At 43.8% G+C, this 72,089-nt stretch overlaps 1 protein-coding gene across 1 annotated transcript; it reads right to left on the bottom strand.

Moving 5' to 3' along the window:
* Positions 1-39,695: 39,695 nt before the first annotated feature.
* Positions 39,696-57,060, bottom strand: PRSS38 (serine protease 38; the record flags this gene model as incomplete). The annotated part of the gene is made up of 5 exons (XM_084885381.1): positions 39,696-40,214; positions 40,857-40,999; positions 55,446-55,717; positions 56,468-56,727; positions 56,929-57,060. The coding sequence occupies 5 exons, from the start codon at positions 57,058-57,060 to the stop codon at positions 39,960-39,962; spliced, it is 1,062 nt and encodes a 353-aa protein (XP_084741507.1). The 3' UTR covers positions 39,696-39,959.
* Positions 57,061-72,089: the final 15,029 nt, after the last annotated feature.

The raw sequence follows: 72,089 nt of genomic DNA, 5'->3' as shown, positions 1-72,089 counted from the left end.
GCTTCTAGGGAGGGGAGACCTGGTGGGGTTGCAGGAACCACCCAAGATCCCCTCCTCCCAGCACCGAGCCAATGTGGGGGATCCCTCTGGCCCTACGCATGTTACGTTGGTCACACCCTCCCCAGTCCCTTACTCCCCTCTTCCCCTCCCCAAGGGCTGTGTTGCTGGGTCAGTCTCTCCTGTTCTGGGAGGGAGAGATTGGCAGGGGGTGGCTGGGAGCTGACGCTGTAATTCCGCACAGAAACACCAGCTGCTTCTCAAAAGCTGCCTGAACCTATGTATGGATTTTCCCCGGCGCTGGCCAGGGCCAGGGAGATGGTGGAACAGGAGTGCAGACCCCACCTCTGTGGGAGCAACCGGCTGACTCGTAGCCCTCTGAGGTGGAGACGGAGGGAAAGGACATTTCGGTCTTCTCTGGGGTCTGTCCTGGCTCAGCCTCAAGGAGCCTGGGCCTGGGTCTGTGTGTCGTATGAAGCTGCATGAAAGTGGGGGTGTGGGGTGTGATCATCAGGGTCTGTGTCACCTGAGGTGCTGGGGGAGGGGCCTGGAAGGGTCTACCTCCCCATGACTCCAGTGGTGCCTGCCCACTAGGTCTCCCTTCTGCTGGGAGGGGGTGGGGGGGTGAGGGGGTGGCAGCCTGACTGGGATTGGGGCTGGGGGCTAGAGAGTGTTGGCTCACGGAAGCAGGGCCTTGGATCCCACCCACCTGGTCAGAGGTGGCCCGCCCCATCCCAGTCCTTGCCAGGGTCTCAGGGTCAGCGGTCAGGGAGACCTCGGGCTGTGGGTGAAGGGCCTGCCTGATCCCGGAGGTAGGCTGGGGTGCAGCACTTAACATGGTCTCTCTCTTGAAACAGCTCTGGGGCAGTCATCCACCCTGAACTGTCGGTGGGGGTCCAGGTCGCAGTGGATGGGTGAGGAGACCTTGCCGCCCTCTCTACCCATTTCCTCTGTGGGTGCTTTGCTCTGACCCCCCTGAAGGCCACAGCGCCTACTAAGTACTGACAGCATGCAGCAGTCTCTAGCAGTGCCGAGAGGAGGGAGAGTCCTAGTGGGAAGAGCCATGGTCGGGGGCTAAGCGGATGGCCTGGTTTGCAATCACACACCTGAAAATGGGGAGCAGACCCTTGCCTTGGGGCGTGCAGGTGCCCTTCCACAGACCCCCTGAAACTAGGGGTAACAGGACAGTGGCCCGAGCAGCACCACGCCAACCCCGGTTTGCAGAGAACAGAGGCCAAATTTAAATCTGCTTCTCCCTGAAGGATGGCTCCAGGCCTGCCCCATGCACTGACCCCATCCCCCAGGCGCAGGCGGAGCACTTGGGAGGGGAGGGACGGGGAGAGGGCCTTTCCCAGCAGAGGTGGGGCCTTCTGGGGAGGGAAAAGGAGGGGGTTTGGGCCCCCTCAATGCCCCAGGGTGATCAGAGCTGAGGCGGTGGCCACATCACCAGGGCTGGGCGTTGGGGTTAGTGAACCCACCGCCCAAATGCTCTGCCTGGTCCTGTACCCGGAGCCCTCCTCCCACTCCTCCCAGCTCCGCCCAGGCCAGGGACCCCAGCTGCAGTGCCCGACACACACCCACTCAGGAGCTGTGGGCCCTGCAGGGGATCTGAATGACATTTCTCTCAGGAAAGATTCTGTGAGGGGTCAGCCACAGTGGTTATCCCAGACAGGTAGCAGAACCAGGGACAGCCTGGTGCCTGGGGTGGCTGCCTGGTCTCTGTGACCCTCCTGGCACCTCACCATGAGGCCACACTCTGACCTGGAGGTTGGCCACATGGCTTCTCCCTGACCCAGGAGCAGCTCGCGGCGGCTGTCCTGGCTGAACCCCAAGCCTCTTGAAGGGACTCCCCAAGAGGGCTGTGCTGGGCCCATCTGTGCCCACACCTTGTTCACTGGGCAAAACAGCTTCCCCAGGGCCCAGCGAGGTCCTGCCTGGTGGGGGCTGAGCAGCAGGGCCTGACTGGCTACTGGCTCCGAGTGCCATTTGAGGACAGCGTGTTATAATACATCTCACAGGTGAGGAATAACCTTGGAGGTTACAAAAAGCTCACAAAAACCCCTCCTTACTCCCAGGCAGGGGTGCAGCTGGCTCAGCCCCCCATAAGATTCCCTTTCCTGACGGGGGGCGGGGCAGCATACGGGGCTCTGTCCTCCCTTAGGTGAGAGGCTGGCTGGTGTTGGTTGGGGGAGGAAGGTGCCTGACTTTTGGGACTTGGGGGCATGAGAGCTTCTTTCTGTTGAGCTGTGAGAACTCCTAGGGGCAGAAGTCTTGCTGACCCCCAGGCCCAACCTCACCCTGTGAGGTGCAGAGCCCAGGGGAGAGGAAAGGGGCCGGTGGCCGCCATGGCCCTCTCCCGCACCCAGGTGCTCTCCACACAATGACCGATGGAGGCTCAGAGGCTGAGTGGTCAGCCTGGGCCACAGTGGAGGGAGGGCAGACCCATCAGAGGATGGGTGTCCATGTGCCAGAAACATGGGCAGTGAGACTGACAGACAGGAGGAGCAACAGCAGAGGGAGGAGTGTGGTGGTCAGGCCCTAAAAACCAGAAACTCGGCCCAAGTGGCCTGCCTACTCCTCCCATGCCCACTGTTCGGCCCACATCCTCAGCCCGGCAGGCCCCTCGGGCCTCACCTTCCACCCACCACACAGTCTGTCCTCTGTGCTTCTGCCTGGAGCAGCCCAGTCCTGCTGAGCCCACTGCCCTTGCTGCCCAGTCTTTGTCTACTGACCAAGATCAAACCCAGGGAAGGGGATGCCCACAGAGGGCCCAGCTCCTGCTCAATGACCTCGCTGACCCCAAGGCTCTACAAGGTCTGAGGCCTCCGCCCCATGGAGGCTAGCAAGTCTGGGACGGGATGCAGGAGCCCGTGAAAGGGGCAGTGGCCTCCTTGGTGGAGCCCCCACCCAGCCCTGCAGAGGGACCTTCAACTGCATCCCAGGCTCCATCCCTGCAGCAGGAGGCCCGCTTGGGTCGTTGAAACTGAGGCACGATGTGTCCAGCTCCCCGGCGGCGGGGTCTGAAGCTGGGGGGACTGTGGGGGAGAAGCACTTGGGCCACGGTGGCGCTAGGACCCTCAGCTTTCTCACTAAAGCCCCATGAGGACACGCTTTATCTGGTCCTCTGGCGTGTCTAGCTTTGCTTTTTGAGGTTGGTGTACCCACGAGGACTCAAATCCTTGGTTCTGATGGACTCAAGGGAAAGGGTGAGCTGGCTTCATTATCAGGAGCCACAGAGGCCTGGAGAGACTGGGCCTCCACTTAGAGATCTGGGCTGGCCCCCCACCCATGCTGCCCAGCCCTGGACATGTCCCTGACCACTGAACTTCCCATCACTGGACCTGGGCAGCCTCTCCCTCTCCTGGCCCCCAAGACAGGACACTGGGGTAGGATCCAATCCTGCCATACTCTGTCCTCTGCCCCCTTCTGTATTCTGCCTCCTCTTCTCCCCTCCCCTCCCCTCCCCTCTCCTCCCCACTCCTCCCCAGGCCCCTCCCCTTCCCTCTCCTCTTTCCCCACATCCCAGAACCTCCAAGAACAGAGGGGTGGCCCACTTTCATCTCAGTCTCACGCTCCCTAGGATGGAAACAAATGAGGTTTAATGGTCCAGCCTGTGTGCCCCTGGGGACTCTTGGGTAATGACAGAAACTGCGTTAGGAGCACTGCCTTTTGAAAACGTTCTGGAAAGGGGTGTCTATGGCCGCATGACATTCCTCCTCTTGAAGAGCCTCTATTTCTCTCCATGCTGTGCTTGCCCAGCATCCCAGCGCTATGTCCCTGAGGGGCATCACCACTACCTACGTCACTCACTGCCCTCTCCTCTCGCCCTGGGCACCAGCCCCTGTCAGCTCACCAGCATCTGGTGGGCCAAGCGCTCCCTGCCCTGGGCCTGGCCCCGCCCCCGCCCCCTCAGGGTGATCCCTGCCCACCTGGCCCCGCCGAGGGAGAGCCCCGCTGCTCTGGCCCCTCAGACCCTTGGCAGACGCTCTAGAAGCAGCAGTGGGCGGCGTGAGCACCAGCCCTGGTGAGGATGGTGCTGCTGCAGGAGGCAGGTGTGGTGGCCGAGGCGCTGCAGACTGACCTGCTAGCACCACCCGCCGGGAGTTGCGTCCTGGCCCCTGTGACCTGGAGTCTGTGTGCACCCTGAGGAAGGGCCTTCAGCACGCCCGGCTCTCAGGGAGCTAGAGAGCTGGCTGTGCGCTCCTGGCCTGGCCCTCAGGGAGCTGGAGAGCTGGCTGTGCGCTCCTGGCCTGGCCCCCAGGGAGCTGGAAAGCTTGTGTGTGCTCCTGGTCTCACCGGGACAGGTGAGCTTGGCGAGCTGGTGGAGCCTCCAGCACTCACTCCTCCCCCATGTCCCCGCTGGCTCCTAGGCTGGGAGGTGGGTGGGAGCAGATGGACAGGCTATGGGGGCAGAGTCACGGGGCTCTCCTGCAGCCGCCGCCACTGGGCAGAAACCCCCATGGACTCACATTCAGGACCAGCAGCCTGGCCTGGCCTGGTCTAGTCACCACTTGGGTGGGTGTGAGGGGCTGCTGGGCCTGGGGCGGCACCAGCCCCACTCTGAGACCGCATCTCTGTGCTCGCCCAGCCGGCACCCCTCAAGCATGGCAGTACCCCCTCCTGGCACTCTTGGCGGAGCGCGTGGTTTTATGACTTAGGCGGGTCTGGGGCATTCTCCAGATTGGTTCCTAGGTGTGCATATTTTTGCATGGTTTTGTTGCTGTTGCAAAATGGTTTTTAAAGTGTTTTCTCATGGTTGCTGTATAAAATCCAAATCACTGTACGTTGATCTTAAATCCAGCCACCTTGCTAAAGTTCTTTAGAAACTCTCTTTCCAGATATGGGGATAAAATAATTATTGTGTGATATTAACTAATTGAATTGCTTTGCAGTCAGAGACCTTGGTGTCTATGGTACACGCTGATGGGAATGTGTGGGAAGTTTTTTTTATGGCTTAAGAGAGGGTCAGCTTTTGTGGAGACTGCAGGCAGCTGGCATGGTCGGATGGTCTGTGCCTGTGAGCGCGGGTGCGGCCTTCCTCCATCAGTGCTGGTCCCCTCCGCCTGCTGTGACACATTCAAGGCCATTATCCCAGTTCTATGGGCCAATATAGAAACAGTCTTTGCATTCCGTTATTTTAAGCGTGTTTTTGGAAAACATGTTTTCTGAAAACAGCGCAGAGCTGGGGAGGGAGTGAGGGTGGGAGGTGAGGGGGGTAACGGGGGGAGAGTGGCTTCTTTAAAAGCCCAAGCTGACAGTCGTAGGTGGCAGAGAAGCCCGTGTCTTTACTGTAATTACTGATCTATTTGGACTTATTTCTATCATTTTTATTTCTACTTTTGCCATTTTTTCTGTGTTGTTTTTTCTTCTTCTTTTCTTTCTTGCCTTGTTTTTTAAATGGAGATTTTGTTTGACTCATCTTTCCCTGCATTTCCTTTTCTCTCCATATGGGCTTGAAATTTATATGCACTGATTATTCTTTCATTGCTGCCCCTGAGAGGTTACTTGCCTATGTTGACAAAGACTTAAATTAATATTTGACCATTTCTGAGGCAATAAAAGGTCTTTAGAATGTTTTAGTTTTAATGGCCCCTTTCCAGCTTAACACTGCTGAGCGTTTCCCTTCGTCTTTAACCTCACACATTAGATGCTGTCTTTTCATTGTATGGATGTTTGTTTGGATTCATCCGTGTTAGGTGGCTGAAGGAGGAACGCACGTGGCCGGAATGGTGAGGGATTAGGAATTTATTGGATCGTCCGCACACCCAGTGAGGGGAGCCAGCGGGGTTAGAGGACTTTTGCTGGGCTTTCTGGGCAGAGAATTCTCTGTGTCCGGAGGGGAGAGATCATGGAACATGGTCTCAGCAAGTAAAGTGTGGTCTCGGCAAAAGGGAATGTCCATAGGAAATGGCCTGAAAAGCCAGTTCCTGGGGCAGGGAGGGTATCGATTCAATTGCTGGATCAAAGCTACCAATCCATAGTTGGTGTTTGTTTGTGCGTGATTCCTCCTCACACACTGCAGTCCTTCCAGGTAGGATTATTTCCTCATTGAAGCACATACTTGAGAGTTCCTTGAAAGCAGCAGGCCTTGGTGTTAAATTCCTAATCCTGGGGTGACATTTCTTTTCTCTCAACACTTTGTAGTGACTGTCCTAATGAATTGATGACCTGTTGCTGTGTAACAAATTATGTCCAAACTTAGTGGTTTAGCAGAGGTAACGTTCTATGGTTTTTGTGAACCAGAAATTGGGGGGCGGTTGGCTGGTCTGTTTTGCTTCACGATCTGTTGTGAGGGTGCAGCCCAATGCAGGCTGGGTTTGCAGGGTTCTTTCCATGAGGGTTTGCAAGCTTCTCTCCATGAGGACCTCACCACAGGCTTCCAGACTCTTTGCAATCAACAGACCCAGGTGGAAGCGCCAGTGCTGTCTCTGCTCTAGCCTGTCGTCACTACTTCCTCAGCATGCTTTGGTCACGCAGGGCGACTCTGTTTAGTGTAGGATGGGACAGCACACATCTCAGGAAGTGAGGGTCACTGGCGGCCATTGTGGAGGCTATACAGTCGCACCCATTGCTGTTGTTTAGAAGTCCACGTCTTTCTTTCAGAGCAGTGGTTCTCAACCTTTCTAATGCCACGGCCCTTTAATGCAGCTCCTCATGTGGTGGTGACCCCCCAACCATTATTTTCGTTGCTACTTCTTAACTGTAATTTTGCTACTGTTAATGAATCGTAATGTAAATATCTGTGTTTTTCAATGGAGCCCTGCTAGTGGTTCTCAACCTGTCGCAACCTACAGGTGGAGAACCGATGCTTGTAGAGTCTAAGACCATCGGAAAACACAGATATTTACATTATGATTCATTAACAGTAGCAAAATTACAGTTATGAAGAAGCAACAAAAATAATTTTATGGTTGGGGGTCACCACAACATGAGGAACTGTATTTGAGGGTCGCGGCCTTAGAAAGGTTGAGAACCACTGTTTTAGAGGCAATTTCTCCTCTCTCTCAGGATCTTACAAGGTCTTCTCTTTGCTGTTGCTATTCTTCAGTTTCACATAACATATCTAGGTGGAGGATATGTTATGCTTCCTCCATCTATAAATTTATATTTTTCATCAGTTCTAGAAAATTCCCTTAATATATAATTCTCTAAATGTATGTGGCCATTCCTAAATCCATTCTTACCATTTGCTTTTTAAGAGATTTCAAATAGACACAGATTAAGCCAAAACCAGTTTGGCTCAATGGATAGAACGTTGGCCTGCAGACTCAAGGGTCCTAAGTTCGATTCTGATCAAGGGCATGTAACCTGGTTGCGGGCACATCCCCAGTAGGGGGTGTGCAAGAGGCAGTTGATCGATGTTTCTAGCTCTCTATTCTTCTCTGTGAAAAATCAAATAGACACAGATTAGACCTTCTCGTATCCTCTCATGTCTCTCCATCTCTCTTTTATATTTTCTTTTTATTGATTTTTTTTACAGAGAGGAAGGGAGAGGGATAGAGAGTTAGAAACATTGACAAGAGAGAAACATCGATCAGCTGCCTCCTTCACACTCCTCACTGGGTATGTGCCTGTAATCAAGGTACATGCCCTTGACCAGAATCAAACCTGGGACCTTTGAGTCCACAGGCCAACACTCTATCCACTGAGCCAAACCGGTTAGGACATCTTTTATATTTTCCATCTTTGTATCTTCTCTGCTGCCTTCTGGATAAATCCACTGACCATGCCATCTGCTTCACTACTTCTCTCTTCAGCTATGTCTAGTTTACCACTTTTTTTTTAATTTCAGTGATATTTTATGCTTTTAGAAGTTACATTAAAAATTTGTTAATTCCTGAAGTTTGCTTTTTTTTTTTAAAGAATTAAAAAGTTTATTAGCCATACAAAAAAATTGATCCTTAAAATCAATTCTCATTAAGTTCCCTGTAAAACAGTAAGCTTACAGAAAATTTCTTTCTCATGTACAGAAAATCATTATGCTTTTGGTCCAAGATAAATCAATTTTTTTTTCTCCTTATTCAGATGACAGACAGATGGATATAGCCAAATCTATGAAGGACTGTACTTGCCCCAAATGTGCAACATAAATACAGAGGCGATGAACAGAAGTCTTATAACCAATACTGGAACAGGGCCAACTTTGAGGCCAGGCAAATCTCCTGTGTAGAATTGCCACGTCTCCCCACTGCCTACTGAGGTCGTGCGGCCTGCGTTCCTTGTTCCACAGCTGGCATTTTCCCTCTGCGGGACCCGCGCTATCTGCCACTGTTTTTCCGGGGGCGAGGGCGGGGGGGCGGTCCTGAGGAGCCCGCGTTGGTGCCACTGGGGTCGGGCCAGGCGTCTTGGAAACGGGAGAGGTGCCAGGGGACCGAGAGAGACAGCTAGAGGTTTGCTTTTATGTGCTATCTGTGTCATTGCAACCTTAATTTCTCACTTAACACATTTTATTGGGTCGGCAACTAAGTAATTGCGGATTTTTTAAAGAAAATCAAAGACAATTTTTTCATGGAACTAAATAACTTTATTCTGTAATGTATTGCCCATTTTGATCAATGACCTTTTGCCATCTTTCAGGCAGCATCATAATCCCACGTTCAAAAAACTTCTGGTTTTTATTAGCAAAAAACTGAATCAGGTACGATTTGACATCATCATCATTATTGAAATTTTTACCATTCAAGGAGTTTTGTAAAGATCGAAACAAAAAGTAATCAGATGGTGCAAGGTCAGGACTATATGGTGGATGTGGCAAAACATCCCAACCAAGCTCCATTAATTTTTGCCGAGTGACCAAAGATGTGTGTGGCCTTGCATTGTCATGATGGAATACAACACCTTTTCGATTTGTCAATTCGGGCCGCTTTTCTTCAACTGCATTGTTTAATTTCGTTAGTTGTTCAATGTAGACATCAGAATTGATCGTTCGGTTGGGTGGTAAGAGTTCAAAGTAGACAATTCCTTTGTAATCCCACCAAACTGATAACAAAACCTTCTTTTGATGAATATCAGCTTTTGATGTTGTTTGAGTTGGTTCACCTGGCCTGCTCCACGATCTTTTCCGCTTGATATTGTTGTAAACAACCCATTTTTCATCGCCAGTTATCAGTCGTTTTAAAAATGGATCATTTTCATTACGTTTCTTTAGCAAATCGCAGCTGCTAATGCGTTGCGTTAACTGTGATTCTTTAATTTCGTGAGGAACCCATGTATCGAGTTTTTGAACATAGCTAAGTTGTTTTAAGTGATTTTCAATGCATGTATGTGATACATGAAGCTTCTCTGCAATCTCACGTGTTGTACTGTGACAGTCCGAATTGATTATTGCTTTGATTAGGGCGTCATCAACTTCAACTGGACGACCAGAGCGTTTTTCATCTTTGAGTGAAAAATCACCAGAACGAAATTTGGCAAACCAATTTTGACACTGCCGTTCTTTTAAGGCTTCGTCACCATAAACAGCACATAACTTTTTATGAGCTTGCGATGCGTTTTCCCTTTGCGGAAATAAAAAAGCAAAATATGACGAAAATGTTCCTTTTGATTTTCCATTTTTCAACGAACGCCAAACAAAAACTACAAAACAGATCAAAAAACTTTTTTTACTGATTAACAGCTGAATAGCCAACTATCAAATAACAAAATGTGTTTTACATTTGTACTACGTCTGCAAACTAAAAATTCAACTGAAGCCATATATGTGTGAAACCCGCAATTACTTAGCTGCCGACCCAATATTTTGAAAAATAACATGTATCTACACAGAAAATTTAACAGAACAAGACTTTTAAGCTGAAAGAATCATAAAGGAAACACCAGCCTACCCGGATCAAGAAACAAAATGCATCCAGTACCCCAGAAGCATCCCTGTGCCCATCCTATAACTCCCTCTCTCCTCCTCTATAACTTCCTCCTGGTAACCACCGTCCTGACTTTATAATAACAGTTTCCTTGCTTTCCTTACACCTGCATTCCTAAATACCTGAGCCTAGTCTTGCCAGTTGTTTTCTGACCTGTATACAAATGGAACCACACAGAGTATATTCTGTTGTGTCCACCTTCTCTTGCTCAGCATTAGAGCTGTCAGATTCCTGCACATCACTGCCTATGGATGTAGTCTGTGTGTTTTCACTGCTGACAGTATTCCACTGCATAAATATGCCACTATTTTTAAAATATCTTCTTCTGTTGCTGGATTCTTTTTTCCTGTTTGAGACCATTGTGAATAATGAGGCTATGAAAAAAACTTCTTCATATTTCTGGTGCACATATGCATGTATTTCTTTTGGGTATAGCTGGGCAGCCTGGTAAAAATAATGAGTGGGCATTTGAACACAAGCTGGGTTTCTATAGTGGCTATTTCTGAGACCAGAGGGGTGGCTTCGGCAGACAGGAAGGCTGCATGCAACGGTGGCTACGCCAGCAGCCGGCACAGACAGCCTACTGATCACTTCCGTCCCCATAGCCTAGACCAGTGGTCGGCAAACTGCAGCTCGCGAGCCACATGCGGCTCTTTGGCCCCCTGAGTTTTTAGCAAAGACCAGCTTAGGAGTACCCTACTTAAGTTAATAACAATGTACCTACCTACATAGTTTAAGTTTAAAAATTTTGGCTCTCAAAAGAAATTTCAGTCGTTGTACTGTTGATATTTGGCTCTGTTGACTAATGAGTTTGCCGACCACTGGCCTAGACCATTCAACAACCTGTATGTCCTAAACCACACCCCAGCCTTTAATGGCCTATTAAAAAAGAAACCACCACACCACATTGCTGGGTTAAAGGATGGAAGCATATTCAATTTTAGGTAGATAATGATGAACCAATTCCAAATCAATGGAACCAATTTAAAAATTTCCCAGCAATGCATAAAATTTTTAGTTGTTCCACAAGGTCAACTTTGTGTGTGTGTGTGTGTGTGTGTTAAATTAGGTATTGAGGTGGGTATGTAGTTGTATCCCATTATAGTTTTAATTTCCATTTCTTTGATGAGTAATGATGTTGGTCACTTGAACGTTCTTTTATTAAATACCCATTCAAATCTCTTATCTATTTTTCTATTAGGTTGATTATGTCTTTCTTGATTTTTTTTTGAATTCTTTATAATTGTCACTTTTGTGAGTTACAAATATTTTCTTAAACGCTGTGGCTTTTCACTATCTTCTGATGAGTAGGAAATTTAAATTATAATCTCAAATCTCTTACATTTTCCCTCATGGCTAATGTGTTGTCTGTGTACATACACCCTTTGAGGAAATATGTGCCTACAACTAGGTTGTGAAGATACTTTACACTGACCAAGGGTTTCTTCTAGAAACTTTCACAGTTGGATCCAAGTGGACTTGGAACTGACAAGGTGGGAGGGAGGGGTTGACTTTCATTACATTTCCATATAGCTATTAAAAGTACCACTTTCTCCACCACCCCACAGAATTTTTTTTTTTTTTAATAACAGGTGTCCACATGGAGATGGTCTATTTCTCATCTCCCTGTGCCACCCCCTGACCTGTTTCTTTATACTACACCAACACCTCACTGTCTTTTTTTTTTTTTTTTTAATATATTTTATTGATTTTTTACAGAAAGGAAGGGAGAGAGATAGAGAGCCAGAAACGTCGATGAGAGAGAAACATCGACCAGCTGCCTCCTGCACATCCCCCACCGGGGATGTGCCCGCAACCAAGGCACATGCCCCTGACCGGAATCGAACCCGGGACCCCTCAGTCCGCAGACCGACGCTCCACCACTGAGCCAAACCGGTTTCGGCAACACCTCATTGTCTTAACGCTGCAGCTTGACTATCCTCCCACCACGCTCTGCCTCTAATGATCGTGTCCTGGCTATTTGTACCTTTGCACTTCTACATAAATTTTAGAGTCAGCTTGTCAATTTACACAACAGGATGGAATTTTTGTTGCAATAGCATTGACTTTATAGTCCAATTTGGGAAGAATTGACACCTTACAGGACTGGGTGTTCTGACTCATGGCCATGACATAGCTCTCTGTTTATTGACAGGTTCTTTCATTTCTCTCATTTCTCTCAATACTGTCTTTGTAGTGTTTTTGTTTGTTTGTTTGTTTGTTTTTGTAGAGACCTTGTACATGTTTAGCTAGGTTTACTCCTGGGTAGATAATAGTTTTTATTCTGCTGTAAATGGTGACCGGTCTTAGGTCGAGCTGACTAACATATTAAAGCAGGCTCGTGGAGGGCAGGGCCTCTTGAAGAAGTGCATGGAGCAGTGGCAGAGGAGGGAGCAGAGCCAGGATGTGGTCTGCACTGAAGCCGCAGGAAAACTCTTGCCAAAGAGCTGGTGGCTGACCATCCCATCAGTCCACTTGGCTGGAGTTTGCCCTCAAGGGGTGGTGCTAGCCTCCCAGGCCAGGAACTCCCACTTGGGCAAGGATAGCCCTCCAAGAAGGGACAGCTGTGAGCTGCTCCAGCCAACACTAACAGCAGCTGCCCTGTGGACACCTCTCCTGTAGAGGATCTGGGAGGAAACCACGCCCTTGCTTCTCTTGTTAATCCAGTCTATCTAGACAGCTTCACTGGGATTCTGCTGGTCACATTTCTGAGAAAAGGTTGAGGAGGACAGTTAGTGGGGAGAAACACGATCCGCTGTGGCAGTCGGTCCTGAACCCTGGTACTCGTCATGTCCCCCTGTCCCTCCATTCTACATTCATTCCACTTTTCTGGCCTTTCAGCTTGCCTAGGGTTGGGGTAACTCAGGTCCCCTTCCTTGAGGATTCTGAGACCCTTCTTAGGCCATGGTGACTGCACTTACCACTTATGGTTGAAACTAGGATGGGAAGTGAAGAGACACCCCCAGGGTTTGCCGTGTGTGGGACCACCCCTGCCTCCATTTTGTGGCCCCAGACCATAATCTTGTGGTGACCAAGGCCCACATGACCTGGCAGAAAGAGGGTCTGATCAGGGGATGGCAATCCCTGGGACTCTTACTGCATTCCCTGATGGAGGATTCTTCACTTTTGGAAACCAAGATCTCTGCACCCTATGGCGGTTATTGGTTAAAAAGCATGCCACATCCTGAGATGGCACCCTGTACTTGTAGGGTTTTACTTCCAAAATGGTACCTCAGTGTTATTTTCTAGAGGGCAACTGAGGGCAGCTTCTGAACTATGCAAGAGTTGGTGAGACCAGTGGTTCCAATGGTTATGCTGTAAAGGAAACCCTTTGATGAGGTTCTGTGGGACCCTGTGTAGGTAAATCAGACCTCAGTGAACTGAGACTCGGGTTGGCTAAACCACTGCAGACCGGAAAGTCAAGTCCATCCTTGGAAACAGACCACCCTGGTCAGAGGAAACCTTGTCCCATGCAGGCAATGGGGCCTCAAGTTGGTTGGTAGGTCTCTTCAGGAGGTTGCACTGTACAGGGTCTCAGCTGTGGTCTCTGGCTGGCAAGTGGGGCAGACAGCCAGATCAGCCTCGGTGAGAGGCAGAAATCCATTCTGGACAGCTGCACACCGGCTCCATGAGCTCTCTTCTTAGCACATGGTGGTTGCTGCCTCTTCTGCAGTGGATGTTCTAGGATGGTCTCAGCATGTGATGGAACCATCTCACACTTTGTACTCATTCCCATAAGTCCAGATCTTCCCCAGATCTCCTTCTCCCCACTCTTCCAGTTTCCCTCCTTTCAGGCCCCTAACCAACCAGCTAAGCCATCTGTTGTTTATCTTTAGCTATACTTTCCTCCGGTCCTTAATATCTTTAATTTGGCCCACAAGGTGGATGGCTAGGTGCTCCACACAGAGCCCTGCCCAAGGGGAGGTCCTCTGATGATTATTTTCAGGGCTTCCCCCTGGGTGCAGCTACAGTTCTCTTATGGAGCCAACCCATCTGTGAGCCAAGCTTTGACCTTTTCCCTCTGTCATCCAGATTTAGAGGCCCCCAGGAGGCCAGGGGGTGTGAGAAAATGCATCTGGACAACGGAAAGGGGTGGTATAGAGGAACACATTCATGTTGCTTACTTTCCCCTCTAAACCCGAGTGGACCCAATCCCAAGGAACCATGATGGTGGGCTGCAGGCCCAACTTCCCAGTATGCCTGGTGGGTAAGTTTGTCCTGGGCAGCTCTGGCCACATGGCCACTTGGATTCCATGGTTAGATGCTTGCTTTCTGCTCTAATATATTAGTTCCTTATTTTCTGCTAGCTTGAGTTTAGTTCACTCTTCTTTGTCTAGTTCCTTAGATACAAAGTTAGGTTATTGATTTGAATACTTCTTTCTTTATGTAGATGGTTATAGCTATATATGTGTTTTTATTATTCTTAAGATATTTTCTAATTTCCTTTATGATTTCATCTTCGGTCCATTGTTTAAAAATGTCTTAATTTCCACATATTTGTGAATCTTACAGTTTCCCTTCTGTTACTGGTTTCTAGTTTCATTTGATTATTGTTAAAGAAAATACATTTGTATGATTTCCATGTTTTTAAGCTTATTAAGACTTGTTTTGTGGCCTAATATGTGATATATTCTAGAGAATGTTCCATGTGCATTTGAGTAAAATGTGTATTCGGAATACACATTTTACTCAAATGTACATGGGTGGTGTCCTGTGTAAGTTTTTTTAGTTGATGTGGTGTCCTGTGTAACTTTTAGTTGTTGGTTGGTGTCCTGTGTAAGTTTTTTAGTTGATGTATAATGTTGTTCACATCCTCCATTCCTTATTTATCTTCTCTCTGTTCTGTCATTGAAAGTGGAACACTGAAATCTTCAATTATCCTTATAAAACTGTCAATTTCTAATTTAAATTCTGTTGACTTTTTTGCTTCCTATATCTTAGGGATCGCTTGTTAAGTGTATGCATGTTTATAATTGTTACTAGAGGCCCAGTGCACCAATCTGCACATGGGTGGGGTCCAGCCAGCCCGGCCCCAAATCAGGGCTGGACCTGTCGGAATGAGGAGATGACAGGAGGCTGGCTGGGAAAAGGTGGCCGAGGGATATTGGCCAGCAGGCCTTACCCCGATTGGCCATGGGGAGGGGCTGTGGGTGGTGGACTGCCTGGGCCCGCCCCCAAATGGGGTGTGGGGTGCTGATGGGGGGGGCAGTGGCTTGGGGGAGGGGCCATGGGTGGTTGGCCAGCTGGCCCTGACCCTGATCCGGGTGGGGGGGCCGACCAGGGGTGGGACTGGGTGGGGGGAGGGGCTGCAGGAGATTGGCTGGCCAGCCCCCCCATTGGGGTTGGGGGACAATCGGAGTTGGGGCTGACCTGGGAGAAGGACTGAGGGCAGATCAGGGTGGTGGGGTCCATCAGGGGGCGTGGCCATCTGGGGGAGGGGCTGCAAGAGGTTGGCCAGGGGGTGGGGATTTGTGATCAGGGGCAGGTGGCCTAGAGGAGGGGCTGCAGGCCTATTGTGGTGGGGTGAGCTGATGGGGGTAATGGGGGTATGGCTGGGAGAGGTGGGGGGGAGGAAGAGAGGGGGCGTTTGGCTGGCAGACCTGGCTCTCTTGATAGGGGTGGGAGAGTCCTATCAGTGGCAGGCAGCAGCGGGGAGGGGCTGTGAGGTTGGCTGCCTGCCCCACACCCTGTTTGGGTTGGTTGGCTGGCCATACTGGCCAGTCGTTAGGTCATTATTGCTGTTATGGTAACTGCCTTCTTATGTGTATTGATATCTTTTTAATGGATTGTTCCTTTTTTTTTTTTCAATATATAATGTCCTTCTCTGTCTCTTATAACATTTTTTACTTAAAGCCTAGTTTCTCTGTATAGCAGCCACCTCAGTTCTTGTTGATTACTATTTGCATGGAGTATCTTTTTCCATTCTTTCATTTTCAACTTGTATCTTTAGATCTAAAGGTAGTCTCTTCTAGACAGCATATAGATGGATGGATTTTGGTTTTGTTTTGTGTCTATTATGCCAATCTCTGCTTTTTAGATGGAGTACTTAATCAATTTACATTTAAAAGTATTATTGATAAGGAATTTATTTTCTTCTGTTTTCTTCCTCAATTACTCCATTACTGCCTTTTTCTTGAGTTTTTCTAGTATATCTTTTTATTCCCTTCTCATTTCCATTTCTGTATATTTTTTGGTTATTAATGGTTACTTTGAGGATCTCAACAGACACCTTAAACCAGTGGTCAGCAAACCATGGCTCGCGAGCCACATGCAGCTCTTTGGCCCCTTGAGTGTGGCTCTTCCACAAAATACCATGGCCTGGGCGAGTCTATTTTAAAGAAGTGGCATTAGAAGAAGTTTAAGTTTAAAAACTTTGGCTCTCAAAAGAAATTTCAATTGTTGTATTATTATTTGGCTCTGTTGAATACTGCCTTAAAATTATAATAATATAGTTTAATTAGTAACAAGTTAGCTTCAATATATGCTAATAAAAGGGAAATATGCTAATTAGACCGGACATCTTCTGGACATCCTTCTGGATGTCCTTCTGGACAAAGCCACGGTGGTGGGGGCCAAGGCAGAGGCAGTTAGGGGCGACCAGGCCAGAAGGGAAGAACAGTTAGAGGCAACCAGGGGTGAGCAGTTTGGGTTGACCAGGCAGGCAAAGAAGGGAAGTTAGGGGTGACCAGGCAGGCAGGGGAGGGAAGTTAGGGGTGACCAGGCAGGCAGGCAGATGAGCGGTTAGGAGCCAACAGTCCTGGGCTACAAAAGGAATGTCCGACTGCCAGTTTACAGGATTGGGCCTAAACCGACATTGGACATGGCCCAAGGGTTCCCGGAAAAGAGAGGGTTCGGGCTGGGCTGAGGGACTCTCCCCCTCCTGTGCACAAATTTCATGCACTGGGCCTCTAGTAGAATATAAAACGCTGCTTCTAGACAGTTCTGTCTTCCTTTTTGTTGTCATGGTTATAAATTATATTTTCACGCCTTATGTGCCCATTAACTTTGATTTACAATTATTATTTTATGCATTTATCTTTTTAATAATATAGGAAAAGAAGAGTTATAAATCAATAATACAATTTGATGAGGGTTTTATGCTTATTAATATAGTGCCTGTATAAGTGTGGTGTCTTTAAATGGCTATAAGCTGCCGTCTGATGTCCTTTCACTGAAGCCTGAAGGATGCCATTAGTGTTTCTTGTAGAACAGGTTTTGATATTCATATTTTCATTATTATCAGTTTACTCAAAGATTATTTAGAAGTGTTTTTCTTAATTTTCATACAGATGGGATGAAAATTCTAGAGATCTTTTATTACTGATTCCCAGTCTAATTTCACTATAATCAGAAAACATACTTCTGAGATTATTTGTATTTTCACTGCAGTACATCCCATAGTGTCTTCAATGAGATTCTGTGTGTAGTTTACATTATGAGTCTGACAAAATGTTTGTATTTCATTCCTACTTATGTATGGTGGTTTGGCCGGGTGTAGAAACTTAGTTCAAATTTATTTTCCCTTAGTCTTTGAAAATGTGACTTCATCGTCTCTGGTATCCAGTATATTCTTTATTAGTCTGATATTTCACTTGCATCTCCTTTCTGCCTTTTTAGTTGAAGCATTTAAGAGTTTCTGTTATCAGTTTTCCAAAGTTTTGCTATGATATGTCTAAATGGACTTTTAAAAGAATTACTGGTTGACACTAATGATTTTTTAAAAATATATTTTTTTATTGTTGATAGTGTTACAGATATTTCCCATTTTACCCCCTCCCCCCTCTCCCCCGTTTTCCCCTCTCTTCCCAGCCCCTCCCCCCCTCCAGGTCTTCACTACTCTATTATCTGTGTCCATGGGCTATTCATATTAATATATAAGTTCTTTGGTTTATCTCATCTCCTGCCCCCAACCTCACATCGAGCTATGTCAGTCTGTTCCATGCCTCCTTGCTTCAGGTCTTATTTTGTTGGTCAATTCATTTTGCTCATTAGATTACAAAATAAGTGAGATCATGTGATATTTCTCTTTCTCAGTTTGGCTTATTTCACTTAGCATAGTATTTTCAAGGTCCATTCATGATGTCCCGAAGGGTAAGAGATCCCTCTTTTTTTTTTTTTTTTTTTTTTTTTTTTTGAGACCCCTCTTTTTTATAGCTGCATAGTAATTCCTAATGTGAATGTCCCATTCATTTACTGATGGCACTTGCACTGTTTTCAAATCTTAGCTATTATAAATAGCACTTCTATGAACATATGGGTGCAAATATTATTTCTGATTGCTTTTGGGGGGTTTTAGAATATATTCCCAAACATGGGCCACTGGGTCAAACAGGAGTTCTATTTTTATTTTTTATTTTTATTTATTTTTTAAAAAAATATATTTTTTATTGATTTTTTACAGAGAGGAGGAGAGAGGGATAGAGAGCTAGAAACGTTGATGAGAGAGAAACATCGACCAGCTGCCTCCTGCACACCTCCCACCGGGGATGTGCCCGCAACTAATGTACATGCCCTTGCCTGGAATCAAACCTGGGACCTTTCAGTCCGCAGACTGACGCTCTATCCACTGAGCCAAACCGGTTTCGGCAGGAGTTCTATTTTTAATTTTTAGAGGAAACTCCATACTGTTTTCCATAATAACTGCACCAGTCTGCATTCCCACCAGCAGTGAACTAGTGTTCTGCTTTCTCCACATCCTTGCCAGCACTTGTTTGATATTTTTATGATAGCCATTCTGACCGGTGTGAGGTGATATTTCATTGTGGTTTTAATTTGCATTTCTCTGATTATTAGTGACTTTGAGTATTTTTCCATGTCTTTGTCCATTTGTATGTCCTCTTTGGAGAAATGTCTATTCAGGTCTTCTGCCCATTTTTTAATTGGCTTTCTTATCTTTTTTTGTTGTTGAGTTGAATGAGTACTTTGTATATTTTGTATATTAAGCCCTTACCAGATGTATCATAGGCAAATATGTTTTCCCATTCAGTGGGTTCTCTTTTCAATTTGATGGTGGTTTCTTTTGCTGTACATAAAGCTTTTTGTTTAGATGTAGTCCAATTTACTTATTTTATCCTTAGTTTCCTTCACCCTAGGAGATGTATCCATAAACATATTGCTATGTGAGATGTCTGAGATTTTACTGCCTATGTTCTCCTTTAAGATTATTGTTTCATGCCTTACGTTTAAGTCTTTTATCCACCTCGAGTTTATTCTTGACACTACTGATTTTTAAATTTCAATAATTATATATTGTTAGTTTCCAAATTATCATTTTTAGCTATCTGTATTTATTTTAGGACATCCTGTTCTCATACCCTGGGTGCTATTCCTCTTCTATCTCTCTGAATCTATTAAATTTACCAGTTAAAGTCTTTTTAAAGATTTATCTATTTTTTCAATTTTTTTAAAATCTAAGTTCTAATGTTAGGTTTATCTTTCCATGCTATTTCCCAGTTGACTTTGAGTTATAGGAACATCTTTTCAGACTTGTGTGTGTGGACCCCTAGATTGTGCCAGGCAAGTTGTTTGCCTCAGTCCCTGCCTCAGAGTCCCTTAATTTTCAGGTGATTTATGACCTAAATTGGAAACCCAGAAGAGTTAATCCAGTTCAGTGGACTGGACGTAAATATCCAGAATCATTACACTTCTTTCTCAAGCAAAAATCAGGGAGGCGAGACCTACAGAGGCAGCCGATGAGGTACTTTGTGGATCTTTGCTGGCCTTGTCCAGCCCAGGGATTCAAAGTTGAGTCCACAGCCCACCAAGGAATGGTTGGGAGGAAACCACCATGAGTAGGTTGCCAGTGTGACTGAAGTGTCCTATGAGCTCACAGGAGATTGGAGTGGGAGAAAACCGCTCCAAGGGCCTGCCTTCCCCAGAACCAAGGTGACCTCTACAACCATGGTCCCTGCCTACTAATGCTACCAGATTGGCAGAGCTCTGGGTGGACGCATGGGCCTGAGTGACACTGGGCCAGCTGAGGACTGCAGCTGTACAGGCAGCCAAGGCGGAAGCCAGGCTTAAACACTGGGCATACTCTTCTGTAGCACAGGGATTCCCAGGCCAGGGAATGGGTTGGGCTCTGGGGTGAGCCTTGGATCAGGGAGACTTCTTTCACTTGCCAGTTCCTGGCATCAGATCAGCCATTTGGGTGTGTGTCCTGGTGCTGGTGTCCGGGGGGAAGACTGGCAGATTGCCAGGCTGGGGACAGACTCCATGAGCCACAAACAAAATGCCTGTTTCCTATTAGGAGAGGCACTAAGTTCTGAAACATCAGACAGGATGAAAATCTTGAGGGGCAATGCACAGTTTCCAGCAGTCCTTGATGGGAGGACGCAAGGCTGGCCTGAGGCGGACTCCCCTGAAATTCTGGCAGGTGTGACCAGAACTGCCCTGTGCACTGGTCCTGAGTGGTCTTCGCATAACTAAGATTGTCAGACCCCCACTGCCCACTATGTGAGGGAAACCTGGACCACAGAAGAACCAGGCGTTCAAAGAAAGCTTATGAGAGGTGCCCAGAGGCAGGAACATGTCCTCTGTATTAGAGGACCTTCAGTGTTTTTAGAAAGTGCCTCAGGGTTTGAGGAAGAAGACTGTGTTGGATGCAGGCTCCCACCTTCCATGTCATCCTAGTTCTGGGTGTCTCCCTCCCAAACAGATGTCAAATCAAAGCTTATGAGTGTCTTTCTGCATTGACTGGGATAATCATACGATTCTTTTCTGTTAGTCAGTTAATGTTTTCTGCTTCTATAAATGACTAAGTAACTCCCATCAGACGAACCTTCCTGCAAATAACAATTATGAACTCAGATAAAACATAAAAATCTACCACCCAAAGATGAACAATGGTCTTTTCAATGTACCCACTTTTGACTTTATTGAGCCTCTCTATTGTACATTTAATTTCTACTTGATTAATTTTTAATTAATTGTCATGTTTTAGGTATGTCTCTCTTACAGTGTATGGTTTTTGGTTGTTTGTTTTTACTAGTCTGAGCACTGCTGTGTTAAGTAGAGTATCTTGTACATTTACATTTAATGTAATTGCTGATGTGTTTGATAGTGAATCTCCAACTCTATTTCATGCTATCTATTCTTCCTTTCTTTTCTCTGATTCATTTTCTCTCTTTTTCCTGCCTTCTTTTGAATTGTTCAATCTTTTTTAAAGTTCTCTACTTTCATTTATTATTTAGAATTATACAGACTATTTCTATTCTTTTAGTCTTAAAATTATAACTTGCATTCTTAAATCTGACCTAAAACTAACATTAAACCAAACTTTTGGTTATCTAAATAATACTGGATTAGACCTGGGCTCCCTGTCCCCCATCCCCAAGTGCAGGTTCTGAACTGTGCTGCTTTATCTCCATCTTTTCTCAACACCATCAAACAGGATGAATACATCTGTACCACCAGTGTTCACCTATGTCTGTCAAGTAGACATTCTTAAGAGTACAGCTTGATAGAGCTTTACATGTGGATGCCTACTTGTATAAAATCCAGGACATTCTTCAGAACCACGGAGTTACCTGTACTCCTCTCAGCTCCATTCCCAAAGGTAGCCACTCTACTACTTCTACTACACAGCGAAGGGCCTTTTGGTGCAATTGACTGACACTGAGGAGCTGGGAAAGTGAGGTGCCATGTGCTGCAGGATGACTGCTGGTGTCTCTCCTGTTCCTATAGTGACAATGTGGGAAAACAAGGTGCCAAGTGCGACAGTCTGACAGATTGTGCCTCCCAATATCATACACTGAACATCTGGGAAAGCGAGGTGCCACGTGTTGCAGGATTACTGCTGTTTCCCCAAGGAGACAGAGCTTTTGGGAAAAGGAGGTACCACATGCTATATTTGTGTCCCCCAATTTATACACTTAAATGTAGGAAATCTATGAGCCACGTGCTCCAGGTTGACTACTGGTTTCCCTCCAGTTCATATACTGGGAATCTGCGAAACCTAGGTGCCTTGTACTGTAGGCCAAGCACTTGTGTTTCTTCTATTAAGACACAGAATTCTGGTAAAGTAAGGTGCCACGTGTTGTAGGACACTGTTTGTGTCTCCATAGAATATAACTGAGAATGTGGGAAAATTAGGTGCAACATGCTATAGGCAGATGGTTTTTGTCCCAGCAGTTCACACACCGAGCTTTTGGGAAAGGCAGGGGCCACATGCTGAAGAATGACTGCTTATGTCCCTCCAGTTCATACACTGAGAATCTGGAAAAGTGAGGTGCCATGTGCATCAGGCAACTGCATGTAATGGGTATGTCCTCTAATTATGTAAATGAGAGATGCAAAAAGAGAATACAGGGCAGAAGGGGTGTATAGTCTAATCTTGTAAATGAGAGATAAACAGACAAAGCACAATGTGGAATGGGTCTATGCTTTAACAACATATGGTAAGACTAAGAACAGCACGCAATGGGCTTATGCTCTATCAATATATGAGATATAAGCAAAGGAGCCCAGCATGGAGTGGAACTATGCTCTAACAACACATGTTACATAGGATTGTGCACAGCATGGAATGGTCTGTGCTCTGACAATATTTAACAGAGAGATAAAAGGATGGAGCACAGAGTGGAATGGGTCTATGTCCTATCAATGCAAATGAGACATAAAGGGGTCAAGCATAGCATGGAAAGTATCCACTCTAATGACATTTGTGAATTAAAAGCATAGAACACAGCATAGGAAGGGTCTATTCTCTAATAACATGTTAGTGTTATAATGATGCACCACAGCATGTAATGGATATGTGCTCAACCTACATAAATAAGAGATAAAACATGGAGCACAGCATGGAAAGATTCAGCACTCCACCAACATAGAGAGGCAAAAGGTCTACTTTCTAACAATGTATGAGAGATAAAGAAGTGAATGGATCTATCTCTAATTTCATAAATGAATGTTAAAAGAATGAAGCTCAGCTAAGAATAAGTCTATGCTCTAAAAGTTATGAGACATAAAAGGATGTAGCCCAGAATGAAATGGGTTTATTACCTAACAACATAAATGAGAGATAAAAATATGGTTCACAGTATGAAATGTGTCTATGATCTAATGATGTAAATGAGGGATAAAGGGATGGAACACAACATGGAATGGGTCTGTGCTCTATCAGTGAAGCACATCTGCACATATTAGAAATGGTGAAAAGTAGGAGAGCATATCAAACAATAGAACTGTTGTCAGTAATCACATTTATAGTGATAGTGTTAGTAATGCTAATCTCGGACTTTGCATGTGAATATGTGACAAAGCTAATGAATAATTATGAAATATCACCTCCTGTGTCTTAAGAAATATAATTTCCAAGTAGAATAATAGATACAGATGGAAAAGAAATCCTATATAATAAAAGCCCCATATGCTAAGTGTTCAGTCATCCAGTCTGTTCAACTAATCAAAGCATAATATGCTAATGATATGCTAAGGTCGCTCAACTGCTCATAATGACGCACTGACCACCAGGGGGCAGACAGTGGATCGGTCAACCAGTTGCTATGATGTGCACTGATCACGAGGGGCAGACACTCTGACTAGTAAGTTAGCTTGCTGGTGGGGCCCAGCTGATTGGGACTGAGTGAGATGGGCCAGTCAGTTCATGGAGCCCTCCCATGGTCTCTCCCATGGTCCCTCCCCAGCTGGCCAACCTCCTGCATCCCTCCCTGTCCCTGATCGTGCACCTGTGGAGTCCCTCAGCCTGGCCTGTGCCCTCTTGCCACCTGGGATCCCTTGAGGGATGTTGGAGAGCCAGTTTTGGTCCGATCCTGCAGGTCAGGCTGAGGTACCCCACGGAATTTGTGCACTGGGCCTCTAGTAGTTAATAATACTCTCATCCAAACTTGAATGAAGGGTTTGTCCTACCTATTATCCATGGGACACCCTGGTTCCTAGAATTTTCTATGAAATGCTGTTTTGACTAGAAGAAACCAGGGCTTCTAAGAGAAATTACGGATCCCAAGTTGGGGCAGGAAGTGTATGCACCTAAAGTCTTCCCTGTAGAAACTCCCATCACACAAATATGGGACACTTTGAGCTTTTATATAGATGACTAGAGGCTTGGTGCACAAATTCATGCATGGGTGGGGTTCCTCTGGGTGGCCTGCAAGGATTGGGCCAAAACCCACAGTCCAACGCTGCCTGCAGCTCCTACCTGACACTCTCGCTCATCCCGGCCCCACTGTGCCTACCAGGGGCTTGCGCCCAATCAGTTCCAATCAGGAGAGGCTCACATTGCCACAGCAGTGCTCGCCAGCCATGAGCTCTGTGTCTGGTGCCCTCTCAAGGGGAGTGGCCTGTGAGATCTGGGTGAAACCAGCTTTCCAACATCCCCCGAAGTGTCCCAGATTGTGAGAGGGTGCAGGCCAAGATGAGAGAGAACACCAGTGCACGATTGAGCTGAGGAAGGACTGCAGGAGGGCTCCAGGGCATGTCTGGCCCATCTAGCTCAGTCCCAATTGACTGGACCCCAGTAGCAAGCTACCCTACCAGTTGAAGCATCTACCACCTGGTGGTCAGTGCACATCATAGCACTTGGTTGACTGGTTGACTGTCTGCCCCTCGGTGGTCAGATCATGTCATAGTGAGTGGTTGAGCAGTTTTAGCATATCATTAGCATATTACACTTTGATTGGTTGTTTGGTGGTTCTGCTGTTCAGTCTATTTGCATATTACCCTTTTATTATATAGTACTAGAGGCCCGGTGCACGAAATTCATACACTTGTGTGTGTGTGTGTGTGTGTGTGTGTGTGTGTGTCCCTCAGCTCAGCCTGCACCCTCTCCAATCTGGGAACCCTTTAGGAATGTCCAACTGCCCGTTTAGGTCAGATCCCACTGGGCCTAAATGGGCTTAAATGGGCAGTCAGTCATCCCTCTCACAATCCAGGACTGCTAGCTCCCAACCGCTCACCTGCTTGCCTGCCTGATCATCCCCTAACCACTCCCCTGCCAACCTGATTGATGCCTAACTGCTCCCCTGCTGGCCTGATTGCCCCTAACTGCCCTCTTCTGCTGGCCTGGTCATCCCTAACTGCCCTTCCCTGCCAGCCTGGTCATCCCTAACTGTCCTCCCCTGCAGACCTGGGGTCACTTGTTACTTCACCTCTTTCATTTCTGATTTTGTTTATTTGGGTCCTCTCTCTTTGTTTTTTGGTGAGCTGGGCTAGAAGTTCATCGATCTTGTTTATCCTTTTAAAGAACCAGCTCTTGGTTTCATTGATTTTTTTTTTTTTTTTTTTTTTTTTTTTTTTTTTTTTTTTTTTTGTCTCTATGGCATTTATTTCTTCTCTGATCTTTATTATCTCCTTCCTTCTGGTTACTGTGGGCTTTTCTTGTTGCTCTCTTTCTAATTCTTTAAGTTGCAAGGTTAGATAATTTATTACCATTTTTTCTTGTTTTGTGAGTTAGGCCTGTAGAGTTATGAACTTCCCTCTCAGGATTGCTTTCATTGTGTCCCATAGATTTTGGATTGTTGTGTTTTCATTGTCATTTATTTCCAGGAGGCTTTTTATTTCTTCTTTTATCTTTTTGGTAACCCAGTAATTGTTTAATAGCATGCTATTTAGCCTCCAAGTGTTTGATTTTTTTCATTGTTTTTATTGTAGTTGATTTCTAGTTTTATGCCATTGTGATCTGAGGAGATGCTTGTTATGATTTCTATCTTCCTGAATTTGAAGAAACTTTGCCTTTGTTCTAATATGTAGTCTATCTTTGAACATGTCTTATGTGCACTTGAGAAGAATGTATATTCTGTAGCTTTGGGGTCATATGTTCTGAAGATGTCAATTAAGTCCATTGGATCTAGTAAGTCATTTAGTATTTCTGTTTCTTTGCTCAATTTTTATTTATAGGATTTATATAGTGGTGTCAGTTGGATATTAAAGTCCCCTACTATGACTGTATTGCTATCAATCTCTCCCTGATGTCTTCCAGAAGTTGTTTTATGTATTTGAGTGCTCCTGTATTGGATGTATATATGCTTACCAGAGTTTTTTCTTCTTGTTGAATTGCTCCCTTTAGTATTATGTAGTGGCTTTCATTATCTTTTGTTATGGTCTTTACTTTGAGGCGCATTTTGTCAGATATAAGTATTGCAACCCCAGCTTTTTTCTCATTTCCATTTGCCTGAAAAAAAATTTTCATCCCTTTACTACCAGACTGTTTGAATCCTTTGTTCTGAGGTGGGTCTCTTGTAGACAGCAAAGGTGGGTTATGTTTTCTTATCCATTCAGCTACCCTATGAATTTTGATTGGAGCATTTAATCAATTTATGTTTAATGCTATTATTGACAAATGCTTGTTTGTCATCATTTTTATTTTTAATGTTTGTGTTTCTTCTTGCCTTTCTATTTCTTCTTTTTACAGCAGTCCCTTTAGCATTTCTTGCATTGCTGGCTTGATAGTAATAAACTCTATTAACCCATTTGTCTGTGAAGCTTCTGATTCCACCTTCAATTTTGAATGATAACCTTGCTGGGTATAGTCTTCTTGGATTCAGATCCTTGCTTTGCATCACTTTGTATATTTCATTCCATTCCCTTCTGGCCTGGTGTGTTTCTGTTGAGAAATCAGTTGATATTCTAATGGGAGATTCCTTGTAGGTAACTTTCTGTCTTTCTCTGGAATCCTTTAAGATTTTTACTTTGTCGTTGATGTTTGCCAATTTAATTATGATGTGTTTTAGTGTTGGTCTTTTTGGGTTCATCTTGTTTGGGATTCTGTGTGCTTCTTGGACTTGCATAGTTTTTTCTTGCCAATGTCAAGGAAGTTTTATGTCATTATTTCTTCAAACAGATTTTCCATTCCTTGCTCCAATTCCTCTCCTTCTGTTATCCTATTATGCAGATGTTGTTTTGTTTTGTGTTGTTCCAAAGCTCCCTTAGGCTCTCCTTTTGCTTTTTAAGTTTTCTTTCCAGTTGCTGCTGTGTTTTTTCCTACTTTGTCTTCTAATTTGCTGATGTGGGCCTCAGCCTCTTCTAGTCTACTGTTTAAGTTTTCTATTGTGTTCTTATTGCAGTTATGTCGTCCTTCATTTCCTCTTGGTTCCTTTTCATGTTGGTGACATTCTCATTCAGCTCCTTATAATTCTCATTGAGTTGTGTGTATTTATCATCCAGCCGTTTGAGCATCCTTATAACCATTACTCTGAATCCTTTCTCTGACAAGTTACTTGCCTCCATTTCATTTAACTCCCTTTCTAGTGATTCTTCTTTTTCTTTCCTTTGGGGATTGCCTTTTTGTCCCCCATATTTTGCCATAACATTTTAATAGTTTTGGTGTCCTAAATCCAACTGCTTTGCTAACCAGGTTCTCTTGGGGGTGGTGCTACTGGTGTGATCTCTCATGTTTCTGGACTTGGTAATCGAGTGGGGCTTCCTACTTGAGCTATTTGGGTTCTGTTGATGTACTTGGATCTTGAATGTTAGTTTCTTATTCGTGGATGAAGTCTTGTCATGAGTGGGCAGTGTGACTCACCCCCAGCTTCATTGTGCAAGCTGTTTTGGATCTGATTGTGGTCCTAGCTCTTGTAGAAAAGGTTGTCTGAGGTCTCAGTGGTATGTTTTCACTGTGGATTCCCAGAGTCCATGGCCTGGGATGAAGGAGTCTCCAGGCCTGAAGCTCAGGTACTGTGACTTTGGCCAGTGTGGTGTGTCACTTACTGGATTAGTATCACTCTGCATCTTACTATGAGGGGCCTGGAGCCCATGACAGTGTAGGGTGGGTGTCCCATAGTCTGTGGTTGAGGCAGTGGGACTCTGACCAAAGTGATTTCCCTCTTTGAATCATGAAGGGATTTAGGATCCAGTAGCTGGGGGTGTGGGAATCTCAAGCTCTGTGGATGGAACAATATGACCTTGTCCAGGGAGGCAAATCCTTAGTAACTCACCAGGTTGTCCAGAGATAGGTAGTCGGGAGTGGGATGTCGTGGATCCTACTGAGAGAGCCATGCATCCTTGGTTGGAGAGGCACACACCCAATGGCAGCACACAGAAAGGTCCAGGAGCCCTCTGCAAGGGGTGTGTGCTCATGGGGCACACACACTAGATCAGAGTGATTGTGGTGTGCCACCAGCCCCATAGAGGGAGAAGTCCCAGTTTCTGCTTTGGGGGAAGCATGCTCTTGGTTGGGTATGCATGCTCAATGGCTGCTTACAGAGGTTCCCAGGAGCTGTCTGCTGGGGCAGTGGGCCTAGGGGTCCATTATGCAGGGCTCAGAGAAGCACCCAGGGGCCACCTTCCAGGGTAGCAGGCTCTGGGGGCTTGAGTGCTGGATCAGTGCAGTGACAGAAGGTCAGCAGATGAGGAGGAGGAAGTCCAAGTTTCTGCTGCTGGGGCCTTGAGTCCTTGGTTGAATACAACTGTGCACAGTTGCAGCTCATAGAGGCACCCCGGAGTTGCCTGCTGGGGCAGTGGCCTCAGGGGGGCTGCGTGCTGAAACCACATGACTACAGTGTCTGTGGGTAGGTAGCCAGGAAGGGGGAAATAGCCCTAAGCATTGCTTGGGGAAATTATATAGTAATACAGTTATACCTCAAAAAAGAACCCAACAAGAATAATCTCAAATAAACAATCCAACCTTACACCTTAAGGAACCAAAAGACAAGGGAAAAGGAAGGAAGGAAGGAAGAAAGGAAGAAAGGAAGGAAGAAAGAAAGGACAGTTCCTGAAGTATGTAGAAGTGAGGAAATAATAAAGATCAGAGTGGAAATAAACGAAACACAGCAAAAAAACAAAAAAAAGTACAAAAGATTAATGAAACCAAGAGATAGTTCTTTAAAAAAAATAAAATTGATAAACCTTTTGCCAAACTCATCAAGAGGACCCAGATAAGTAAAGTCAGAAATGAAAGAGAAGTGACAACTGACACCACAGAAATACAAATGATTATAAGAAAATACTGTTAATAATTATATGCCAGCAAATTGGACATCATGGAAGAAATGGATAGATTCCTAGACACATAAAATTTTCTAAAAATGGATCAAGAAGAAGCAGAAAATCAGAACTGACCAATTACTACTAACAAACCCAAACCCAACAAACAATAAACAAATGTCCTGGACCAGATGGCTTCAAGGGTAAATTTTGCCAAATATTCAAAGAATTAATGACTATCCTTCTCAAACTATTAAAAAAGAAATGGAAGAGGAAGAAAGGTTCCCAAGCTTATTTACAAGGCCAACATTACACTGATTCCAAAACCTGATAAAGATTTACAAGTAAAGAAAATTATAGGCTGTAGAGGGCCAAATGGGAAGACACCTGGACATTCTTTAGATTGTTGCTAACTGTGCCCGGGATATTGGCAGAATCATGTCAGTTGCACTCCTGTCCTGGGAGTGTAGAGATGTTCTTAGTTCCTGGCTTGTGTTTGTCCAGGAGGAAGGAGTGGGTGGAACATGGGCTCTCCCAGGCTTTTGTTTTCCTATGAAACCCCTTGTTGGATTGGAGTATAAATAGATGTACTGCGTGGCTTAGGAGGTCATCAGTCAGTCTCTCCAGCAGAGGAGGTCGGCGGTCCTCCCAGCTCCCAGCTTAAAATCTATCTCTGTGTCTTCTCTCTTTATTTCTATTATTTCTCAATCCCTGGGCACCTCCATTTATTATAGAACTGGTTCGTTCATCTCTCTTTCCATGCGGGACACAGAAAAGGGAAATCCCACCAGATCAGACCCCCGCAATAAGCCAGTATCCCTGATCAACTTAGATGCAAAAAGTCTTAGTAGCAAACCAAAATCAGCAATATATTAAAAATGTCATATGTCATAACTAAGTGGGATTTATTATTGGGATGCAAGGTTGGTTCAGTTCCCACAAATCACTTAATGGGATATACCACATAAATAAACTGCAGGTTGGAGAGAGAAACCAAGATGATGGCATAGGTAAATGCCTAACTGCAGCCTTGCACAACAATTTCAAAAAATACAACTAAAATACAAAATGGACATTATCCAGAACTGCAGGAAAGTTGACTGACTAGAAATTCTACAACTAGAAGGAAAGAGAAAACCAGATGGAAAATCAGAGGAGCTGTAAAAGCCTAAGGTATGGAGAGAGGACTGAGCTGGAGAGGAGGGGGTGGCTGAGTGCCTGGCTGGTGTTCCCTAGCGGGAAGGAGATAAAAGTTCCAGGCTGCACTGAACCCCAGTTCCAACTGCACTGAACCCCAGTTCTAGGCCAGACCCTGGGGATCCAGGCTCATACAGAGGGAGTCTAGGCTGTAAGACGGAAACTCAGGGGAGTAGTGAAAGGCAGAGTCCCGGAGGTGCGCACATTGCGCGCAGAAGATGGACTGTTGACTGTGCCGCTGGATTGCCCTACCAGGAAGGAGACAAAAGCTCCAGACTGCACTGAACCTCATTTCCAACCACACTGAACCCCAGTTCCGGGCTCATTGGGGGAGAGACTAGAGTGTCTGGTAGCGGGTGAAACTCGAGGGCACCTTTTTCTCAGAGGTGCTTGCAGCAAATACCAAAGCAGCAAGTACCGAAGGACTCTGAGTAACACTGAGACTCAGGAACCTCATAGGGCAGGGCTGACGGGAAGCCAAGACTGTAGGCTCCACCCTGAAACTCCACCCAATCCAAACTGAGCACAGAGGCTTTTGCAATTTTCCAAGTCCAGTCGAATAAGGCTGTCTCCTGGCATAGACACAGCTGATCCTCATAGCCAATTGGCCTGGAGGTCAGTTCCTCCCAGTGATACCAACAACAATCAAGACTTAACTACAATAAGGCTGTACACACAGTCCACAAAAGGGTGCACCAAGAGTGTCCACCTCAGGTAACTTGGAGGCTGACTCACTGAACCATATAGGACACCTTAGCACACAAAGCCACCCTACCAACTCAGGGAAGCAGCTAAAATGCCGAGATAAGGAAACAGATCACAAATGAAAGAAATGGAGGAGAACAGAAGACTGGATATAGAGTTCAAAACCATGGTTATAAGGTTTTTCAAGAATTTCCTAGAAAAGGCCGATAAAATAAACAGACCTATGAGGATATGAAAAGGGATCAACTAGAAATAAATAATACATTGTCTGAAATAAAGAAAAAATATTATACAGAGTCCTAAAAACAGAATGGAAGATCACAAGAATCAAGTCAAAGATTTGGAACACAAAGAGCCAGAGGACACTCCTCTGCAGAAGCAAGAAGACAAGAGAATCCAGAAAGTTGAAGATAATGTAAGAAACCTCTGGGACAACTTCAAGTAAACCAACATCAGAATTATGGGGGTCCCAGAAGAAGAGAGAGAGCAAGATACCAAAAACATAATGGAAGAAATAGGGACAGAAAAATTCCCCCACCTGGTGAAAGAATTAGAATTACAAGTCCAGGAAGCGCACAGAACCCCAAACAAAAGGAATCCAAAGAGGACCACACCAAGACACATCATAATTAAAATTCCAAGAGCAAAAGACAAAGAGAGAATATTAAAAACAGCAAGAGAAAAGCAGGTAGTTACCTATAAAGGAGCACCTATACGAATGTCAGCTGATTTCTCAACCGAAACCATGCAGGCCAGACGGGAATGGCAAGAAATATTCAAGGTGATGAATAGCAAGAACCTACAGCCAAAAATACTCTACCCACCAAAGCTATTACTCAGAATTGAAGGCCAAATAAAGAGCTTCACAAATAAAAAAAAAAAGCTAAAGGAGTTCATCACCGCCAAACCAGAATTATATGAATTGCTGAAGGGGGTTCTTTAGGAAGAGGAAGAAAATAATGATAAAAATTATGAACAACAAATACATAACTATCAACAAGTGAATCTAAAAACCAAGGAAATTAAAAAATCTGATGAACAATATTAACTGGTGAATATAATAGAATCAGAGGTATGGAAGAGCAGTGGACTGATGAAAAGGGGAGTGGGGGTGTGGGAAGAGACTGAACATAAACTGTGCACCTATGGATGAGGACAGTGGGAGGTGGGGAAAGGGCAGAGGGTGGGGTGGGAACCTGGTGGAGGGGAACAATGGAGGGGAAAAAATGAGGAACATTTGTAATAATATAAACAATAAAGATTTGTTTTAAAAAGTAAAAAATAGAGACAACAAAATTTAAAATATATACAAAAAAATAAAAATAAATAAATAAATAAATAAACTGCAGGATGAAAATCACCCAGTCATATCCATAGATGTAGAAAAAAACATTTGACAAAATCCAGGTTCCACTTTGCATAAAAACTCTCAGCAAAATGGGACTAGAGGGAATATACTTGACTATGATAAAGGCCAAAAGTAGCAGACTATACATACAAACACACAGCTAACATTATATTCAGAGGGAAAAGCTAGAAGCATGTTCCTTAAAGTCAGAAAAAAGACAACGTTGTCCACTTTCAGCACTTTTATTCAGCAGTATTAAAAGTCAAACCCACAGCATGCAGACAAGAAAATCATACAAAAAGCATCCAAATTGGAAAGGAAGAAGGAAAACTGTCATTATTTGTTGATAATATGATACTAAAAATTCTACTAAAAAACTCTTAGAACTGCTAAATGAATTCAGTAATATAGCAGGATGCAAAATTAATATTCAGAACTTGATTACATTTTATATATCTATAATGAACTATTAAAAAAGTAAGGCAACATTCCCATTTACAATTGAGTAAAAAAATTAAAATATCCAGGAATAAATTTAACCAAGGAGGTAAAAGACCTGTACTTAGAAAATTATAAGACATTGGAAGTTCTGGTCAAGATGACAGAGTAGGTAAATGTGGTTACTCACATCCTCCCACAACCACATCAAAATTATAACTAATCTACAGAACAACTGCCAGGAATATAGTGAACAGAAGTCCTATAAAGATAGAAAGAAGCTACACTGAGACTGGTAGGAGGGATGAAGATGGGGAGTTGGCTGGTTCCACATCTATGTTGATTGTTAAACTTCAGATATCCCTTTTGGAGGGACTGTGAAAGTCCTCCCAGGAGGAGTGAGGGGTCCCAGCCCCACACCAAATGCCCTCAGCCCAAGATTCTAGTGTTGGCAAGAGAAATTCCCATAACTTCTGGCTATGAAAACCAGCAGGAATAGTAGCTAAGTGAGACAGAGGGCAGCTGGAGGCCCAGGTGTCACCCCTGTGTCCTCTTTGTGCCGAGGGATATAGAAATTGGTCCCAGAAAGTTTAAGCTTTCCTGACCAATGTGTGAGTGGGTCCCAAGGCAGCTGGAGGCCCCCCCCCTCTCTCTCAGCTGAGGGACCCCAAACCCTGGCCCCATGGACGAATTTTGTGCACCAGGCCTCTAGTATAGTCAATATTATTCTAACTATGTATAGTGTCAGGTGGAAGTGAGATTTATCGGTATGATAAATGGATTGTGGCACTGGTTGCACAATAATATGAATATACTTAATCACTGAAAAGTGCACAAAAATGGTTAAAAATGTTTTTTTTAATTTATTGATATTTTACAGAGAGGAAGGGAGAGGGATAGAGAGTTAGAAACATCTATGAGAGAGAAACATCGATCAGCTGCCTCCTGCACACCCCCTACTGGGGATGTGCCCTCAACCCAGGTACATGCCTTTGACCTGAATCAAACCTGGGACCTTTCAGTCTGCAGGCCGACACTCTATCCACTGAGCCAGACCAGTTTCAGCTAAAAATGTTAAGTTTTATGTTATTTGTATTTTACCACAATAAAAAATAATAAAAAATGAGTAAAAAGGCAAGCCACACAGAATGGGAGAAAATATTTGCAAATCACATGGATTAATATTCAGAATATATAATGTGCTCCTAAAACTCAGAAACAAAAAATAAAATAACCCCCAAAAATGGGCAAAGGATTTGAATAGACATTTCTCTAAAGAAATGTTCAATAAGCACATGCAAAGATATTCAACATCATTAATCATTAGGAAAATTCAAATAAACACAATGAGAATGACTATTTAAAAAACAAAGAAAAGAACAAATGTTGATAATGATGTAGAGAAATTGGACCCCTTGTGCATTGCTGTTGAGAATGTAAAGTGGTGCAGCTGCATCAAAACAGTATAGTGGTTCCTCAAAAAAATTAAATATAGAATTCCCATATTATCCAATAATTCTACTCTGGGTATATACATAAAAGACTTGAGATTTTATATGAAACATATTTAATGTGCATAACAGCATATCTATAATCTCCAAAATGTGAAAATAGCCCCACATGTCCATCAATGGATAAATGAATAAATAAAATGAGCATGCCCTAACTGGTTTGGCTCATTAGATAGAGTATTGGCCTGCAGACTCAAGGGTCCCAGGTTTAATTCTGGTCAAGGGCATGTACATTGGTTGAGGGCACATACCCTGTAGGGAGTGTGCAGGAGGCAACTGATCGATGGTTTTCTCTCATCGATGTTTCTAACTCTCTATCCCTCTCCCTTCCTCTCTGTAAAAAAAATCAATAAAATATATTTAAAAAAATAAAAAATAAAATGAGCATATGCACATGATAAAACATTCACTCTGAAAAAAAGTACATTCTGATTCATGTTTACAACATGGATGAACTTTGAAAACATCATGCCGAGTGAAATAAGCCAGTCACCAAAAGACGCATACTGCATCATCCCACTTCTATGAGGTTCCTAGAAGAGTCAGATTCACAGAGAAAGAGGCAGAATGTGGGTGCCAGGGGCAGAGGGAGGAGAGAATAAGAGGGAGTATTTAGTGGGGACAGAGTTTAAGTTTGGGAAGAAGAAAAAAGTTCCAGAATAGCAGTGATAATAGTGTGAATGTACTATACTTAATGCCACAGAACTAAGTGTATACTAATCAAAGAACTTACATGCATATATGCATAGCTCCCTGGGGAGAGGCAGGGGTGAGTGTAGGGGGGGCCCAAGGGGAAAAAAGGGGGACATTTGTAATACTGTCAACTATAAAAAAAATGATTGAAATGGTACGTTTTGTTATATATATTTACCACAATAAGAATAGTTTAAACAGCCCTAGCCGGTTTGACTCAGTGGATAGAGCGTCAGCCTGAAGACTGAAGGGTCCCAGGTTCGATTCTGATCAAGGACACATGCCTGGATTACAGGCTTGATCCCTAGTAGGGGGTGTGCAGGAGGCAGCCGATCATCATTGATGTTTTTCTCTCTCTCATCATTGATGTTTCTCTCTCTCCCCCTCTCCTTTCCTTTGTGAAATCATTAAAAACATACTTTAAAAAAGAATAGTTTAAACAATACAGTAAGTGGAAAACTTTAATCTTGGAGAATATAACCCAGGCACCATAAAGTTTGACCACTTAAGAGTTTTTAAACATTGGTTGGAGAAGCTTGTCATTGTGTTCTGTGATTCCTACCTGACCAGCCGTTTCACAGTAACCATCACACTGGAAGAGTGTGAATTCACTAAAGTGGACGAGGTCAGCGGGATGGCTTGCATGCACCCTTGGTGGCCCTTGGGCCCTGCTTGGAGCGTCCTGACCTCATACCTGCCTCAGCCCTTCTGACATCATTTGCACCCTATCTATCAATCTGACAGCTGTCATGATTTTCCTCATGATTTCCACCCTCAGAGGATTAGTTTCCATTGTGATATAATAAGAGAGGTTTAGTCTCTGAAGTATTTTTTTCCCCCTAGTTTGTATTTTGGCCTCTTTTCCTTGGTTGTCTAACTAGGTTACTCCCTGCCAGTTATTATTTGAATTTTAGAACGATAGAGAATACTGGGGGGGAAAATGTACACATTAACTTGACATTAAAGGTATCCACTAGAACAATTCACATGTGTGTGAAGTTGCTGCTTCAGTCTCTGCAATGCTGCTCTCCGTCTCACTGTCCAGCGTGCGGGGTCGGCTGCCTGTGCAGCAATTCTGTGACCTGGCTGAGGCAGGCGCAGAGGAGCAGCTGAGGCAGGAAGGGCAGCTGGAATGCATGAAGTGGCCGCCAGTGCCCCAGGGCCAGGGCTCTAAGTTTTCTGCCAATGAATAGGGGCTCAAAGAAGTTCTGTGACGTGATTCCATCCACACAGGGACACGTGTGCTGTGTTTACCATGCACACGCTACTTTATCTGGTGCATTCCTGGCAGCAGAGGGCTTCCATCTTGACCCACAGATTAAGAACTAAACCTTCCATTGTGGCCTCGCTTCTGGCTCGTGGCCGGTGCTGCACAGTGCGGGGCCCGAGTGCTCCGCCAGTGCTGCCGCCCCCAGAGGCTTGGCGATCATTATCTCTTCGTGGAGGGACGTATAGCGTGTAACTGGGGGAGATGCACCGCACGCTGGCTTCACCTTAGCTGGGGCCCCAGTGAACCCGGATGTGAATGAAGAATGACAGAACAGGTGGGAAAAGACAGTGCAAGTGCAAGCTGGTCTTACCAATTGCTGTTAAAATGCTCAAGTGCTGCCGACATTAAGATCACACCAGTGGGAATGTATTGCTCTGGCCTTATGTACAGGTCCTCCTTAGCTGGAATACGGGCCCATGGCCTTCGGGACAGCCACTTTGGTGCCTTTTTGTTATTTTTTAAAAAAATATTTTACTTACTTTTTATAGAGGGGAAGGAAGAGGGATAGAGTTTGAAACATCAACAAGAGAGAAACATTGATCAGCAGCCTCCTGCACACCCCCCACCGGGGATGTGCCTACAACCAAGGTACTTGCCCTTGACCGGAATTGAACCTGGGACCCCTCAATCTGCAGACTGATGCTCTATCCACTAAGCTAAACCACTTAGGGCTGGTGCCTTTCTTTCACTGCAGGACCCCGACAGGGCCTGATATAAAGCAAGACTTAACAAATACTCCATGCATATCACATGCATGCTTAGAGCATAGATAACTACAGTTATGTTTTGAACTATTGAAAGAATTCTAGTGATCATTCATTCTTAAATTCCTGTGTTAAAGTTACTTGATCAGAATGAATACAGTTTCTGGGACCAAATATTTTGCTCATGGCAAATTGCACTTCTGATTTAAATGGACTCATTTATCATGCATAATTTTTCCACATATACTTGGTCCCAGTTTTGAGGGTTTTCAAATTGTCAAGTCTATATGGCTTGTTGGAATGATGGAACCTTTATGGGAGTTTTGAATATCTGCTAAATTAGTTCCCACCACATAGTAGTTTTATTCCTGGGTTTTCTCACTTGTGTTTTGATATAAACTTTGAAATCAATTTATCCAGTTCCAGAAAAACTAACACATTTTGACTTGATCTGTTTGACAGTATGAACGTTTTTATCAGTCATTCAAATCTCCCCCCATGAATATTTTAAAGATTTTCCATATCTATTTTCACATCTCGTTAAGGCCACAGGTACCTTACCTTTTTTGTTGCTATTATAATTGGTGTCTTCTTTTCAGATATACGTCTTCTAATTGGAAGATACAGTGATTTTATCATGTTTTATCTTGCGACTGTACTGAATTTTCTTACTATTCGTGGCAGCTTCATATTTTTCTCTTGAGGGTTCTAGATATGCTTCAAATCTTTTGTTTGTTGTTAATCCTCACCCAAGGATATTGATTTTTAGAGAGAGTGGAAGGGAGAGAGAGAGAGAGAGAGAGAGAGAGAGAGATTAGTTGTCCCTTGCACGTGTCCTGACCGGGGCCAAGATTGAACCTGTAACCCAGTATGTGCCCTCGATCCAGAATTGAACCTGTGACCCTTTGACGCATGGGTCTGAGCTGTAACCACTGAGCAACACCAGCCAGGGCACTCCACTCCAAGTCTTTTTCACAAGAGAGTTTCAAAGACTCCTTTCCATTTTCCTGGATGGCTCTCTTCTCTTGTGCAGCTGTAGTAGCTCATCTTCTGTGGGAAGGAGCAGGGCATAAAGGGGCAGCTTGCCCTTGACGGTAATTTTAGCAGAAATGCACTCCACGTTACCCACTAAAGAAAGGCTACCTTGCCCTGACCAGTGGATAGGCCTGCAGACTGAAGAATCCCAGGTTTGATTCTAGTCAAGGACATGTACCTTGGTTGTGGATACATCCCCAGTGGGGGGTGTGCAAGAGGCAGCTGATCGATGTTTCTCTCTCATTGATGTTTCTAACTATCTATCCCTCTCCCTTTCTCTCTATAAAAAAATCATATATATATATATATAGATAGATAGATAGATAGATAGATAGATTAGAGGCCTGGTGCACAAAATTCATGCATGGGTAGGCTCCCTAGGCCTGGCTGGTGATCAGGGCCAATCAAGGCCTTCCATCTGCCGGCCCAGGGTTTCCCTTCCCCATCTGCCAGCTGCTGCCGGGGCCTGCCTTCTTTCCGTGCCATCTCCTGGTGGTCAACGCACATCATAGGAGTGATCAAGCTCCCGATCTCCTGGTCAAATTCATAGGGGACACTTGGCATGTTGGCCTTTTATATATATAGATTACCTATTGGCTCCTATCTATACTAATAAAAGGGTAATATGCTAATTAGACAGGAGACCTTTTGGGAGACTTTCCAGATGCCCTTCCAGACAAAGCCATGGTGATGGGCTGAGGCAGAGGTGGGTTAGGGGCGATCAGGCCGGCAGGGGGGCAGTTGGGGGTGAGCAGGCCAGCAGGGGTGGGGGGAGTTAGGGGTGATTAGGCTGGCAGGCAGAGTGGTTAGGAGCCAGCGGTCCGGAATTGTGAGAGGGATGTCCAAATGCCGGTTGGGAGCAATCAGGCTGGCGGGGATGAGGGGGGTGGGGGAGGGCCGTGCAGTTGGGGGTGAGCAGGCTGGCAGGGGGGTGCAATTGGGATTTGTTAAAAGACTTAAGTGTGTGTGGGTGGGGAGGGACTTCTGTAATAGTGTCACTATAAAAATAAACTATAAAAAGACTTCATTAGTATTATTCTCTTTAGCAAAGCAAAGATATGATGAATTATATCTGGGAATTGTCTAATTAATCATCCTTCCATTACTGGAATAAATCCTACTTGATTACAATGTACTACTTAAAAATAAAGTTAGATTATGTTTGCTAATAACTCACTAGGGATTTCTTAATTCATAAGCTGGGTTGTCTCAATCTTCCCTGTGTGATCATATTTATATCCTTATATACATGTGCTGCTAAGGAGCATCGGTATGTGCTCCTCCCAGTCAGCGTCTGGACAGTGGGGACAGCACTAAGTGGGGGTAGGAGGTGGGGAAGTGGAAAGTGGGGTGTGATTTCCAAGGAAACCATCTCAGTCAAGGCCTTTTACTGGGAGGGGAAAGCTCTTAAATTTCTCCATTTCGTCCATGGAATTTGATCTAGTAACCATCTCTCTCTACTGGAGTTTCATTCGTTTCTTTTTCTCCTACAAAGTGAAATGTTTCATCTTAAATTTACTTACATTGAGAGTTGTACAATATGTCTTATGATTTCTTAAAATTTCTGTGTTTAAAGGCTATTTCCCCTTGTTATTTCGTGTGTGTGTGTGTGTGTGTGTGTGTGTGTGTGTGTGTGTGTGTGTTGGTCTCATTTTACTAGTATATCTTGATTAGGTTAGTGATTTCTTTTCCTGTTTTCTTAAATCAGATTTTTAAAATATTAGCTTGAGTGTTTTCCTACTGCTTGGTTCGTTGATTTCGGCTTTTATCCTTTTAATTCCTTCCATGTGCTTGCTCTCAGTTCATGTTTCCCAATTTTCAATTTGTAATGTTAAGTATTATACTTAACGCTGTGTTCCTGGTAGTTGTATTAAAACAACAACTTTATCTGGGGCCTGGATCTAGACTCAGACATGTATTTGTGTGGCTGTCCTAGAAACGCTGTGTCGGTTTGTAATTCTCCTCTCGCTCTGCCACCTGTCATCCTGACAAGGCCACTTGTCCGCATGAGGGAGCCAGCACTCGGGTGGAAAGACAGACGCAGGAATTCCAGGATGCTCACTTTGTAAATATTTAATAAATGACCAAATCTCAGGTACCAGAGCACTCAGCCTAGGCACCTCGCTCTCCCTGGGCACCCTGACTCTTCTGTGGTGAGAAGGGGTCTGCTTCTTGGGGTGTGGCCCCACTCAGCTCCTTTCTGACCCGGAATTGTCCTGGCTGGCTGCCCTCACCTCACTCAGATTTCTGAAGACTTGAGGGGCTGAGATGGGCAGGGACCGGGGCATGCAGCATGAGAAAGCCAGGGTAAGGGTCTTGCCCTCACAACATTGTCAGGAAGGTCATCATGGTCATAAGGACATGGACAGAGGCCCCTAGAGAGGAGGAGAAGGTGGGGAGCGGCTGAGGAGGTATGGGTGTTAATGCTATCTGATGATGGATCCATATGGAGAAACGGGAGACACGAGAAAAAACTGTAGGATACATGGGGAACAGGCAACCACGGCTCCAGCTCACTATTCCAATTTGCACCCATGTGTGGTTGGATTCACAGACGAGTGGGCCCCCAGAATCACCCTGGAAGAAAAGAGGAGTTTCCTGTGAACCCAGAGCCTGGGGCCTGCTGCCCCCTGCATGAGTACGGCCCAGAGCCCAATCCTCTATGGTAGGGGTGTCGAACTCAATCAGAGAAGGGGCCAAAATCTAAAATCCAGCCTAAATCGCGGGCCGAATGGTTTACTGAACAGTCATAAACTGACAATGTCATAAACTGACAGCGGAGTGCAGTGATGACAGCGCGGTGCAGGCCACATTGTAAGGCCTGGCGGGCTGGATTTGGCCCGAGGGCCTTGTGTTTGACACATGTGCTCTAGGGCCAGTCCAGAGCTCCTTCACACCGCAGCCCCACCTGGCCAGTGCCAGGCCCTGCTGTGGGAAGGCAGAGCAGATGCCCAGGGTGATAGTCAGCAGGCAAGGCCCCTTTGGCCAACATTGGGGTCCACAGGGCACTGGGCACTGACTGGGTTGTGTCCCATCTGTACCCAGGCCACCTTACAGTTCTGTCCAGCCTGTGGCCACATGACGATGTGCTCTGAACCCCACAGGGACCAGGCTTTTGGGGGCCACCCACCCATTCAGTACAAATATCCCCTATGGCTTTAAGCAGATGGAATACATGAAAGTTATGGGTTTGGCCCCCATCCCTGAGTCAGAATGCACCTCGCAGGCTGTCTTCAGTTCCCCAAGGACCCCGGCACATATCATGTCTGGCACAATGTATGATGTGTGTCCATAGAGCATCTGGCATAAGATGAATGGGATCAGAGACACCTGCAACTCCTGCAGGTGGTCTGAGGTGTCACCTGTCAGAAAGAAGCACAGATCCAGTAAGAGGTCCTCCCCAACCCTGTTCCTCAGGACATGCCCAGCCCAATCCAAGGCCCCGTTGGCTCAACCAGTGGCTTTTTCTCTTGCTGTCTACCCTCCAATGGCTCCCTTCTCTGCACTGGGATTCAGGCATTGGTCAATGAAATACGAATTTAAATGTCACATTAAACTTTATAAAAGAACCATCAGAGCCAGGCCCATCAAGGCCTGCAGCATGTCTTCCCACTGCTATAGCATGAGTGCACGGACTCCATCAGCTCTGTCCCTGGTAGCTGTAGGGGTGAGGAGTGTAGGGTGGCACTGTATGTACAAGAAAGGAAGCTTTGAGTTTTGTGGCGCGTCACCCCTGTGTCCTCTTTGTGCCGAGGGATATAAAAATTGGTCCCAGAAAGTTTAAGCTTTCCTGACCAATGTGTGAGTGGGTCCCAAGGCTCCATGCCAGCCTGACTGGATGGAGCTGCTCCCACAGATTGACAACCCCTCTGATCAGGGTTAAAGGGGACCTGTATTTGGGAAATCTGTTTTGGAGCTGATGCACATGGACCTTCAGGGGAAGAGATAGAAAGCAGAATGCCAGCAGTGTCTGTGGTCGCTGCTGCTGTGTTGGTGAGGTAATTAATGTCAGGAAAAGAGGCACAGAAGAATTAGTTGGTGCACATAGAATGCAGAGCAATAGAGAGTCCACAGACTTAGGGTGTTGTGTTAGAAGAGGCCACCCAGGAAAATGCAGTTAGGAAACTACTTTGAAACTCCCAAGCCAGTTAAAAATCTATCTATGGACTTTTGGTGTGGCCACTTAGAAGAGAGAACAGAGGAGATGAGGTCTAAAAGGGCTCCACATCCTGCGTAGAGCAGCGTTTTTCAACTGCTGTTCTGCAGCACACTAGTGTGCCGCGAGATGTTGCCTGGTGTGCCGTAGGTGCAGACAAGACAAGAATTTTATAATTTTTCACTATTTTGTTTACTTAATATTTCATAATAAAGTAATTATAAAATACTTTCTTTGTGTTTATTTGATTCCTATTCAAGAGAATTACTTTATATATAGTCAATATAGGCACAGAGTTAAATTTTTTAACATTTTCTAATGGTGGTGTGCCTCGTGATTTTTTTCATGAAACAAGTGTGCCTTTGCCCAAAAAAGGTTGAAAAACACTGGCCTAGAGCACTTTTGAGGCCTGAAATGCAAAGAACACAGGCAGCTGGAATCTGCAAGGCGGATGGATGCCAGGAGGAGGGTGTTCCAGGGGAAGAGAGCCCCAGAGGCCGCACAGGGGGCTGATTTTCCGTGGTCTGCTGCAGGACCCTGAGCCAGGAATGTAGAGGGTACATCTCCACAGAGGGCAGAGTGGCCAGGTTGGACGTCACAGTACTCAGAGCTCAGCGGGGCTGGAAGCTGAGTTCCAATGGGCCAAGAATGAAGAGTCTCATGGGATGCCAAGGACACTGAGGGAGGCAGTGTTGAGGTGGGAGAAAATATCCCCATTATGCTCACAGGGATGCTGAGGCCACACAGAACTAGGCAGACAGAGGACCATAGTGATGAGCCTGGCACAGACTGTTTCACCTTTCACCGGACACAAAAGGAGAAGTACAGCACAGACATGAGTGGGAATAAGTCAGCTGTAAATGCAATGAATTCTTCAGTGCTGGCAATGTACCAGCTCAGGAAACAGGAAAACACAAGACAGTTAGGGGTGATCAGGCCGGCAGGGGGGCAGTTGGTCATTCCATCATAACAGGAGGGCATTCAGTGGGAGCTCATGAGAAATACGGGGGGGAGAAGGGGGAGGAGGTAGGACCAGAGAGAAGGTTCCTCAGGACCAGAAGAGATAGCCAACTGCCACTGGGGACCCAGAAAACAGAGCTTGCACACAGAGCAGAGTCCTTCCACCACTGAGGGGCAGCACATCATATACTCTTGCCCCAGGGCCTGGCACGGGTCCACTGCTCTGGAGGAAGGACAGAAACAAGGCCCATGTCTTTGAAAGTCCTCTGGGTTCAAGAACTACACCAGTTACACCATGGTTTTGCCTGTTCTACTTGCTACCACAGGCACAGGGATCTGCTATCATGAGGACAAGAAAATAGAACAATCATAAACAATTTACTCAACTTATTGACACACCATTAAAATATATGAAGCAGAGCCCCATAAAATTGAAGGGTAAAGTAGACAGTTCTATAATAATAGTTTGAGACTTCAATACCTCACCTTCATTAAAGGACAACCAGACATGGAAGGAGGTAAAGGACTTAAACATCACAGAAACATCACAGTACACTGGCTAGATATAACAGACACATACTGAACACTTCACCCAACAACAACATATACATCATCTCAATATACATATACATGGGGCATTTTCCTGGATAGATAATATGTTAGGACACAAATTAAGTCTCTATAGATTTTAAAATATAGGACAAAAGCTTCATAACATTGGAAATTGGCAGTGATTTCCTTATCATGACACCAAAGGCACAGGCCACAAAAGAATAGACAAATTGGACTTCATGAGAAATTTAAAATGTATATGAAAAGACACTTCTAGAGTAAAAAGGCAACCCCTCAGAATGGGAGAAAATATTTTCAAATCATATATCTGATCAGGGGTTAATATCCAGAATATATGGAGAGCTCCTAAAATTCAACAACAAAACAACCAACCTGATTCAAAAGACTGTGATAGACATTTCTCCAAAGAGGAGATACAAAGAGCCAATAAGCACATGAGAATATGCTCAACATTACTAATCATAAGGGAAAAGCAAATTAGTACTATGAAGTATCACCTCACACCCATTAAAATGGCTACTATCAAAAACAGAAAACAAGGATGTGGAGAAATTGAAACTCTTGTGCACTGTTGGTAGGAATAAAAATGGTACAGCCACTGGGGAAAACAGTATGTAGGTTCCTCAAAAAATTAAAAATAGGGTTATCATTTAACCCAGCAATTCCACTTCTGGCCATATACCCCAAATATTTGAAAGCAGGGTCTTGAAGAGATATTTGCACACCCATGTTCATAGAAGCATTATTAACAATAGCAAACCAAGCGTCCACAACATATTAAAATATGGCATACACATACAATTGAATATTATTTAGAATTCCAAAGGAAGAAAATACTGAAAATTTGTTACAACATGAACAAACCTTGAGGGCACTGTGCTAAGTGCAATTAGCCAATCACAAAAGGACAAATACTGAATGAGTCCACTTTATGAAGGAGCTTAGTCAAAGTTATAAATACAGGAAGTATAATGGTGGTTGCCAGTAGCTGGTGAAAAGGGGAAAATGAGGATTTACTGTTTAATGAGTATACATTTTGATTTACAGGATAAACAGAATTCTAGTGATTATCATTGGCAATGGCTGTATAATGATGTGAATGTATTTTATATCATTGAACTGTACACTTAAAAATTATTAGGATGGGATATTTTATGTTATGTGTATTTTAACACAATAAATATTTTTGGATAGATATAGGGGCCCGGAACCAAGATGGTGGCATAGGCAAATGCAGTACTCACTGCCTCCCACAACCACATAAAAATGACAACTAAACAACAGAATAACCATCATTCAGAACTGCCTGAAATCTGGCTGAATGGATATCCTATAACTGTAAAATTAAAGAAGAAAGCACATTGAGTTTGGTAGGCGGGGTGGAGATGTAGATCAGGCTAGTCTGACAACCATGTGTGACATCTTTTTTAATCAGGAGGGATATCTAAGCTGAGGAGACCTTCCATGAGGAACAAGGGGTTCCGGACCCACACCAGACCCCTCAGCACAGGGTTCCAGTGCTGGAAAGAGAAGTCCCATAATTTCAGGCTATAAAAACCAGTGGGGATTGTGGTTGAGTGACATGGAGCCTGCTGGAGTCCCTATTGTTTCTCTTAAGGGACTGGCCAGTGTACTTACAGAGAACTTGCTCCCTCTGAGCTACAGTGCTGAGGCAGCTGCTTGGGTGGATCCAGGGACATACAGGGAGGAACTGGATTGTCTGACATCAGAGAAAGAACTCAGGATGGCTTTCTCTCAGACAGGGGTGTTCGCAGTGGTCATTGCTCATATGCCAAGACTTTCCCTTTTGCAGAGCTGACTGGGAGATGCCAAATCTGAGTTTCCATTAATCTGGCTCACACTGTTCCTTATGCCCTGGTGATTCCCTAAGATCCCATACCACCCAATTTTCAGCCCTACCCAATCTGTTTGCAGAGCTTTTCCATATGAGTGGCCTGTCCTGGTTCAGGCTTCAGACTTTCCTAAAATCTCTCAAACTAGCAGCAGCTGGCATCAGCATGCCCCAAACCACTCAATAAGAATCCCTAGGCCTGTTACTAGCAGCAGTCTGCCTTGTTTCACAACTTGGCCTCTCCTGGGCACTTCCAAGCCCAACACATCTGCAGATTGCTCTGTAGCTCCTGATGGGTGGACCCAGGCAGGACATAGGAATTGGATGACTTTGCACCTCCAGAAGGGCCCTAGAGTTAGTACATATGGTGGATAGATTTAGCCCATTCCAGATTACAACTCTACACATCTATGAGTGACACACTCAAGGGGCAGACTCAGTGAGCACCAAAGCCCCACTGAAACAAGTCCTGCTCATAGGGGTCTCTCCTGCACAGCACTTCTTCCACTGTAGTCACAGCTGGCCCTCACAGTCAATTGGCCTGGAGGTCAACTCCTCCCAGTGATCCAACAGCAATAAGAGCTCAACTACAATAAGACTGTGCACACATCCCACACAGGGATGCATCTAGGCTGCCCAGATAAAGTGACTGGGGAGGCTGAGCTACTGGCCCCTACAAGATACCTACTACACAAGGCCACTCTACCAATTCCAGGAGACATAGAAGCTCTACATAACACACAGAAATAAACACAGAGAAGCAACCAAAATGCAGAAGCAAAAAAAAACATGTCACATGTTGTGGGCTCATTCCCCAGTAGGGGGTATGCAGGAGGCAGCTGATCAATGATTCTCTTTCATTGTTGATGTTTCTATTTCTCTCTCCCTCTCCTTTCTCTCTGAAATCAATGAAATATATTTTAAAACATTTACAATGAAAGATGCCTGGATCAGAGTCCCATGCTCCAGCTAGTCTATCACAGGTCACCCACAGCCGGGTGAGCTAAATGAATGCCTGCCACCATGCACAGCAGGCTTTTACAGTTCATTGTAATGCAATGTTATTGTGTCAATACTAGTATATACATACCACAAAATTGGTACCTAGGAATTGGAGGTTGCCATAAAAATAAAAAATAAATGTGGCATTGGTTTTGGGACCTAGTAGATGGGAAAAGGTTCCTAAAGTAAAATCTAGAAAAAAATGAAAAGAAATGGGTCAGAAAGGTTGGGAAAATGGTGGCCTGTGTTCTGAAGTGGCTCAGTGGTGGAGTGTCAACCCATGAACCAACAGGTTGCTGGTTGATTCCCAGTCAGGGAACATGCTCAGGTTGTAGCTTGATCCCCAGTAGGCGGCATGCAGGATGTTTCTCTCTCATCGATGTTTCTATCTCTTCATCCGTCTCCCTTTCTCTCTAAAATCAATAAAAACATTTTTTTTTAAAGAGCTTGCTTCTGGCTGAGTATAAGTTACTATAAAAGAAGATGAACTCAGAATAGAACACACCAATTCTCAAGCAGAGACAAGAAGGTATATGATAAAGAATGGGTCAACAAACTTCCTGGAAGTGACCATAAGTGAATATTTGAGGCTTTGACAGGTACTCACTCTGCCACTGGAGCAGGAGCACAGCCATAGACAATACTGACGTGAATGAGCGTGTGTGTTCAAATGAAAATGTATTTTTGGGCAAGGAACTTTGAAATTAATAAAATTTTCACGTTTCATAAATCTTCTTCTTTTGGTTTTATATCAACTATTAAAAAATGTAAAAACCATCCCAAGATTGCCAGCAACACAGGAAGCAGTGGGCGGGATTTTACTGGTGGGCTCAGTCCTCTGGATTGGAAATGAAACTGTTTTGCTCTCAATCCAGGGCTTGGCTGTCCATGCCTTTGTTGAAATCTTGAAAGAATTAAGATTGTGCCCAGATGTTCCCTGCTGAACAAGCGGGACTCTAGAAATCCTAAGGCGTCCTAATGTGCCCAGAGAGGGGGCATGCAGGAAGCATGGGAAACAATGAGTCATTTGAAATCCTGGCAGGCATATTGTAGAGTCTGGGGAGTTGATTCTAAAATTCAAATGAAAATACAAAGGACCCCAAGTGCTGTGATGATCCTGAGGCAGAGAAATAGCTGTAGAGGACTTATACCTACAAACTTATTATGCAGTTACTAGAGGCCTGGTGCATGAAATTCTTGTACTTGGGGGGGTCCTCTCAGCCCAGCCTGCACCCTCTCACAGTCCAGCAGCCGTTGGGGGATGTCCGACTGATGGCTTAGGGGTGCAGGCCTATGCCGGGAGTTGGACATCCTTAGTGCTGCCGCAGAGGCGAGAGAGGCTCCTGCCACTGCTGCTGCACTCACCAGCCATGAGCTGGGCTTCTGGCTGAGCAGCGCCCCCCCCCCCCCCCCCGTGGGAGTGCACTGACTACCAAGGGGCAGCTCCTGCATTGAACGTCTTTCCCCCAGTGGTCAGTGCGTGTCATAGCAACCAGTCATTCTGCTGTTCGGTCAATTTGCATATTAGCCTTTTATTATATAGGATGATACTGCAGCATTGCTGACAGTAGAGACTCCAGTGGCAGAACAGGAAACCCAGAAGTAAACCCACATACATATTATCACACAATGTTTGACAAAGGTGCTAATATAATTCTGTGGGCAAGAAGGTCTTACAAATGGTGCTGGAGCAAGTGGTATCAATATGGGGGGGTGGGGAGTGATCTTTAATATTTTTCTCACATCACATGCAAAAAATTAATGTTGATAGATCCTATAAAGAAGTGTAAAAATTTAATACACAATGCTTCTAGAATAAATGAAGATAATTATCTTCATGACCTTACAAGAGGTTGTCATAAACATGATGCAAAATGTCATACATTTAAAAGGAAAATGATAAATTGGACTTTGTCAAAATTAAAAACCTTTTCCAATTAAAAGACATATTATGGAATTTAAAAAGCAAGCCATAGTATAGCGGAGAATGTTGCATAGCTACCCAAGTACATGTATCCAGCATATATAAAAAATTCCAACAAATCATAAAACCTCAGGAAGCTATCACTACACAATGATCAGCATAGCTGAAGTGAAAAAGACAAACACTACAAATTTGGGCAAGGATGTAGAGCAACTAGTGGTCTCATGCATTGCATACACTGATAATGGGAATGTAAAATACACAGCCAGTTTAGAATGCTGTTGAGATTTTTCTAATAAAGTTATAACCAACATATTCTACTTCCAAGTATAGCTCCAACATAAACAAGTGTGTGAGTTCATTGAAAGACTAGTACCATAATAATTGTTTTAGATGTATTCATATGACCTAAACACTGGAGACAACCCAGATATTCATCTCCAGGAATATGGAGAGAATATGTTTGCTATGTTCATAAAATGGAACATCATGTGACAGAAAAATAAGATAAATTACCATGTGAACAACATCTATACTAATAAAAGGGTATATGCTAATTAGACCGGGTTGACTGGCCATCCTTCAGATGTCCAACTTCCTTTTGGACAAAGCAGTGGTGGTGGGGGCCAAGACAGAGGCAGTTAGGAGCAATCAGGCTGGCGGGAGGGGGGGGGGGTTTAGGGGGGGGTGTAAGGCAGTTGGGGGTGAGATAAGGCCAGCAGGGGATTAGGGGCAATCAGTCCTGCAGGGGAGGGCATTTGGGGATGAAGTCAGGCCAGCAGGGGAGGGCAGTTGGGAGCAAGATCAGGCCTGCAGGGGAGGGCAGTTGAGAGTGAGATCAGGAAGGCATGGGAGGGCAGTTAGGGGCGATCAGGCTGGCAGGGGAGGACAGTTAGGGACAATTAAGCAGGCAGGAAGAGGAGTTAGGGGCAACCAGGCAGGTGAGTGGTTAGGAGCCAGTCATCCCGAATTGTGAGAGGGATGTCTCCTGTAGGATCATGCCTAAACTGGCAGTCAGGCACCTCCCAAGGGGCCCCAGATTGGAGAGGGTGCAGGCCAGGCTGAGAAATGCCTCCCTGCCCCATGCACAAATTTTGGGCACCGGGCCTCTAGTGAATGAATAAAAAAAAACAGTAGGTTGAGAGAAAGAAGGTATACACAAAGGAATACAGACTGCATAATTTTATAAACATGAAGTTTAACATGAGGCATATTTAAGAATCCAAGGCCAAATCCAAAGATTTACCACTCTTTTTCTTCTAAGAGTTTTATGGTTTCAACTCATATTTAGGTTGCACATCCATTTAAAATTTTGTATATGGTGTGAGGTAAGGATTAACTTCATTTTTGTACAGCTGGATATACAGTTGTCTTAACACCATTTGTTAAATAAGTTATTCTTTCCCCAATGAATTAACTTGGAGCCCTCGTCAAAATTTAGTTGGCACAGATGTATAGGTTTATTTCTGGACTTCCATTCTATTCCGTTGGTCTATATGTCTGTCCTCATGATAGAAACATATTCTTTTCATTATTGTAGCTTTGTAGTAAAATTGAAATCAGGAAGCATTAGAACTCCAATTTTGCTCTACTTTTCCAAGGCTGTTTTGGCTATTCAGGGCCCCTTCTGAGTCCATAAGATTTTTAAAAAAATACATTTTATTGATTTTTTACAGAGAGGAAGGAAGAGAGATAGAAAGCCAGAAACGTTGATAAGAGAAAAACATCGACCAGCCGCCTCCTGCACACCCCCTACCGGGGATGTGCCCGCAACCAATGTACATGTCCTTGACAGGAATCGAACCTGGGACCTTTAAGTCCCCAGACTGATGCTCTACCACTGAGCCAAACCGGTTTCGGCTGAGTCCATAAGATTTTGAGAATCAGCTTTTCCATTTCTGCACAATTTTGGAATTTTGATAGAGATCGCATTACATATCACTTAATGCAATCTATATCAAATGCAATCATGATCACTTTGGGTAGTGTTGGCATCTTAAAAACATTAAGTCTTCAAAATCCAGGAATATGAGCTGTCTTTACATTTATTTAAGTCTTTTAAAATTCTTTACTGCAATATTTTTAGTATATAAATCATTCATCTCCTTGGCTAAACTTATCCATAAGTAATTTTTCTTTTGGGTGATATGATATTGTTTTATTAATTTCCTTTTTAAATTGCTCATTAAGGTGTATAGAAACACAACTGATTTTTTTTTTTGTAACCTTGAACTCTCTAACTGCTGAATTTATTATTATCTGTAGTTGTTTTTGATGATTCATTGGGATTTTCTATTTATAGGATTCTGTCATCTGTGAAGAGAGATAGTTCTTATCAATTTGGAAGCCTTTTATTTATTTTTATTGCCTAATTTATCTGTCTAGAGTCTGGTATGATATGGAATACAAAGGGAACCACTCAACTTCTGGTCAAGATGGTAGAGTAGGTAAACACTGTGCCCACTCCCTCCCATGACCACATCAAAATGACAAATTATAAAACAACCATCCTTGAGAACCACCTGAGGACTAACTGAATAGAACTCCTATAACTAAGGATATAAGCAAAAAGCCATGCTGAGACTGGTAGGAGGGGTGGATATGTAAAACAGGCCGGTCCCATACCCACCTGTGGCAGTTGAGAATCAGGAAGGATATCTTGGCTGCAGGGTCCCCACTAGGAGCAAGGGGTCCCAAGCCCACAACAGGCTCCCCAGCCCAAAGTACCGGTGCCAGGAAGATGAGTCCCCACAACATCTGCCTGTGAAAATCGGCGGGGATTCTGTCCAGGTGAGACAGTGGGCTGCTAGAAATCCAGGCATCCTCTTAAGGGGCCTGCAAACAGATTCACTCACTCACAAACACTCATCCTAAGTTCCAGCAAAGGGACAGCAGCTCGAAAGATACTAGGGAAATATGAGAAGAAACTGAGTTGTGTGGCTTCAGGATGAGGGCTAGAGAAGTTGCCATTGGTTCTGTGAAGAGCCCTTCTGCCACACAGCTGCAGGTACAAACAGGCACCAAATCTGAATCTGCATTAACTTAGAGAACACTACTCCTCTTGCCCTGGTGACTCCCTGAGACCCCACCTAACCCCACTCATGCACTATCCAAGTTTCTTTCTGCAACTGCAGTTGACTGTGGCCCAGACTGCAGGCATTTCTAAAAATTCTCTAAGATCCACAAGCCCTATGCAGGTGGCACCTGGTCTCTGAGTGCCCTGTACCTCTCTATATATATACTTTTTATTGATTTCAGATTGGAAGGGAGAAGGAGAGAGAGATAGAAACATTAATGATGAGAGAGAATAATTGATAGGCTGCCTCCTGCACGCCCCCTACTGGGGATTGAGCCCACAGCCTGGGCATGTGCCCTTGACCAAATTTGAACCCTAGAACCCTTCAGTTCACAGGCTGATGCTCTATCCACTAAGCCAAACCAGCTAGGGATGCCCTGTACCTCTTGATGAGCATCCACACAGGCCTGGCACTAATGGCAACCAGCTTTGGTTCACAGTATAGCCTCTCCCATATGCCTCTAGGCCCAGCACAGGCAGCTAAAAATTGCAAATCAGTCATTTTGTAGCTCCTACCAGGTGCCCATGGGCTGGGTATAGGCATTGGCTGACTTTGGATTGCACCAGGCTCCAGAACCAACACATCAGGTGGTCAGCTTCAGACCACAACAGAGCACCACATGATTAAGTCCTTAAATGGCACACCCAAAAGGTGGTCTTGGCAGGCACCAGAATTATGCTGGAGCAAATCTTGCTCCATGGGATAAGCCCCAGCTTAGCAGCTCGTGCACTGTGGTCATGGCCAGTTCGCACACCAAGTTAGCCTGAGGTTCACCCCACTAAGTAATATGCAATCAAGGCTCAAATACAAGAAAAGAGCATACACAATCAACAAAAGGAACACTTTAAGAAAACCTGGCTCAGGTGACCAGGGAGACTGCACCACTGGGCCTCATAGGACACCTACTACAAACAACCATTATGCCAAGACACCTACTACAAACAACCATTTTGCTTCTAACATATAGAAGCAAAAATAGAAAAACAGTCAAAATTAGGGGACAAAGAAAAATGTCCCTAAAGAAAGAACAGAAGAAAATTCCAGAAAGAGATCTAAACAAAATGGAAGCAGAGTTCAAAATATTGGTTATAAGGATGTTTAGTGAATATAGGGGAGGAAGAGAATTATTCACTAAAAGAACTTCAACAAAGAAATAGTAAACATAAAAAAGACATAGAAACCATAAAACCCAACCAGTCAGAAATGAAGAATACAATAACAGAAACAAAGACTATATTGGGCAGAATAAACAGTAGATTAAATGAAACAGAAGATGCAATAAGTGATTTAAAACATAGGGTAGTGGAAAACACCCAATTAGAATAGCAGAAAAAAATATTAATGAAATGATGATATCTTAAGGAACCTCTGAGACATCAAATATAACAACATTCACATCATAAATGTACCAGAAGAAGAAGAGAGAGAAAAAGGGACTGAGAATCTATTTGAATAAATAATGACTGAAAACTTCTTTAACGTGTGGAAGGAAATAGATATACAAATCCAGAAAGCACAGACAGCCCCAAAAACTGAATTTGAAGAGGTCCACACCAAGACACATCTGTGAAGAGAGATAGTTCTTATCAAGGATTAAAGACAAAGAGAGAATCTTAACAGTAAGAAAAAGCACACAATTAGTTACATACAGTGGAGCTCCCAGCAATCAGCCTGATTCACACTGTCTGCTCAGCCCTGGTCCCATTCAATTTGTAGCCCCACCCAAGCTGTTTTCAGAGGCTTTTCAATTTGAATGACCTATTCTGGCTCAGGCTTCAGACTTTTCTAAAAATCTCTCAAACAAGCTGGTGTCAGCATGTCCCATGCCTATCAATAAGAGGCCCAAGACAGCTTGGCCTCACCTGGGCACTTCCAAGCCCAACACAAGTAACAGCCATATGCAGATTGCTCTGTAGCTCCTGATGGGTGGCCTCAGGTAGTGACTAACTTTGCATCTACTGGGAGGCCCCAGAACCAGTGCACCAGCTTCAGACCACACAGATTACAACTCTTCACATCCACAAATGACACACTCAAGGGGCAGACTCAGTGAGTACCAAAGCCCCACTGAAGCAAGTCCTGCTCCACAGGGGTGTCTCCTGCATAGGAGTGGTTCTCAGAGGCAATCGGCCTTCATGGTCAACTTCTCCCAGTGACCCAATAGCAATCAAGGCTCAACTATAACAAGACTGTGCACACAGTCCACACAAATGAAAGAACAGAAGAAATCTCCAGAAAAGGAACTAAATAAAATGGAAGCAAGCAAACAACTAGATATAGAATTCAAAACCATGGTTATAAGGTTGCTCAAAGATCTTAATAATGAGAGCTTCAAGGGACTTACTGAGAATTCCAAGGATCTTAGTGAGAATTTCGAGACGTGAAAAAGGACCAGTCAAATATTAAGCATAAACTTACTGAAATAAAAAATAATTTACAGGGATTCAACAATAGAGGATTTTGAAATCAAATCAATGATTTAAAATAGGCAGCAATGCCAAAAACGCTTTGGCTCAATGGTAAAGCGTTGGCCTGCAGACTGAAAGGTCCCAGGTTCGATTCTGGTCAAGGGCATGTACCTGGGTTGCGGCCACATCCCCAGTAGGGGGTGTGCAAGAGGCAGCTGATCGATGACTCTCTCATCGATGTTTCTAACTCTGTATCTTTCTCCCTTCCTCCCTGTGAAAAATCAATAAAATATATTTTAAAAATAAATAAATAAATAAATAAATAGGCAGCAAAAACACCCAATCAGAAGAGCAAAAAGAAAAAAAGAATAAAAAAATATGAAGTTAGTGTAAGGAGCCTCTGGGACAACTTCAAGCATACCAATATTCACATCATGAGGATGCCAGAAGAAGAAGAGAGAGAGAGCAAGATATTGAAAACCCATTTGAAGAAATAATGATAGTAATCTTCTCCTAACTGATGAAAGAAATAGACTTACAAGTCTAGGAACCCAAAGAGGCTTACACCAAGACACATTATAATATAAATGACAAAGGTTAAAGACAAAGAGAAAAATCTTAAAAGCAGCAGAAAAGCAGTAAGAAGAAGAAAAAGAAGCAGCAGCAGCAAAAGAAAAAAGATAAAAAATATGAACAATAAAAAGGCAATAAATACACATCTATCAATAATTAAATCTAAAAAAATGAACAAGGAATATAATGAACAAAATAAATTGGTGAATGAAATAGAACCAAAGGTATGGAACAGACCAATGAATCTCAGAGGAAAGGGAGGGGATAGTGATTGACCAAAGAATTTGTATGCATATATACATTACTTATGGACACAGACAATATGATGGTGAAGGAAGGCCTGGGCCAGGGGCAGGAACTGGATGGATGGGACAATGGAGACTGGGGGGGGGGGGGGGGGGAGGGGCGGGGGGGGGAGGGGAGATCTATAATAATCTCAAAAATATTTTTAAAAAATAAGGAAAATGGAAAAAAATCTCAAAGGAAAAATAATATATAGAACAGCCAATAATCAATTGACCAGCTATTAAAAATTAGTTCAATGAGTTGGCTAGAAACAAGGTCAATGTGCAAAAATCAAAACTATCACTGATTAGCAAATACAATTTAAAAGCATCTTTTACCTAGCCATAAAAATTCTAAGTACAGCCGAAACGGGTTTGGCTCAGTGATAGAGCATCAGTCTGCAGACTGAAAGGTCCCAGGTTCGATTCCAGTCAGGGGCATGTACATTGGTTGCGGGCACATCCCCAGTAGGGGGTGTACAAGAGGCAGCTGGTCGATGTTTCTCTCTCATCGACGTTTCTCTCTCTCTCTCCCTTCCTCTCTGTAAAAAATCAATAAAAATATATTTTTTAAAAAATTCTAAGTACAAGCCTACAAAGAAAATACAAGGTTTTTAGGCACAAAATGAGAATAACTAGTAAGTTTTTTTTAATAGGCTAAAAGGATTAAGTTAAATTTACTATCTTAGGAAACTTTGAAAATTTTGGTCTTAATAAACTAAATTATTAAGTCCACACTCAAAGTAGAAGTAACTATTTCTTTGTATACAACAAAGTCAGCCAGAGATAAAACAAAACTCCAGAGAAATAGGTTGGGATTGCAGTCCTCAGATACCTGCAACTCCGTAAGGGACAGAACACTTTCTTTCCTTAATGCCATAGAGCCACCATCCTTCCACAAGCTCAAAAAAAAAAAAAAAAAAAAAGAAAGAAAGAAAGAAAGAAAGAAAAGAAATAAAAAGGGGGTGGTGGGGTTGATGCTTCATTTTGTTCTCTTACCTGTTTGGGAGATGAGTCCCCATCCTGTCACCCAGCAGGTAAGATTCTTCAGGTTCATGTTTGGGGTTGCAATGCAGATGGGGAGTACAGAGTCAGAGAATACAATTGGACTTTTCAGCTGCACCAGAGCGACGTCACCTCCAAGAGGGTGGTACATTTCAAATGTATGATGAATAATAACCTTATTCACCTCAAACCACTGGGTATGGTTGCCTGCGAGCTTGAGGTTCACAAGGCCCACATACATATCAAATGCCTCAGAGCTCCTGTTCCTGTGGGGACAGAGAACAAAGGCACAGTGGCTCAAGCACCTTGAACCTGGGGAGAGGAGCCACCATTATGAGCTCACTGACACAGGGAGGCCTGGGAGAGAGGCAGCTTGGTGTTCAGGCTCTCAGTCAAGATGTGGAAGAGTAATCCTTGCAGGACCGTGGGGATTTGGTTGTTTGGGAAAATGTCCCCCAGAGAAGTCTTGACGTGGGCCCGTGGGAAACCATCAGGATCTGCTGGCCACCAACAGCCCAGGATGAGCTCATCAGGTGAAAAGTGGCCTGTCCAGAGGTCAGTCTCTCCTCAGCTCTCACCCTGTGATGTGCCTCTTCTCCTCCCCTCCCCTCTCATGCTCTGAGTCTCCTCTCCTCCCATCTTATCCTGGGACGTATTTCCTCTCCTCCTATGTCTCCTCTCCTCCCATCCTATGATGTGTTTTCTCTCCTTTCATACGATGATGTGGCCCCTCCATCTCTCCTGTGAGCGTCTCAGCCGCCCTATGGTGTGTCTCCTCTCCTCAGCTCTCATCCTATGATTTGGCTCCACGCCTATCTCAAAGAACAGATGGGCCTAAGGACCCCCGCGGCCCCCCCTCCTCCCCCGCACACACACACCCCGGCCCTGTGTCAGAAGCTATTGAGTTTGGAGCTGTGTGCTAGGCCCACTCTCTCTCCAATTCCAATTGTCCCGCTCCACCTGTCTTGCATGGTCAGTCCCTGGACCTCCGGGGAATGGCATTCGGCACCACTCACTTGCTAAAGCAGTGGGCTGCTGACAGGATCCAGTACTCATCGATGATGGACCCTCCGCAGATGTGGAAGCCCCCGTAGTGCACGCTGACCTGCCACGGCCACTTCCCCTCAGGGGCGTCCGTGCCCCCTAGGATCCTCCCCTGCACGTGGCGCCGGCCGCAGGCTGAGTGGAGAGAGACAGAGCGTGTGAGTGCAGCTGTGCAGGAGCAGGCCAGGCCAGGGGCCAGGGGCGGGAGGGAGGATTGCGGTGCACCAGAAGTCTGTGTGTGGAGGCGGGGTGAGGGGGATAGGAAAGGGGAGGGGAGACTGGGGTAATAGGGAAGCAGAGAGGAGGATAGGAGAGAGCAGGGGAGGGTGAGGACGGAAGGGAAGGCAAGGAAAAGGGGTCTCCAACATGGAAGGGAAGGGGAGGGAGAATGCGCCTCTGGAACCACTCACAACCATGCTAGGGTCCTACCCACGGCCTGGCTCAAGGTGACCCCTTCGCTGTCGAGGTGCCTGCGGGGCAGCAGCAGCAGCAGCAACAGGAGGAGGCCCGAGGCTTTGCTGGAAGCTCCAGGCCCAGCACCAGGGCAGGAGGGCAGGGTGGCCATGAGGCTGAGGGCCCCTGGGTGCGGTGGCTGGAGCCCGCGGGACTCCTCCTGGTGCGGCAGCGCGGTGTGATGGCGCCAGCGCACGCGGCACCGGGCAGCACCAACGCCAGCGCCTCGCGCGCTGGAACCTCAGCACATGGTTTGCCCCTGCGGCTCAGGCTCCAGGGGGCTCCGCTCCGCCGCTCTCTGGGCGCCTGGGGCCCTGGCAGGTCACGCGCTCACTTACACGTGGACGTGGCTCTCAGCGGCCTGCACCGCCCTCCCCTCCCCTCCTACACAGGTGATAGATTCTCTGTGTCCTCACACCCGGTCAGCTGCGGTGGGTGGTCTCCAGTGGCCCCACCCCAGGGCGGCTGTGGTCATGCGGCCAGCAGGTCCGGGTTTGGCCATAGGACGCACGCAGTAGTATGGGGAAGTGCAAGCACAATTCCTCACCTGGTTACCAATGAACAAAGCAAGTTATGGTACCATCAGCGAAGAGAGGGTGGGAAGGTCATTGTGCCACCTTCGCCCCTGAGGCCTCGGAGCCCCGCTGCCCTGACAGGATGGACACCAACGCACAGCGCTGCCTTCCAAGGAAACCTCACTTCCAGTACAAAGTTGATTTTCATGTGAGGTTTACATCTCACAACATGTTCTTTTGTTTTCCCTCAAGCGTAAACACATGTAAAAATCATTCTTAGTTCACGAGTTACATAGAAACAGGTAGCTTGCCAGTCTCTAGGTGTTTCGTATATTTACAGGTGCAGGGTACCTCCCAAAGATATAGACACCCTTTAACAGCTGATTGTATGACACTCTGAAAATAAGATATATTTTAATAAACACTGCCTTTATAATTAAAACACCCCAGGAAACTCCCCACAGGCTTCTCCTTTCAGTCCTGAGATCCCTAGCCCACCTTCTTTTGTCCACCTCACAGAATCTTTTGGTGAGTGCCTTGTGGTGTTGTGATTAGTGGCAGAAGTAAAATGGAATGTGTTCATCATTTCTGTCTTAAACCTTAAAGAACTGGAAGTACTTCATAACTTTAATTACTCAAAGTGTGTATCCATTTTGGCAGGGAGGGAGGAGAATATATATTTGTTGTTGTTTAATCTTTTATTTGGATGTGGTCCTTTTCCATAAAATTATTTCCCCCCAGGATTTATTGGAGCAATATTGGTTAATAAGATTATACAGGTTTCAGGTGTACAATTCTACAATACCGCATCTGTATATTGTATCGTGTGTTTATCACCCCAAGTCTAGTCTCCTTCCGTCACTATTCTACCCTCCCTTTCCTCCATACATACATTTAAATAGGTGTTACTTTTTTAAAAAAGAAGTTTTAGGGTCACAGCAAAATTAATTAGAAGGTACTGATGTCTCCAATGGGGGAAGCTATGAATGTGTGGTATTAGGAAATCTTTATATTTCTTGATATCAATCCCTTGTCTTTTACAGATGGTCTCTGACTTATAATGGTTTGACCTAACGATTTTTTTACTTTACAGCGATGTGATAGTGATGCCCATACAACATTCTGTTTTTCATGTTGAGTACAATATTCATTAAGTACACGAGGTATTCAACGCTTCAATATAAAATAGACTTTGTGTTGGATGATTTTGCCCAATTCTGGGCGAATGTAAATGTTGAGCATGTTTAAGTTACACTAGTCTAAGCTATGATGTTTGGCAGGTTAGGCAGATTACATGCATTTTTTTTACTTATATTTTCAACTTATGATAGGTTTATTGACAGAGGAACATCTGTAATATATTGCCAATAATTTATCTTCCTTCGTGGTTACTTGCACTTTAATATGTTGAATATGTTTCAAGTGTGTTCATAATTGCTCATCGGGGAATTTTTATGATAGCTGCTTTAAAATCTTGGTCCAATAATTCAAACAATGTGTTAGCATGATGTCTATTGATTGTCTTTTCTTATTGGAGTTGAGGTTTTCCTAGTTCTCAATGTGACAAGTAATTTGGGGCTATATCCTGTGCATTTTGAGTATAACTTTCGAAGGCTCTGGTTCCCACTTAAGTCTAACTTAGCAGGTAGTCAACCTGTCAAATCAGAATGCATATCTGGCTCACTTTAGTGGACTGCAATTCCAATAGTAGTTTAGTTTATGGAGTCTCTGGAGAGGGATGCTGCTAAACATCCTATAGTGCACAGGTCCCCTTCCAAAACAGTGAATTTCCCAGCCCTCAATGTCAGCACTGCTGAGCTATCTTGGCCCATATGCTCAACAGGGGCCACCTTACCGCGGGGAAAGGGCTTGGCACACAGCCTCCCATCAACGAAGCCAGCTTCTTCAGTGGAGGACAGAGGAGTGCAGCTTCCCTCAGAGCGGGCATAAGGGTGAGGTGTCTGTCACGTCTTCCCACCCTTTCCTGGCCCTTGGCTTTTCGTATGGCTGGTGTGTGTAACTTCACAAATAACCCCAAGTTGGGCACACAAGGGAAAGAAATGCCCCAGGAAACTCCCCACTGGCTTCTCCTTTCAGTTCTGAGGTCCCTAGCCCACCTCCTTTTGTCCACCTCACAGAATCTTTTGATGAGTGACTTGTGGTATTGTGATTAGTGGCAGAAGTAAAATGGAATGTGTTCATCATTTCTGTCTTAAACCTTAAAGAACTGGGAGAACTTCATAACTTTATTTTGCTTCTCCTAGCTGAGTTTGTTTCCCACAAATTGCAGTCTTCAGCTTGATTGACTTGGTGTTTATTTTTCATGTTGGAGGCCCTCCTTCGATGTCTGGTATTTCTTTGTCTTGAATTTGAAGTGAAGACTGCTAGAATAAGAAGTGATTGGAAACTCTGGGTGGTGGATGTGGCTTATTTACTTTGATCTTCTTAGTGAGAGAATGGGGTGAGTTGTGGGAAGCTGCTGGTATCAGTATCTTTATAACATCTCTCTTGGGCTTGTTAGCTTCACAGATAATAAAAAATTCTTTCTTAAATCATGAGAATCTTATTGCAAGGTTCTGGCAGCTTGGGTAGAAGGTGCCGGTGTCTGAACATTCTGCATTAAGTATGTTCAGCATCCCTGAACCTTCCATTGTTGACATCCAGGGCCCTACACTGTGCTTGGGATTCCCCAATGTGGATTCTCTCTCTTACTCTCCACAGAAACCAAAACTCCAGATTACTGCAATAGTGAGCTACATTAGTCCAGAGGTATAGAGTGGGGAGATCAGTAGTAATTTCTTTTAAATAGCCCCCCCCCCAATACTCCTAGGGTGAGCATTCCATCTCATAGTCAGATCTAGACATACTGCTTCTTTTTGAGAATTCTGTAATACATAGATCATGATGTTTACAGCTTTCTTTATGGCCCATTTGATTCTATTAGGTCAATTGCTATTTATAGACCTGCCATTCAGCCATAAAATCTTTTCCGTTAAGGTGTAACTTAAACACAGTAAAATTGATCCGATCATGCAGGTTTGACAGCCAAGATATAAAAGAGTTCCACCGCCCTGCCTAGTCTCCTCTGCCCCCATATAATCAAGCCCTCCTACCTCCCGCCCCTTGAAACAATTAATGTAGTTTTCCACCCACGTATTTTGCCTTTTCCAGAGTATCACTTATGTAGTCTTCAGAGTCTGACCTCTTGTATTCGCATACTACATTTGAGATTCATCTATAGAATGGCCCATAAAGCCAACTTGGCCTGGAATTTTATTTTTTGAAAGGTTTTTAACTATGAATTCAACTTGTAACATATGTAGGAGTGCTCAGGTTATAGATTTCTTCTTGGGTGAGTTTTGATACTTTGTAACTTCAAGAAAAATATCCTTTTCGCCGAAACCGGTTTGGCTCAGTGGTAGAGCGTTGGTCTGAGGACTGAAAGGTCCCAGGTTCGATTCCGGTCAAGGGCATGTACATTGGTTGCAGGCACATCCCCGGTGGGGGATGTGCAAGAGGCAGCTGGTCAATGTTTCTCTCTCATCGACGTTTCTAGCTCTCTATCTCTCTCCCTTCCTCTCTGTGAAAAAATCAATAAAAATATATTTTAAAAAATATATCCTTTTCACTTGAATTGTTGAATTTATGGGCATAAAGTTATTAGTAAATATTCCCTCTCAATTCCTGTAGTAATGACCCTCTTTATTCCTGATATTGTTAGCTTCTGATTATTGTTTTATATGTGAAGACTATTGTTTGTTTTTGTATGCTACTTTACTGAATTTTCTTTCAATTTGTGATAGTTTTATATCGATTCTCTTTTTGTTATTGAGTTGTAAGATTTTTATAAATTCTTGATACAAGTCTCATCAGATATATGGTGTGCAAATATCTTCTCACAGCAGTGTGCTGCCTTTTAACTTTCCTGAATGTGTTCTATGACACACAAAAGTTTAATTTTAAAGAAGTCCAATTTATCTTTTTTTTTTTTTTTACCATTTATACTTTGAAATTTATATCTAAATTGCTTAACCTATTGTAAGATCATGAAGATTTACTCCTATGTTTTCTTCTAAGTGTTTTATCATGTTAGTGCTTGCATTTAGGTCCATGATTGATTTTTAGTTAAATTTTGTGTGTGAGTATCTGTTTGTCCCAGCATCATTTATTGAGAAGAGTAATCTTTTCCTATTGACTGCCTTGGGAACTTTGTCAAAAAACAATTGACCATAAATGAATGGATTTATTTCTGGACTCTTAGATCTATTCTATTGATGTATGTTTCTGTCATATGTTTCTGTCCTCATCCAGTTCTACACTGTCTCAGTTACCATAGTTTTGTACTAATTGTATAATGAGGAAACGTGGTGGCTGAGTTGTGGAAACTTGCTCATGAGGTTTTACCAACTGCAGATGAAGTCAAGCAGCTCATGGAAATGAAGGAAAAACTTGTCAGGGAACTCAGTGATAGCAAGTGGCTGTGTGATCTAGCATTCATGGTGGACATTACCTCTCAGAGCTGAACATCAAGTTGCTGAGCCCCAACCAGCTTCTCAGCTCCTTGCTTCCAATGTGAAATAATCTGAAGCTAAATTAAGGCTCTGGAAAGTGCAACTCAAAAGGAATAACACAGTGCATTTCCCACTCAGGAAGGACAAAAGTCTTCTGCAACACGTGAATATGCTAATGAGTGTGGGAAACTGATTGAGACATTTAATGAAAGATTCAAGGATGTGAAAAGTAAACTAATGGAATTGAACATCTTTGTACACCGTTCAATGTGGGACCAACTGATGTGACTAATAACCTACAACATGAAATCATTCAACTGCACAGTAATGATGAGCCAAACCAGTTAGGGAGCCAAGACTGAGTTTTATTAGCACCAGGCCCCAGGGTAGGTAAAAAATGTCATAAGGTATCCCAGGATCCACCTCCACCTGCTTCTTCTTGCTGGTTGCGTATTAGACTCAGTTATTGAAAGAGCCTCTGGCAGAATTGGGAGGATGGGGGCTAGTTGATCTCCTGTAAAGGGACAGTGCCATACAGACTTCAGGGAAGATGGTGGATGTGATCTCTTGCCCCAGAGCCACATAATTGAGTCTGTCCTAGATTTTGCCCTGAACTCAGCAGGCAGAACCCCTAATAGTCAGGTGGGTGGGGCCTCTCGAGCCCAGAGGTTGGGTCTGCCAGTAGCTGGGAGGGTGTTTCTATCATATCTCCTGTGAGGGAGATGCATCAATTGGGTTCACAGAAAAGTGGGGGGAACGACCCCACCCCAAAGCCAGTCACTGATACCCCTTGAGTATGCCAAAACTTCTACACTACAGCCTATACTGCTGACTACTCAGCAGGACTTAAGATCTGCAGGGTAGCCGAAAACCGGTTTGGCTCAGTGGTAGAGCGTCGGTCTGCGGACTGAAAGGTCTCAGGTTCTATTCCGGTCAAGGGCATGTACATTGGTTGCGGGCACATCCCCGGTAGGGGGTGTGCAAGAGGCAGCTGGTCGATGTTTCCTTCTCATCGACGTTTCTAGCTCTCTATCTCTCTCCCTTCCTCTCTGTAAAAAATCAATAAAATATACTAAAAAAAAAAAAAAAAAGATCTTCAGGATGGGGCCAGAGGGATTCCTAAAGATGGGATAATTGTTTTCCCCCAGGCTGATGCTGCTCAGAAGAGATTGTACCACCCAATAAAGATGGCAACTTTAGTATCCAAGAATGACTCAGTACATGGGTCCTGGCAGCTGTCCACCCATGTTTCTCCCCAGAGCCACAAATCCCAGAGTCTCCTCAAGTAACTCCAGTTCGCACTGGTCTCCTTTCACTGAAGTTTAGGGTGAGTGTCTGTGAACAAAATTTTACATGATAGCTCTTTAAGAGGGTGGCTGTGTCTCCAGCGAGCTCCACCTCTCCTTGGTGGACAGAAAAATCTGCCACTTTTCACCGTCGGAGGCTATGTAGACATCTCTTCCTTACTCTGGTGCTCTGAGCTGGGGAGCCCTGCCTGGTATTTAGGTCCCACCCTTTCAGGAGAAACCTCCTATAGCTGAGATATCCTTCTGGCACCTCAGCTGCCACCCATGAGACTGCTCTCAGCCCCATTGCATCTCCACCCTTACTAGTCTTAACATGGCTTGTTCCTTGATTATAAGACCCCTCTTCAGCTAGTGGTTATTCAGGGTGATTATTCCCCAATTTAGTTGTGCTTCCAGTTTTGTGCTGGGAGAAGGTGAGTACAAGATCCACCTACTCCACCGCCATCTTGAAAGTCCTTAACTTTCTTTCATTGCTTTTCCTCATCTAATAAGAACAGGCATCCGTGTCTTATTCCTGATCTTAGCTGGAGATCTTTCAATATTTTATCATTAACTATGATAACTGTGTGTTTTTTCTACATGACTTGTATTAGGTTGAGGGAATTTTATTATATTCCTAATTCATTGGAAGGTGTTGTTTGTTTGTTTTTGTTTTTGTTTTTGTGGGTTTTTTTTTCAATCATGAAAGGGTGTTAGATTTTTTCCCAAATACTTTTTTTTTGCATCAGTGAGATAATCATGTGTGAATTTTGCCCATTAATACAGTTAACTACATTGGTTAATTTTTGAATGTTAACTCAAACATTGCAATCAGGGCCTCTCAGGGAAGACGACTACCAATTCATCAGAGTCGTTTCCACAGGAGCAGGAAGTGTCTAAAGCATGGTGCTAAATCACAGACCCAGGGGAGCAAGGAGGGCCAGAGGCCAGTCAGGTACTCAAAGCTGGTTCTGCCCTTTCAGAAATGGCAGCTAATGGCCTCAGTGTCACTCTCCCCACTCTTTGGAAGTTAGGGAAACAAAAGTAGGAGGCCAGGACCCACCGTGGGTGTAGGCCACACCAAACCACACCTGCTGTGGGCTGAGGCAAGAATGGATGCACCCCAGGGCTTAGTCAGCCATGAGCCAGCCCATTTATGAGCCGCAGCCCAGCCTTGAATCATCTGAATGGCTCAGGAAATCTCAACTTGAACTTGGTGTAATGTCACTCCAGATGACTAATGTGCCCTATGCCTGACAGAAGCCAGCAAAACTGCTCTTAGGGCAATGGTAATATGACCCTGAGCCTAAAAGTATTTAAATAGCTTTCTAGCACATAAAGATGACCAGAAATGTGGGATAATGTACCATGACGGGGAACCAGCAGAGACACAGACCTGAAGAATTCCGGGTACTTGAATTAATAGCCAGAAGCCATAATACAAATGATTTTGTTGTGTTTAAGGGGATAAAATCAGGCTGGTAAATTTCTACAACAACTGGAAACTGTGTATTCCACAAAGAAGACTTGAGAAAGAACTTCCAGAATAGAACCAAACAGAACTTCCGGAAATGAAAAACACAAAAATAAAAATTGAGAACTCATCGAGTAGCTTTACAACAGTCAAAACACAGGTGAGAAGAGACTCCATCGATGGGAAGATGAGTCAGAAGAAACTGCCTGGAATGGGAAGAAAAAGAGGCAAATTCAAAGAGAAGCATTACTTTACTTTAGTGCCATTCGTGTGTGCATTTTCAAAGAGCACATGGGGACAACTGTAATACTTTCAAGAATAAAGATAAAATTTTAAAATGTAGCAAATGCTATTTTTGGTTTGAGTTTGTTTTAAATAAAACAATAAGAAAACCTTCTACCTCTGGCCAAGATGGAATAACAGGGACCAGATTTATCTCCCATTTGAAACAACCAAAAACACAGAAATAATAAATACAGGAAACTGGTTTTCAAGATCTGAACATCAGGCCTTGAATAATGTGATCCCTGAGAAACAGAAAATAAATGGAGTTAGCTGCAGGACTGTTTCAGCTCCCAGACCACAGCAAGAGGAAGAACCCAGATGGAGCCTGCAGGAGCACCTGAGTCGAGGAGATCAAAATGGTTTCAGTTCTCAGGACAGAGGACCAGAGAGGCAAGAGCTACACAAAGAGAGCTCTGTCTCTGCCGGTGCTCAGCAGAACCTGATCAGCACAAGTATGCGAGAAAACTGCCCAAAGCTGGGTAAAGAATCTCCCAAAAGAATGAGAGGGATCAGTATCCAGTGCTCAGATTGAGTTGGGAATGATGCCTGTTTCCACCAACCACTGAAACCTCCTAATACACAGGGCACTGGGCAGAGGACTCGTGAGTTCTCACCTCAACATCCAAGGAATTTTTATTTATTTTAAATATATTTTTATTTCAGAGCGGTAGGAGGGAGAGAGAGTGTGATAGAAGCATCAATGATGAGAGAGAATCATTGACTGGCTGCCTCCTGCACGCCCCATACTGGGGATCCAACCTGTAGTCCGAGAATGTGCGCTGATCAGGAATTGAGCTGTGACCTTCTGGTTCATGGGTCAATGCTCAGCCACTGAGCCATGCTGGCTGGGGGCTGGGTGCCAATGAATTATTAACACTAGTCTGAGCACTGTCCCAGACCCACCTAACAAATTGTAAAAGCAAGACCTGAAAGTTCTAACTATTTGTAGTCAAGTAATTTAAACACATCCCAGATCAAGGTTCAGGAAGACGAGTAGGAATAAAAAATATCCAGCACCAACAAAGTAAAATTCATAATATAAAAAAACACAACCATAATGAGAACTTTAAAAAAACAAAACAAAACAGAAAATAACAAACATTGATGAGGATCCGTGTGCACTGTTGGTGGAAATGTAAAATGGTATAGCCACTATGGAAAACAGTAAATCAGTTTCTCAAAAATTAAAAATGGACCATATCACACCTGTTAGAATGGCTATCATCAACAAATCAACAAACAACAAGTGCTGGCGAAGATGCGGAGAAAAAGGAAACCTCATGCACTGCTGGTGGGAATGTAGACTGGTGCAGCCACTCTGGAGAACAGTATGGAGCTTCCTCAAAAAACTAAAAATGGAACTCCCATTTGACCTAGTAATCCCACTTCTAGGAATATATTTTAAGAAACTAGAAACACCAATCAGAAAGGATATATGGACCTCTATGTTCATAGCAGCACAATTCACCATAGTTAAGATTTGGAAACAGCCTAAATGCCCATTAGCTGATGAGTGGATCAGGAAACTGTGGTACATATATACAATGGAATACCACATTGCTATATATATATAAAAGGGAATTCCTTTCCAACAAACTGAACAACCTAGAGGAAATGGACATATTCCTAGAAAAATACAAACTTCCAAAACTCAATCAAGAAGAATATAAAAATTTCAATACACCAGTGACTTGGGAAGAAATTGAAACAGTCATCAAAAAGCTTCCAGCAAACAAAAGCCCAGGGACAGATGGCTTCACAGGAGAGTTTTACCAAACATACAAGGAAGAACTAAACCTATCCTCCTCAGGCTATTCCAAAAAATTCAAGAGGAAGGAACTTCCAAACTCCTTCTATGAAGCCAGCATCACCATAATACCAAAACCAGATAAAGACAACTCAATGAAAGAGAATTACAGGCCAATATCCCTCATGAACATAGATGCCAAAATCCTCAACAAAATTCTAGCAAATCGGCTACAGCTGAACATCACAAAGATCATACACCATGACCAAGTAGTGCAAGGGTGGTACAATATCCGCAAATCAATAAACGTGATACATCACATAAACAAAATGAAAGATAAAAATCATATAGTCATATCAATTGATGCAGAAAAAGCATTTGATAAAATCCAACACTCTTTCCTGATAAAAACTCTCAACAAGGTGGGAGTACAAGGATCATATTATACCTCAACATAATAAAACTATATATGATAAACCCACAGCCAACATCACACTCAATGGGCAAAAACTAAAACCATTCCCTCTAAGAACAGGAACAAGACAGGGCTGCCTACTCTCGCCACTCCTGTTTGACATAGTACTGGAAGTACTAGCCATTGCAATTAGACCAGAAGAGGAAATAAAAGGCATTCAAATTGGAAAAGAAGAAGTAAAGTTGTCCTTATTTGCAGATGACATGATATTGTACATAAAAAACCCAAAAGACTCCATTAAAAAACTAAATGACTTAATAAATAAATTTGGCAATGTAGCAGGATACAAAATTAATGCCAAGAAATCCATGGAATTTCTATATACCAACAGTGAACTTACAGAAACAGACTAAAAAAGTAATTCCATTTACCATCGCACCAAAATAATTAAGATATCTAGGAATAAATTTTACTAAGGAAGTAAAGGACCTATACGCAGAAAACTACACGACACTGAAAAAAGAGATAGAGGAAGATGTAAACAGATGGAAGAACATACCATGTTCATGAATTGGTAGAATCAACATTATCAAAATGTCCATACTTCCTAAAGCAATCTATAGGTTCAATGCACTCCCCATTAAAATACCAATGGCATATTTCACTGACTTAGAAAGAACTCTCCAAAAGTTCATTTGGAACAATAAAAGACCCCGAATAGCCACAGCAATCCTGAGAAAGAAAAGTAAAGTAGGAGGGATCTCAATACCAGACTTCAAGCTGTATTACAAAGCCACTATTCTCAAAACAGCCTGGTACTGGCACAAGAACAGACATATAGGTCAATGGAATAGAATCGAGAACCCAGATATCAACCCAAATCACTATGCTCAATTAATATTTGACAAAGGAGGCACGAATATACAATGAAGTCAAGACAGTCTCTTTAATAAATGGTGTTGGGGAAATTGGACAAATACATGCAAAAGAATGAAACTAGATCACCAACTTATACCATACACAAAAATAAACTCAAAATGGATACAGGACTTAAACATAAGACGGGAAACCATAAAAAATACTAGAGGCAACCACAGGTAGCAAAATCTCTGACATATGCTGAAAGAACTTCTTCACTGATACTGCCCCTAGAGCAATGGAAGCTAAAGAGAAAATAAACAAATGGGACTACATCAAAATAAAAAGCTTTTTTACAGCAAAAGAAACCATCAACAAAACAACAAGAAAGCCCACTGTGTGGAAGAACATAGTATTTGCAAATGTTACCACTGATAAAGGTTTAATCTCCAACATCTACAAACAGCTTATACAACTAAATAAAAGGAAGATGAATGATCCAATTAAAAAAATGGGCAATGGACCTAAATAGAATATTTTCAAAAGAAGACAGAAGGAAGGCCAAAAGGCACATGAAAACATGCTCAAAGTCACTAATTATCCGAGAGATGCAAATCAAAAGAACAATGCTATACCATCTCACACCTGTCAGAATGGCCAACATCAACAAATCAACAAACGACAAGTGTTGGCGAGGTTGCGGAGAAAAAGGAACCCTCATGCACTGCTGGTGGGAATGCAGACTGGTGCAACCACTGTGGAGAACAGTGTGGAGTTTCCTCACAAAACTGAAAATGGAACTCCCATTTGACCCAGTAATCCCACTCCTAGGAATATATCCCAAGAAACTAGAAACACCAATCAGAAAGGATATATGCACCCCTATGTTCATAGCAGCACAATCTACAATACTAGAATTTGGAAACAGCCTAGGTTCCCGTCAGCAGATGTTTGGATCCAAAAACTATGGTACATTTACACAATGGAATACTATGCTGCCATAAAAAAGGAATTCTCATCATTTGCAGCAACCTGGATGGAATTGGAGAACATCATGCTGAGTGAAATAAGCCAGTCAATGAAAGAGAAATACCACATGACCTCACTCATTTATGGATAATAAAGAACATTATAAACCGATGAACCAAAAGTTAGATATAGAGACAGTAAAGCAACAAACAGACTGTCAAATTACAGCAGGGAGGGTAGGGAGATCTGGTGGAGATAATAGATCAACCGAAGGACTTGTATACATGCATATAAGTACAACCAATGGACACAAACTCTGGGGAGAGAGGGTATGTATGGGAAGGGGGGCAATGTTAAAATATGTACACAGATAATAATTTAATTAAAAAATGTAAAAAAATAAATAAAATTAAATTTTAAAAAAAGGGAATTCTTATTATTTGCAGCAGCATGGATGGATCTAGATAGTATTATGTTAAGTGAAATAAGCCAGGCAACGAAAGAAACATACCACATGATCTCACTCATTTATGGAAAATAAATAACATTATAACCTGATGAACAAAAAGATAGATACAGAGACAGCAAAGCACCGAACAGGCTGTCAAATTACAGCGGGAAGGCAGGGGAATGTTGGGGAGGGGGGGAAAGAGGTCAACCGAAGGACTGGTATGCATTCATATAAGCACAGCCAATGGACACAAGACACTGTTGGGGGTGAGATGAGGGCATGCGACAGGGGGTAGGGGAGGCTGGGGGGAGGTCAATTTGGGAAAAAAACAAATATGTGTACTACTATTTGTAATACTTTAAACAATAAAATAAAATTTAAAAAATTAAAAATGGACTGCTGCTTCTGTAAAATGGAAAAAACACAATTTGCAACAACATGGAGGGACCTGGAAAGCATTATAAACTGAGCAAAATAAGCTGAGTTAAGTATCACATTACATCATTCATATGTGGCATCTAATGAACAAAAAACCCGATGAACAAAATAGGTCCAAAGAAGTATTGTAGAAGCATGGAACAGACTGTTGAATCTCAGAGGAAAGGTGGAGGAGGGTGGGTGGGAAGAGATCAACCAAAGAACATACATGCATATATTCATAACCCATGGAGACAGACAATAGAGTGGTGAAGGCCTGGGGTGAGGGATGGGGGTGTGCTGCAGGAGGTCAGTGGGAGAGGGAGGAGGGACATATGTAGTACTTACAAGAATATTTTTGAAAAATAAATAAATAAAATGAAAGAAGAAAGTAAAAAAGTAAATGGAACTGCCATATAATCTAGCAATTCCATTTCTGGGTATGTGCCCAAAAGGTTTGAAAACAGAATATTGAAGAGATATTTGTATAGCCATGTTCATAACAGCAATATTCACAATACCTAAAACATGGAAACAGCCCAAGTGTCCATTGATGAATGAATGGGTTATCAAAATGTGTTATATGCATACAATTCAGCCTTCAAATTCTGGCATGCGACACATGAATGAAATTTGAGAACATTGTGCGAAGTAAAATAAGCCAGTCACAAAAAGACAAATGTTGTATGTTTCCATTTATATGAGGTCCCTAGAGTAGTCAAAATCATAAAGACAAAAAGTATGGTGGTGGTTCTAGCGGTTTGGGGCAGAAGACAACGGGGAAGTGTTATTTAGAGGATATAGAACCTTAATTGTGCAAAAATGAAAGAGTTCATGGTGGCAATGATTGCACAAAAATGGGAATAAATTTAAAAATGGTTAAGCTGGGCCCAACTGGTGTGGCTCAGTGGTTGAGCTTCAGAAACCTATGAACTAGGAGATTACAGTTCAATTCCTAGTCAGAGCACATAAGGTTGCAGGCTTAATCCCCAGGGTGGGCATGCAGGAGGCAGCCAATCATGATTTCTCTCATCATTGATTGATTTTTCTCTCTCTCCCTCTCCATTTGTATCAGAAATCAATATATATATATATGTTAAATGGTTAAGGTGGTAAATTTTGTTATGTGTATTTTACCACAACAAAAATTGAGAGAAATGAACAAAGTTCTAATATATGTTATTACACAGATTAGCCTTAAAAAACTAGCTTGGTGAAATAAACCTGATATAAAAGGGTCAATAATGTATGATCCCATTTATATAAGTTTCCAAGAATAGGCAAATTCATATAAACAGGAAGTAGAATAGAGGTTTTCAGAGACTGGTGAAGGGGAAGAGGAACTTGTTTCGTTAAGAGTTAGAGACTCTGGCTGGATTATGAAAAAGTTTTGGGAATAAATAGTAGTGATAGTGTGCAACACTGTGAATATAATGAAATTAATGCCATTGGATTATATACTTAAAATGAAAAACCTTATGCTATATATATTTTACCAGTTTTTAAGATTAATAATGTAATTACAAAAGATCATGAATTGCACACTTTAAATGGCTGAGCTGTATCTTATGTGGATTGTATTATAATAAACTGTTAATTTTTTTAATAAAATGACTACTAAGCCTGGCTTGTTTGGCTCAGTAGATAGAGCATCAGCCTGCCGATTGAAGGGTGCCAGGTTTGATTCTGATCAAGGGCACATGCCTGGGTTGCAGGTTTGATCCCCAGTAGGGGCCATCCTGGAGGCAGCCAATCAATGATTCTCTCTCATCATTGATGTTTCTCTCTCTTCCTTTCCCTTCCTCTCTGAAATCAATAAAAAAATTTTTTTTAAATGACTACTAAGAAAAAATACAGCTAATATCCCTGATAAAGATAAAAGCAGAAATTCTCAATAAAATACTAGCAAACTTAATTCAGCAGCACATTGAAAGGATCATGGTGAATGCACCAGGATCAGGGAGATTTATCCCTAGGATGCAAGAATGGTTCAACATATGCAAGTCAATTATATGTGATACATCATATTAATAGCATGAAAGAAAATGATCATATGATCATCTCAATAGATGCATAAAAAATCATTTGGCAAAATTCAGCATTCACTCATGATTTTTAAAACAAAACACCTTTTAACAAAGTAAGCAGATAAAGAACATATTTGAATATAACAAAGGTATGTGTGTGTGTGGTGGACAAATAGTAATAACTCC

This window comes from Pipistrellus hanaki, assembly GCF_964339955.1.
Source record: "Pipistrellus hanaki genome assembly, chromosome: 5".
NCBI classification, from domain to species: domain Eukaryota; kingdom Metazoa; phylum Chordata; class Mammalia; order Chiroptera; family Vespertilionidae; genus Pipistrellus; species Pipistrellus hanaki.
This window is presented reverse-complemented; position numbering and strand designations above follow the sequence as displayed.